This window comes from Brassica rapa, chromosome A03 (genome assembly GCF_000309985.2).
Source record: "Brassica rapa cultivar Chiifu-401-42 chromosome A03, CAAS_Brap_v3.01, whole genome shotgun sequence".
Taxonomy (NCBI): domain Eukaryota; kingdom Viridiplantae; phylum Streptophyta; class Magnoliopsida; order Brassicales; family Brassicaceae; genus Brassica; species Brassica rapa.
Genome location: NC_024797.2, coordinates 33,264,055 through 33,336,143, shown reverse-complemented (window position 1 = coordinate 33,336,143; position 72,089 = coordinate 33,264,055). Strand labels below are relative to the sequence as shown.

The 72,089-nt window shown below is 46.6% G+C and overlaps 2 protein-coding genes and 1 non-coding gene across 3 annotated transcripts; all 3 read left to right on the top strand.

Annotated features, from left to right (window-relative positions):
* Positions 1-30,540: 30,540 nt before the first annotated feature.
* On the top strand, positions 30,541-61,367 carry LOC117132821. The gene is made up of 2 exons (XM_033288055.1): positions 30,541-30,779; positions 38,344-61,367. The coding sequence occupies exon 2, from the start codon at positions 38,690-38,692 to the stop codon at positions 41,189-41,191; it is 2,502 nt and encodes an 833-aa protein (XP_033143946.1). The 5' UTR covers positions 30,541-30,779; positions 38,344-38,689; the 3' UTR covers positions 41,192-61,367.
* LOC117133137 lies at positions 51,110-51,216 on the top strand. The gene has a single exon (XR_004456978.1). It is a non-coding gene; the product is annotated as a small nucleolar RNA R71 (small nucleolar RNA).
* Positions 61,368-67,137: 5,770 nt separating the features above from the next.
* On the top strand, positions 67,138-67,581 carry LOC117132679 (uncharacterized mitochondrial protein AtMg00310-like). Its single transcript, XM_033287493.1, has one exon. It carries the CDS (start codon positions 67,138-67,140, stop codon positions 67,579-67,581), a length of 444 nt encoding a protein of 147 aa, XP_033143384.1.
* Positions 67,582-72,089: the final 4,508 nt, after the last annotated feature.

Genomic DNA, 72,089 nt, shown 5'->3' with positions numbered 1-72,089 from the left:
AGAATATGACTGGCCTGGACGGATTGATATGGACAAAGCTTCCGCCTCACAATCGTATAGAATCATCGATTGGACGGAACTGGCCTTCTCGGTGGAGTATCGGTCTTAAGAATCGACCATACTCTTAAATCGACCACTTTCTTTTTCTCTCTCTCTCTCTCTCTAGCCACGTTTTGAACTTGATTTTGTGTGTTCTGGATGTCTGAAACTGAAGGGGGGTGGCTGGGTGTTTATAGAAAACACCAGCTAATCAGATTCAGGTTAGTGGCCGCCCGTGTGTCGCTCTGCATGGCTCCGGACGCATGCACGGCGGCACCTCGTGCTCCACATGGCTGGCTGCATGTCCAGGACACATGCAGGACACCACCACTCCTCCCAGATGTCAGGCTGCATGACTGGAACTCATGGTATGCCGATACGTTTGTTGTTGATCATAACGAACTCTCAACGTCCTTAACAGACTAAGCCATTTCGTAGAGATAGCTCTCGTACACCCGACGCAAGGGTAATAGCGCTATATTGAAAAAATCCAAAATTTTGGTCACCACTTCCGGAAGACTTAAAAATTGTCCCAAAGAGATGCTTGATTCCTACCATACAACTCATGTAAGCCGACAACATATCACAAACTTTAAAGCGGGACGAAATCAGATCGAAAATGATACGGGAAACGTAAGTCAAAGTAGTCATCGCACCCCCTAAAGCCGTGATTAGACCTAGGATTTGCGCTAAACCCAGCACACTGGTCTCTAACATCTCTAAGCATAGTATCAAACACCAAGATACGAGATCCCAAAATTTGTCTCTTGGCTAATTTTCGAGCGTCTTCAGAAATCCTGCAAGTTTGCGCATTGCGGAAAACTCTCGAAACATATCACATATATAGCAGTTCACCAAGAGTTAGATTACGAGATGACAACTCGTGGTGTTCCCTCTGCACCCAAATAAATGCTCGATAAGCTCTTAAAAACACAAAACAAAGTTCAGTTAAAAGTCACAGAAGCGACGAATATTCAAAGCCACACGGCCACACTCGGCCAGAAAAAAAAAAGAACAAATATATAAAAAACAGAAACAATGTCTCACACGAGACTGCAAACTCAATAATCCTCCGCGAGCAGAGCCTCGCCTTCACCAATCACCCCTTCTGAGTTCTAAACCGCACTGTCACCACCCTCCTCGGCTATGGAATCCTGACCCTCGGGGTCACCTGAGCAAGGCGTAAGGATGCACTCAGACTTTAGGCCCGCAAGGATCAGGTCAAAGTCTCCTTCCTCATCCACTAACTTCACTCTACGAGCAGGAAGCTTGCCCTCTTCGGCTCGTGGAGACGGAGGCGCTTCACCTTGAAACAACTGGACCTCGCTCATCCCTCCCTCGACGCCTGCCAAGTCCAATTCCCTGACATGGAGAACCCCCAAGGAAGCGAGGGAATCGACGATCTTCTTGATCACTTAAGTCAGAGGAGCAGCAATGGAACTGAAGTCTAGAACAAACCGTCTATAGAAACTGGCCAGACCATGAGAGCTTCTTACCTCGCCCACAGTCGATGGAGTCGGCCAGTCTTGGATGGCTTTGATCTTCTCATCGCCACTCTAAGTCCTTCAGCACCTACAAAAAAAACTAAGAACACCATGTGATCTGTTCCAAAAGAGCATTTACCAAGATTGACAAAGAGTTTTTCTTTTCTAAGAACTTTAAGAACAGATTTTAGATGCATCTTATGATCTTCAATGTTTTTGCTATAGACTAGAATGTCATCAAAGTTGACAACAACAAAATGACCAATGAAAGACCTCAAGACATGATTCATCAAACGCATGAAAGTTCTAGGTGCATTAGTAAGACCAAATGGCATAACAAGCCATTCATACAATCCTAACTTGGTTTTAAATGCGGTTTTCCACTTATCACCTTCTTTCATCCTAATATGGTCATAGCCACTTTTCAAATCAATTTTAGAAAAGACACATGATCCATGCAACTCATCAAGCATGTCATCTAGCCTAGGGATGGGATGCCTATACTTTACCGTGATGTTGTTGATGGCACGACTGTCCACACACATGCGCCAAGAACCATCCTTTTTGGGCACGAGAAGGACAGGAACCGCACAAGGACTGAGGCTTTCCTGGATGTAGCGTTTCTCCAGAAGGTCACCAATCTGTTTCCGAAGTTCCTTTGTCTCCACCGGATTGGTACGGTAAGCTGGCCGGTTTGGTAGAGACGCGCCTGGAACAAGGTCTATCTGATATTCAATGCCTCGTATTGGTGGCAATCCCTTTGGATTCTCATCTGGAAAGAAATCAGAATACTCCTGCAAAACATGTAGAAGTTCACTCGGAATCTCCGGTGCAAGGTCAGAAGAGGAAGCCATAAGAGATTCTTTGTATACAAGTAAAAGAAATGGCCTTTGAGAGTAAAGAGATTTCTTGACCTGACTTTGCTTTATATTGAAATTGGAGTTCCGTTGGGATGATTCAGGTTCATCTGGCTTAGGTTCTTTGTCACGTCTCCTCTTGAGCTAGATCTGATCTTGATGAACCTCCAAAGGTGTCAAAGGAACAAGCGTGATCTTCTTTCCTTTATGATCAAAGGAGTGTTGCTTTGTAAAGCCATCATGCATGGCTCTCTTATCAAATTGCCATGGCCGGCCCAAGAGAATGTGGCATGCGTCCATAGGAAGGACATTGCAAACGACCTCATCCTCATATCGGCCAATGGTAATAGGGACAGTAACTTGCTCTTTCACATACTGTTCTCCAGCCTCGTTTAGCCATTCCAACCTGAAAGGACGGGAGAGAGGCCGAGTAGCAAGTCATGGTTTCCTGACAAGGGTGTCACTAGCAACATTAGTACAACTCCCACCATCAATAATCAAAGAACAAACCTTTTCAGAAACTAAGCAACGAGAATGAAAGAGATTTTCCCTTTGTTCCTTTTCATTGGTTTTGGGGTGGACACTTAGAGATCTTCTTGTGACAAGAAGAGGACCATGAACAGGATAGTCGAATCAAGCCTCCTCATCATTGATCGGATCTGACTTATCATCAAAGGCTGGATCGGAAACATCGACCAAGCGGCAAGTAGTTGCCTGTGATGCGGATATCCAAAGGATTCGTCTTCATCATCAAAGATCGGACTAAGATCTTATTTGTCCTCCTGTTCATCCTCAGATTCAACTTCTCCATTTTCCATGAGAATCATCACTCGTTGGTTGGGACAGTTTTTGGCAAAATGTCCTAGACCTTGACATTTGAAACACCTAATGTCTCTTGCTCGGCCAGAAGCCTCCACTGTCTTTCCTTTGTCATCACGAGCAGGGACATAAGTTTTAAAAGCATTATGTGTTGTGGAAGAAGGCGTACCTTTGTCTTGGTAGTTTGGCTTAAGAGCAAAGGCCGGTTTAGGCGAGTAGGCCGGTTTAGAGCTAATGGCCGGTTTTGAGAAACTCTTCCTCTTAAGTTGTTGCTCCATCAAGATGGCCTTGTGTAGCATCTGTTCCACACTACCATACTCTTGAAGCTCCATACGGTCTTGGATGTCATGGTTGAGGCCTGAAAGAAAGCGAGCCATGGTGGCATCCAAAGGCTCATCCGTGTCTGTTTTGGTCATTAAGACCTCCATTTCTTGGTAATAATCTTCCACAGACTTGGTTCCCTGAAGCAAGCGTCTTAACTTCTGGTGGAGGTCGCGGTGATAGTTTGCTGGCATGAATCGTTTCCTCATCAGCACGGTAAGCTCATCCCATGTCTCAATCGGCCATTCACATGTTCTCTTCCAGTGGGTCAACACTTGATCATACCAATTAATAGCATAGCCAGAGAATTCAGTGGTAGCAAGCCTTACTTTCCTAAGTTCAGAATAATTTTGACAATCAAATACATGCTCAATTTTCCTTTCCCACTCAAGAAAACCATCAGGATCATTTTTGCCATCAAAAGGTGGAATTTTCAATTTTAATCCGTTCAAACTATCATCAGTACGACCAGTTCTAGCAAATGGATTGACATCACCTGGATCTCGGGTTCTAGGACCTCTTCTTGGACGGTATGCAGATCTGGCCTTGTCCTCTTGGTCGTCCTCCTTTTGGTTCTCATCGTCGGAACGGTTGTTCCTACGCGGACGGTCTCTTCTTGCTCTGGATCTAGGATGAGCTTGGCTAGCCTGAAGCTCATCAAGCCTCTGATGGATCTAATCTAAACCTGCGTTCAACATATTAGGCATAGAATCATTCAAGGCACGCATTTGAAGGTTACACAATCCAGCAACCGAGTTTCCGGGACTGTTCCGTTCATCATCACTACCCATAGTTCCTGAAATTTCTTAAACACAAAATGTTAGATAAAAATCCTCACTCTCTCAAGTGTTTGATCCTCACCCACACACGTGTTTCTCTCGGAATTTGTATGGTCACACAACAAGTATTCACTCAAGGTTCTAAGAAGAACAAATCAAAGAGACTAAATGGACAAAATCCAAGCAAACACAAGGGAAGTTTTTAAGAGAGAAAGATAAGAGATTTTGGTTTTGGGAATCCGTTTTAACCACCTCAAAGGCTGGATTTCTCCTCAGCCAGTACGTTTTCTCTTCCACCACCAATCCACAAATCAAACTTGAAACTTTACTCTCTTTTTTTTACCAAATCGTAGATCCTTTTTTCTTTATAAGTGGATGGTAAAGATGAGAAGATGGAATGATTTAGAAGATACCAAACGAGCGGCTCTGATACCACTTGAAGGACCCTAAGATCGGCTCACTTGAATGGATCAGATCCGGATATGAACTCCGAATGGAGAACTAGATGGATTGAAGGGTCGCACGAAGGTTGGGAAATGGCCTTCGATATTCCCGGCTTCAGTTGGTGCTTGATATGACTCACAGGTCCACCAAAAGAAGGATCTCGAACCGTTGCTTGATATGACTCACAAGACCAACGAGTTTGAGAGATGTTTTCTTAGATATGACTCACCAAGAAACAAGACAAGTTCTAAACAAAGAACAAAGAGTTTAACTCAAAAGCTTTACACAATAATCGATTGATTTATTCAATAGAAGAATTTACACACTTATAGAGTTTTGTAGATCAAGACATTAAATAGAAATGTAGATCTAAACATTAAATATAAATGTAGATCTAGATCTAGATCTGGTCAAGGCACGAAAATAAAGAGAATACTAGTCAAAGTGACCGATCGGCTTCTGTTCAGATGCATCCGAACTGGCTAAGTCCAAAGCGGTAAGAATCAGCACATAGGCGGGACAATCAGCAAGGGCCGCGGGACGTTCTGACTGGACAAGTTGCATTCCAACAAAGCCCATGTCTTCTGATAGCTTAAGGATCCTTGCCTTAGAGAAATATCCAAAGGAAAAGTCCATGATCGGATCGAACAAGGTAGAAAGATCATCAGCACGGTCATCGGTACATGCGGTAGGAGCCAATCGAGCCAAAAGAGAGAAGCCATGGTCTGAATCAGAACTGGCTCGACCTAAGTGGATTCTGGCTTGACCAGCCTTAGCTTGTCGAGTTGGCCGGGAGAGACAGGCTTCAGTTCGGATGAAGCTCCAATCCGTATGTTCGCGGGTCGAGCTGGTACACGGCCCGATTGGTCTGTCTGATCTGATCGGAAGGATGAACCTCAACTGGGACGTGTGGAACGTTCTGATCGGTCTGGTCCATGGACTGGGGCAGATCACATCGAATCGTGAACCAGTTCGACATCGACAACATGAACCGGAGTCGTAGAAGAACCCGATGGCTGAACTTCAAGCTCAGGCGCCGACGCGTTTGTGGCGACCACCCCTCTGGCCGGTACGACATCGCGTGCGGGGGAAACCTCTGGAGTCAGGGCATCAGCTGGAGACGCAGGTCTCGGAGATACGCCACATGTTGGGTTTACTGTCTCCTCGGCCTTGCGACGAACCAACTCACACTGAAAAGAAATAAACTCCGCAATGTAAGCTGGAACAGCTCCGGCGGCAGGGAGATCCGACGAACTTGCGCCGGCGGCATTGCTCATCTCGAAATAACAACTCTTCTGAAAGTTACTGGAAGAAAAAATCTTTGTGGAGAAAAATTATAAGAAAAATGCAAAGAGAACTTGGAAAGTTGAGAGAATGTGGAGAGAATAAAGAAGGCAAGCTCTATACTTATAGAAGAAACAAAAGTTGAAGGTTTTTTCGGCATTAAAATAATCGGAAAAAATTTCTCAAGAAAAATCAATTTTAACCGCGGATTCCGATTAACACCATCACTCGCCCGCAAGAAATGTGCTCGAAACTTGTAGCTGAGGGGCTAACTGTTAGGGTAAAAACGATTATCTCGAAATCAACGTCTAAAAATTGCGTTTCTGTACGAAAGTTTTCTCGACACACTCTCAACAAAAGTTCCCGAGCAAAAGACTCGAGAGAAATGGATCACAGAACCAAACAAGCAGTCCAATTTGCCCATTTGGCTAGTTGGAGCGAGCACACCGTCCAACTCGCCGAACGGGCGAGTTGGACCGAACACACCGTCCAACTCGCCTATTTGGCGAGTTGGACAAAATAGCCTTAAAAAGATCAAGGTGCGGAAGGAGAATTTCCTACCCGCCCAACTCGCCGAACGGGCGAGTTGGACCGAACAAACAGTCCAACTCTTTCGTTCGGCGAGTTGGACCAACTCCTCCTGATTTGCTGTAAGGCGACGTGTTTCGGACCTTTTGCCTTCTGTTAGGGGATTTTTGTGTAGGATCTTCGTGAGTACTACGAAACGATGGAGAAGGCTTGTGTTTGTATTGATTTCGTATAGAGTTTTAGAGAGATAGACTTGAAGATATATTTTATTAGATAGAACAAGCCGGAACTACGGTGTTTGGTGTATAAACCCTAGTCCTAGCCGCCTAGCTATAATCTCTAAGTCTTGAAGTGTCGATCCCTTGCTTTAGGGTTTAGGTTCCCTTTATATAGTCTTCCATATTCGGAAGTTCTCAATTTCCCGGGGTAAGGGGGCGGTCCTGGGGACCGGACCCGGAATACTTCGTAGCGGGGAACCGGGGTTCCTTCTAGCGGGGATCCTGGGAACCGGGGTTCCTTCCAGCAGGGATCCAGAGGCCTGTGCCCTGCCTGGCGTCTGGAGGAATTCAATACCTGAGTATTTTTCCCCAACAGTTTACCCCTTATTGCTAAATTTCATCATCGAAGTCGGGGAATAACCTGTGCACTCAAGTCAACCGGAGTTGTTCATTCTCAGTAGGCTTCCCTCAGGCAGGAGATCACTCCAGTAGTCGTGCGATCACGGGTTCCATTCAGGTCGGAACCGTACTCTGAACCCGGGGGAGGATCAGTTTCCCCTATATTAGAACGGGGTCTGGTGCTACTTGGATCGCTGATTCTTGTCGAACATGGAGAAGCTCTGGTCTCCTGATGGAGTCTTGGAGACGACGGAGGCTGGAGCTCTGATGTTTTCTGAAGAGGAGCTGCTGTAGAAACAGGCTTTGACGATGTCGTAACTATTGGTTCAAATGAATTTCGGGTTCCCCAGAGTCTTTAGGTCCGCGTTTGTGATGGAAAATGGAACGGCCATGAAACCTCGAAATTCACTCCCTCGCGTGGCGTCCTCTTTGTGGTGCGTGGGGATCTTCCTAGGGTTTACTACCCTTCTTTCTGCTCTTGCCGCCCAGTGGCTTTCTTACTTTCCTATTTTCTCTCTTTCTTAGCATTTCTCCGCGATCTTCGTTTGCTCAAGCTCAGTTCTTCATTTCAGGTATTATCTCCTTTCACTCTCTCTTTTCTATCGACTTCTTTCCTCCAGATTCTCCTTTTAGATCTCTAGGATGAAATCCAAGCCCGATCTTGCCCTAGACTCTTCTTCTATAGGCGGTAGGGTTAGGTCAAAGAAACAGAGATCTGGTGCCGGTTCTTCAGAATCGATGGATTCCTCCGGTTCTTCGCTAGATCTTAGTGCGGAGGTTGAAAACCCGAGCCGTGCAGTCACCGGCGTTGCTTCGCCGTCTCCGAGGACAAACAGGTTTCTCCTAGTGGGTCCTCTTTCGTCGATTGGAGTATAAGAGGTCACAAGCTGGTGGGTGAAGTATCACCTTCCCGACGATGCCCTCATCAGAATCCCGGGTCCCACATATAGGGTCTCAGACTTCAAGGCTGATGAGGTCCCTGTGTACGAGGGATTATTTGAGTCAGGCTTTAGAGATCGAGTTCCTTCGCTGGTGGCGAAGGTGTCGGAAGCGTTGGAGATCTCCCCGGGTCAGGTGAATTCTCCCTCCTGGAAAATTCTGATAGCCCTGCAAAACCTAGGTGATCTCGAAGGTCTCACCATTGGGGTTGCCGAGGTTTTGTATTCATACGCTATTACTCCCTTGAATGGCAGGAAACAGAGATACCATTTTCACCCTCACGGTGGAGAGCTTCCTGTTCAGGAGGTCGTGAAGAAGGAGAGAAAACGCCTCCCGATTTTTGACGATCACTGGACCGAGAAGTTCGCTTGTATGTACCTCCAGGGTTTCTCCACTGTTTGGTACACCGCTGATGGGTAATAAGAATCGTGAGGGTAATGATCATCATATGAGATTAACGATTCTTGTTTTCTTTTGCAGATATTCCGAGTGTGGATCCTTCTTTGGGAGAAAAGACGATCAAGCAGGTACTGGAGCTCCCCATCGAGCGTTGCCAGGTCCCTTTTCTTGTGAGCAAAGACGCCTTGGAGAGTTGCAGCATATGGGGTAAGCTCTGATCTCTCTTTTTGTGTTTACAGCGAACAGCTCGCTGAGATGTTTTACGCCATGCTTTAGGTAGTATGTCAGGATCCAAAGGTGAAGAGGCGTTGGCAGAGTATAAGAGGGCTTTGGAGGTCATGTCGGCAAAGAAAGCTGCTCTTAAGAAGGCTTCCCTTAGTGAGAACGATGATGACGTTCAGTTCATCAAGAGCAACAAGCGCCAGGCCGCGACTGCTCTAGCTTCTTCTTCTAAAGGGAGATCTAGGGCCTCGGGATCTACCCCGAGGGTGTCTCCGTCGTCGTTGAGCGATCCAGTCACGGTTTTGGCTAATCTCAACACTAAGGTGTTTCCTTTGACTCCAGTGGTTCTTCCCGAGGGGGATTCTTCAGCCTCCATCCAACTCATCCAGGGTGATCTCCTCCAGGTAATACGTTATCCCTTTTTTACTTCTTGTGGTATCTCGTTTTTTACCAACGATAAATTTGTTTTTGTAGGCGATGTCCCAGCTGTTCCATCTTGGTGAGAGGATGGGTGATCATGCTTCACTCAAGGCTGACCTAGCTGAATTGACTTCCCAGCTGCGTGAGGAGAAGGATAATGTCCTAGCCAAGGAGAAGGAGATCAAGGCCCTGAAGCTTAGGATGAGGAACCAAGATGAGGCTGGGGCGCTGGCTGCAGCGGAGAACGTGTCCCTGAGGGAGCAGTTGGAGCAGCGGGAGGAGGAGGTATGCGACTTGAGATGCGCCATAGAGACCTTTGATGCTGAGAAGACTATGGCGGTGAGCAGCACCATAGTGGTGGCTCGCTGGGAGCTCATGAGGGAGTGGCTCAACCATCAGACCGATAGTTGGGATCTTGAAGGTGCGTTAGAGCAATACAAGATGGTGAAGACCTCCGAGGCTGAATATCAGGGTCTCCCGCCTCCTTCCTTTGAGGAAGAGCAAGCGATCCCGAGCAAGGCTGCAACAGAGAAGACTCTGAAGCTTACTGCTGATGATCCTCCGTCTGACCCCTAGTCTTTCTTTCTGAACCCTTAACCCCTTGTCGGTGTTTCTTTTGTTGTATTTTCCCTCTGCGAGGGTTTAAAACTTGTTTGCGGGCCTTCGTGCCCTTTTATTTTGTAAGACGATGGCCTTGTTGTGGCCCCCTTTCTTTTTTAAGAACGCCTTCGGATTTTTACTTGCGTATTAGACTCGCTTCTAAAGTAAGATTTTCCGCCGATGATCTCTTTCTCGAGAGGTAGCAGGGTGCGTGTTTTAGAATCATGGGCTCAGGAACTAGAACCCTGAGGAATGGATGCAGACCTTTGTTTAGATACAGAGGTTGCCCCTGACCCGGAAATTCCGTGAGGATCAGGGGGCTGTCATTGGGGGCCCAAAGATCACTAGTGGACCCGAAGAGATGGGCTCTGATTCTGGGGTTTTTAGGCTAACATACAGACTCTAGGACTCTGGAAAATGATCTCGTAACCCGGAGGTTGCATGCAGATCGGGGGTTGTCTGGGGACCCGAAGGTCGTGGAGGAGCCCGGAGGTTCCCTTTGACCATGAGTTCTTTGTTTGGGGCCCGGAGGTCTTTTTTCTAGATCATGGGACCGAGACTGGAGCCCAGAGGCGATGTACGAATTCGAAGATTCTATGATAGATCCGGAGATCGTGGTTGGAACCCGAATGTTTCTGTGATTGTGATTGGACCCTGAGGCCGTACAAGAGTACATGGATCCGAAGATCGTATCGGGACCCTGGTGTATTTGGACCCTGAGGTCGCATGAGAAAATCCGGAGGTTCTTTAGGGATGTAATGACTCCGATGCGCCCTAGGCTGCACATGGGTTCTGCCTTTTTTTCGAAAATCATATTAGGCCTTTGGGACCGTGTCGGAACCTGGAGGTTTGGATCCAGAGTTCGCTGTTTGGAACCCGAAGGTTCTTTGAAGTTGTAATGACCCGATGCACCCTAGGCTGCACGGGGGTTCTAACTTCTTTTTATCTTTGGAACCCTGAGGCCACATAGGAACACAGAGGTTCTTCTTTAGACCCAAAGATCTTTGATTGGAAACCGGAGGCTATAGGGGAACCCGGAGGTTCTTCCTTAGATTTTATGCGTAGGACCCAAAATCGTTTGGGGAACCTTTGGTTTCCTCTTTCGATCGGGGGCTCGCATAAGGAACCAGAGTTCCTTGGGAACCTGGAATGTTTTATTTTTCACAGGGACCATACTCTACCTTCCTAGGCAAGACTACTACCGGTACCTGCTTGGATTTCACATTCTGCCGCTTGGAAGCTGGCCACTATCAAGTTCATATGTTGTATTCTACTTCTGCAGTCTTAGAGGGTGGTGGTGTGAGTGTTATGACCTATGTGCCAGGCTTACGCTGCTTTCCACGTCTGGAGAAGCAGGATTTTGATTGCTCCATGTATTTCACAGTACTTTTGCAATGAATGTGGGAACCGAAATTCGCACTGTCGATTTCCGTTTGTGGGAACCGAAATTCGCACTATCGATTTCCGTTTAAATAAGGAAACTAGGAAAACCCTAACTTCCCAGAGGACCCGGATATCTGTTAATTACCACACGTCAAGCAATCAGAACACGAGAATGACAACGATAAAAATAAGAAATCGAAAAAGAGAGCAACGTATATCTTATTCCGAATCTGCGTATGAGCGTTACAACAAGGTATAAGCCTGGGCTCGAGAGCTGTCGGCGAGATTCCTAGTTCTAGCAACCCTAAGACGGCTAAACCTAATTGAGTCGCAGCTCGAAATAACAAAAACGGAAAGTTGCCTAAATCGCTCTAAGTGCTAAGTTTGCTCTGAAAAAGTTCTTCCCCTCTGCTCCTCGCCTAGGACTCCTTATATACTAGCTCCAAGGTCGGTTTACGCTTTTACTCTTCTGCCCTTAAGCCGTCATAGCATAAAAATGGAGATATTCCGTTTTTCCCGATCTTCACAATTATCTTCAAAACTTCTGTATTTATCCGCGGAAACTTGACATTTATCCTTCCTCGTGGGCCAAGCGTGAACCATGCTGTGGTTCACGGGCTTTTGGTTAGGAAAAATCGTAGGATGGGCCTCGAGTCGTGTTTTAGGTCCCTTTGGGCCGTCTTCCGACTCGACACGTTTACTACGAATTTTCCGCGGTTTCTAATCCGCGAAGTTTGACCGATGAATTAGAATAGCGGGAAACATGGACTGAGCTTGTTACGGTCTTCGGGAGATAGCATTCGAAGGTTTGACGAGAATGCAAGGACTGGTGTCGTATCGATGTTCGGAAAGGTTCAATCGCTACACCGCGACCGAACTTTGGCTCGGGCCCGGTCGCTATGTAGCGACCGAGAGAAACGAGCTTGGCTGAGCTCGGTCGCTACATAGCGACCGAGCGGGACGATCGCTCGGTCGCTACGTAGCGACCGAGCTTTGGCTCGAGCTCGGTCGCTACGTAGCGACCGAGCGGGACGATCGCTCGGTCGCTACGTAGCGACCGAGCGGGACGGACGTTCGGTCGCTGCGTAATGACCTGTTTCGAGCTTTCATCGGACATCTTGATTCTTTCTTCCGCCAAGCTTTTTCGTAAGGAAGAATCTATTTCGAAAAGTATTCTTCGGAGAAACTCTTATTTTCTTCTTCGGACGTTTTGAATGTTAAATTTGTCGTAACCGTTTTTGACCCCAACACCGTTTAAATAAGAAAACTAGGAAAACCCTAATTTCCCAGAGGACCCGGATATCTGCTAATTACCACACGTCAAGCAATCAGAACACGCGAAAAAGAGAGCAAAGAAGATCTTATTCCGAATCTGCGTATGAGCGTTTATAACAAGGTATAAGCCTGGGCTCGAGAGCTGTCGGCGAGATTCCTAGTTCTAGCAACCCTAAGACGGCTAAACCTAATTGAGTCGCTGCTCGAAATAACAAAAACGGAAAAATGCCTAAGTTTCTCTAAGTGCTAAGTTTGCTCTGAAAAAGTTTTCCTCTGAAAAAGTTTTCCTCTATGCTCCTCGCCTAGGACTCCTTATATACTAGCTCCAAGGTCGGTTTACGCTTTTACTCTTCTGCCCTTGAGCCGTCATAGCATAAAAATGGAGATATTCTATTTTTCCCGATCTTCACAATTATCTTCAAAACTTCCGTATTTATCCGCGGAAACTTGACATTTATCCTTCCTTGTGGACCAAGCGTAAACCGTGCTGTGATTTACGGGCTTTTGGTTAAGAAATCGTAGGATGGGCCTCGAGTCGTGTTTTAGGTCCCTTTGGGCCGTCTTCCGACTCGACACGTTTACTACGATTTCTTTTGATAAAGAACAAATTTTCCGCGGTTTCTAATCGGCGAAGTTTGATCGATGAGTTAGAATAGCGGAAAACATAGACTGAGCTTGCTACGGTCTTCGGGAGATAGCATTTGAAGGTCTTGACGAGAATGCATGGACTGGTGTCGTATCGATGTTCGGAAGAGCTCGATCGCTACACAGCGACCAAACTTTGGCTCAAGCCCGGTCGCTACGTAGCAACCGAGAGGGACGAGCGCTCGGTCGCTACGTAGCGACCGAGCTTTGGCTCGAGCTCGGTCGCTACGTAGCGACCGAGCTTTGGCTCGAGCTCGGTCGCTACGTAGCGACCGAGTGGGACGAGCGCTCGGTCGCTACGTAGCGACCGAGCGGGACGTAAAGCTCGGTCGCTACGTAGCGACCGAGCGGGACGAGCGCTCGGTCGCTATGTAGCGACCGAGCTTGGCCGAGCTCGGTTGGTACGTAGCGACCGAGCGGGACGATCGCTCGGTCGGTACGTAGCGACCGAGGGGGACGATCGCTCGGTCGCTACGTAGCGACCGAGCTTTGGCTCGAGCTCGGTCGCTACGTAGCGACCGAGTGGGTCGGATGTTCGGTCGCTACGAAGCCACCGATATCGGCCCGGACTTGGTTGCTACGTAGCGACCGGACAGCGTGTATGCGCGGTAATTACGCAACGACCGCGCTTGGTTCGTTTGGTGTAAATCTTCAGGGATACTTCTTCGTAAAAACTTCGTATTGTTTATTTTTTACGAAAATTATATCTTTCTTTTTACTATCTCTTTCGGAAATATGATCTCCGAGGATTTTCGGGTGGTAATTCCGTCATGACCATTTTTAACCCCAACAATGAATCTATGCCATGTGTTCCCTGTATCGTGTAGCTCGTAGCGTTTTGATACAAGTACTTTTCACATTGGTACTCTGGGACCCCGATGCGCCTTACGCTGCACAAGGGTTTTAGGTAGTGTTGACAGCATATTCAGGCTTGCGCATACCCATTCCTGCTGTACGTCTCATACCCATTTTAATTATAATGATTTCCCCTCTGCTTTTATAGACGGAACTATTTTATTATAAGCTTTGTCCGGAGATGTTTAGCATACATAGGAGGAGGAAATCATAATTCTTAAATAGTATATAGTTGTTAGGGGATTTTTGTGTAGGATCTTTTAGAGTACTACGGAACGATGGATAAGCTAGTATCTTGAGTTAGTTTGAAGGTATTTCGTAAGGATTTGAGAGTAGTAAAAGAGAAAGAGACTTGAAGAGATCTTTATTGAATAGAACAAGCAAGGATTACAAGATATTGGGTAAGAACCCTAACCCTAGCTGTCTAAGCCTAGTCTCTAAGTCTAAAGGTGGCGATCCCTTGTTCTAGGGTTTTGGTTCCCCTTGTATAGTTGTCTTTAGGTCGGTTCTTGTCGGTTGGAGTAGGTGGAAGTCTTCCATATTCGGAAATATGGAAGGTTCACCTTATCGGAAATTTGCCATTTCTTGGAGCAGAGGGTCGTCCCTTGGACCGATCCCTGGGTACCCGGTAGCGGGGACCTGGAGTGTTCCTTAAATGGGGACCCGGAGGTCAGGGTCCTTCCTCGGGTCCGGGGGAAAATGATACCTGAGTATTTTTCCCAACATTTTGCCCCTTATTTTCAATTTCGTCATCGATTTCAAGGAATAACATGTGCCCTCGAGTCAACCCGAGTTGCTCATTTTCAGCAAGTACCCCCTCAGGCAGGACAACATTCTAAGGATTTGTATCTCGGATCCTTTATAGACCGGAGTCGTACTTCAAACCCGAGCGGGAGGTGGCTTTTATGTGGCGGACTTGGTCTTAGCGATGCTTCCTTGGTGTTGGGGTAAAATATTCCGTGAAGAGATTACTCCAGCTTCCGTCTTCCGGGTCCCTGCCCCCCCAGGTTCCGGGTTCCTGCCTCCGGTTACGGGTCCGGGTTCCTGCCTCCGGTCACGGGTCCCTGCCCCCAGGTCTGGGACCTTCCTCCGTCTTCCAGGCCAAGTGATTTCTACTGCCTTAAGATAAATAGAAATCTTCCATTTATCAGGTAATCAGCTTAGAGAAGAAGGGATCTTCCTAAATCCAAGAGAAAGAGGTATTATTCCAATATATAGGCCGCCCTTGAAGATGAATGGAAATATTCTTCTACCTAAGGATATATGGAATATTTCCAAACCTTAAGTAAAGGAGAGGAAAAGACGTCCATTACCAGAGCTGACCAATTCTACAGCCGCCAAGGCAAGATTCTACACATAAAAGACCTTCTCAGACAAGCCTAGGAGAGGCAGATCCCGGCTGTTACTATCGACCAGGGAAAGATATATGCTCCCTGCAGCACTTCTACAACTCTATTGACTGGCTGAGGCCACGATCTCCAGCTCATCAGCAGGGTCCATCCATGCTCACTGAAGCACAATGAAGTTCCATGCTCCCTGCAGCATATCGACTACTCAACCATCTGTTTCGGCCATGTGCCCCATAGAACAGATGACTCCTATCACCTACAAGGTCATGTGCCCATCCAGGCTATGTGCCTCCATTAGAGCTACGCGCTCCTTAGGCCATGTGCCCATTAGGCTACGCGCCCACTTAGGCTCCGCGCCACCACATACATGAACTACGAACGGATTGATCCCTCAATGAAGGGTACGTAGGCAATCCCCATTGAAGGATGCAGCTATAAACCCAAACACCTTCCATGGTTCCACCCCAAGACGCTCAGGGACCGCCCCTGGTGGTCGGAATCATCAACTATAGATCAGGAGTTATCCAAGGACCGACCCTGGAGTCGGGACCATCAATTGCAGACCCAGAATACCCAGTGATCGTCACGACAGACAGGCGGTTCCGGCCTAATGATCGACCATTCTTACTGCTACTAAGGCACTAACGATATATAGCAGCTCATACCCGTATGGCACTACCTTCAGAGCAGGATCTCCTGGCTTATCCACGACCGAAGCAGGAGAAAGTACCACGACGACCGGTCTCCTTCTTCCTATCATTCCGTAGTGCTGAGCACGAATCACTTGTACACGAAAATATCCTAACAGTTTGGCACTAGAAGGAGGGGCAGTCATATGCTACGTGATGATGGTGATAGGCGGAAGAGACATTACATCTATTCCTTCAGAATATTTCAACCCCAACCGTCTAGGGGAAAGAAACGACGTATTCTCACCAGATCTAAACCTCACACAGCTGGAAACACCTCTTAAAGGGAGGATTACACAACGCTAAACAAAAGTAACAAAATCCTACACAGAGATTACCAACTGGTTCCTGCTGGTTCTGGGTCCTATCCTCATATCAGACTTCCTGCAGTCCCTGGTTCCTGATGGTTCTTGGTCCTGTCCTCAGATCAGACTTCCTGCAGTCCCTGGTTCCTGCTGGTTCTGGGTCATATCCTCAGATCAGACTTCCTGCAGTCCCTGGTTCCTGCTGGTTCTGAGTCCTATCCTCAGATCAGATCCCCGCAGTCTCCGGATCTGCCGGTTCCGGGTCCTGACCCAAAGCCGATGTCTACAATTATTGACTCCTGCTGGTTCTGGGTCTTCACTACACAACAAGTCTCAACAACCTTCGGACCCAATGGGGGCAGCCATCACCAAGCAAGCCCTAGACGACATCCATACTTCCAGACTCACAACTCCGCCTCATATGAGAAAGATGCAAGGTTCTCAAGCGGGACACAACATTTTCCGCCAAGGTTTACAACTTGGCGTACCAGGCAACCATTAAGAGGTAACTGGAGAACCACCTTTCTCTTTTGGCTTTAGAATCTAAGTGGTAGTGGAATCCTAGAAAAGCCTAATAGCTGGGTGGATAGAACGCGTTTCATACTCATCAACTTCCATTGGAGTTGTTCCGCGAAAGGATCCCTGCCCAAGCGCCGGGAACACTGCCTCTCTGCATCCTGCAAAGGAGCCGAAGAAAAACGCGAACTCTACATTTGAACATGCTGGCCTTCTGATTCTTGGGTCCAATTAGAGCAAAGGAGAGTAAAGGAAGCCGGAGACCACACGTTCCAACTACTATTCACCTCTGGGTTCCGGGTTCCAGCTACTATTCATCTCTGGGTTCTGGGTTCCAGGTTCCAGGTTCCAGGTCCCAGATCCCAGGTCCCAGATCCCAGGTCCCAAGTCCCAGATCCAGGTCCCGGGACTCCGGCTACCCACCTTACATGGAGGTGAAATCCAATGGCTCCACGAAAAAGCAAGCTCCGACCACCTCACTACCACTTTTCCCAGCAACAAACCCTGATATACCTCTAAAGGAAATTAAGGCCTTTTCCCCCTATAAACTCAGGATCCGTGCCTCTCCTAGTCTCCAAGGCTGCACCCCTCGAGAAGTTGTAAGAAACTGAAATTCCCAGTAAGGAGTCAAGAACACGCCAGTCTACAAGGAAGTAGGTCCAAGGCACGTGCCTTCCTGAACTTCTACGAAAGAGATAACTGAGAGAAAAGATGGGGCAAATGAGTTAACACTCAACCCAAGGGGCAAACATGCGTCAACAATTCTTGTTGGGTTACCCACTAAAAGGAGGATTCAAGACAAAGCGACGGGTCATTTGGTGACATCCAAGAAACGTTGAGAGTGGCTCACCCAAGAGGGAGCAGAGAGAAGCCAGAATAAGTTACTAAACGACATCGACAAAAAGAGAATCTCTACTGATCCTCATGTGCCAGAGCACTAGTTCCAAGGAGCCTCCAGGTTCTCAAGGATAAATCTACTGGTCCTCCAAGAGAAGTATCTTCCACGCCTCAAGAAAGATCTCCATTCCCCCAAGGTCATGTTACAGGTCTAAGGACCATGTATCCAGCTGACGAATGTCAAAGCTTACTAAAGCATCAGCAAGTCCATCTCCGCCGAACCCTACATCGCTGGGAGAAACCTACGTGGGTTACAAAACCGGAAAGCAAATCTTGTCGTCCACGGAAATACAAGATCAAGGTCCCGAATCCTAAAAGATCACCTTCGAACAGGTCGAGAACCTGGAAGTACTCATCATGACCCAGGTCTACCATCTGGAAAAATGACTCTCCTCCAGGTTCTAACACGGTCCAGGCATAAGAAGAAATCAGAAAAAGGGAAGCAGCATCCTGTCCACTATAATCATGCTGAGATGGAACGACTCCGGTTGGCCAAACTACACATGTTATCTCCCGACTTCACCCGTGAAATCGAAAGATAAGGGGCAAACTATTGGGATTAAATAATTTTGAAAAATATGACTCTTGTTTCCGGGCAGGACCCTGGTCTCCATACACCTGCATGAAGAAGTTTTGACTCCGACTCTGACTACGAAGCTCAAGCTCTGACCTCTGCTCATATCCTTAACACCAGGTAAAAATGAAAGTTAAAAACTTTCCAAACTCTTACGCAAACGCAATGTACTGTATTCAAACTCAGAGTTTGTATAGGGAGCGACAATAACAATGGGTATGAGACTTAACGCAGGAATAGGTCTGATCAACCTGAGTATGCTTGTCAAAACTACCTATAACCCCGGTATAGGCCTAGAGCCATATCGGGGCCCCAAAAGCAAGAGTATTGTGACACCTCCGGGTTAATTTAGGGAGTTTGCATATTGCATAAGTACTGCCACGTGCAAGGAGCAATACATAAATTCTTGCTTCTCCAGACGTGGAAAGCAGCGTAAGCCTGGCACTTGGGTTTCCAAATCCATAACCAGCACCCCTAAGTCTGATAGTGGCTTTCTGCATAAAGCAGCATGCAGCACGTGAACTCGATAGTGACCAGCTTCTGAGCGGTAGAATGCGAAATCCCAACAGGTACTGGTAGTGGCCTCACCTAGGATGGCAGAATATGGTCCCTTAAAATACAAATCAAATACCCCTGGGTTATTAAGAACTTTCGGGTCCCCATGCAGTCTCCGGATCCTGAACAAATTTCTTCAGGACCTAGAAAAGGTAAACCTCCAGGTTCTTTATAACCCTCAGGCCCAACAACGAGCTCGGTGTCTGAAGGAACCTCCGGGTTCCCAAACGACCTATGATTCAAGAAGCAACGTCCGGGTTCAAAATGACTTCAGGGTCCTAAATATGACCTCGGGGTCTAGAGGAACTTTCGGGTTCCAAATCGACCTCCGGGTCCCAAAACGACCTCAGGGTCCAAAATACGACCTCGGGGTCTAGAGGAACCTCCGAGTTCCCAATCGATCTCCGGGTCCTAAAACGACCTCAAGGTCTTAAATACGACCTCAGGGTCTAGAAGAACCTCTGGGTTCCCAATCGACCTTCGGGTCCTAAAAAGACCTCAGAGTCTAGAAGAACCTTTGGGTTCCCAATCGACCTCCGGGTCCCTAAACGACCTCAGGGTCTAGAGGAACCTCCAGGTTCCCAATCAACCTCCGGGCTCCAAAACTGTCTCAGGGTCCTAAATACGACCTCAGTGTCTAGAGGAACCTCCGGGGTTCCCCATCAACCTATGGGTCCTCACTCAACCTCCAGGTTCTAAAGGCGATCTCCGGGCCTAGGGCAGCCTCCGGGCTCCAAAAACGACCTTCGGGTCCCAACAACATCTCCGGATTCTGAAGCAGTACCAAGGTTCCGTTCGATCCCAGGTTCCTGCCATTAAATCTCTGGGTCCCTAAGAGAGACCTCCGGGTTTCCAAACGACCTATGAGTCAAGAAGCAACCTCCGGGTTCAAAATGACTTACGGGTCCTAAATACGACCTCAGGGTCTAGAGGAAATTCCGGGTTCCCAATCGACCTGTGGGTTCCAAAACGACGTGAGGGTCCAAAATACGACCTCACGGTCTAGAGGAACCTCCGGATTCCCAATCGATCTCCGGGTCCTAAAACGACCTTAGGGTCCTAAATACGACCTCAGGATCTAGAAGAACCTCCGGGTTCCCAATCGACCTTCGGGTCCTAAATACGACCTCAGGGTCTAGAAGAACATCCGGGTTCCCAATCGACCTCCGGGTCCCAAAATGACCTCAGGGTCTAGAGGAACCTCCGGGTTCCCAATCGACCTGTGGGTTCCAGAACGACCTGAGGGTCCAAAATACGACCTCACAGTCTAGAGGAACCTCCGGATTCCCAATCGATCTCCGGGTCCTAAAACGACCTTAGGGTCCTAAATACGACCTCAGGGTCTAGAAGAACCTCCGGGTTCCCAATCGACCTTCGGGTCCTAAATACGACCTCAGGGTCTAGAAGAACATCCGGGTTCCCAATCGACCTCCGGGTCCCAAAATGACCTAAGGGTCTAGAGGAACCTCCGGGTTCCCAATCAGCCTCCAGGTCCCAAAATGACCTCATGGTCCTAAATACGACCTCAGGGTCTAAAAGAACCTTCGAGTTCCCAATCGACCTTCGGGTCCCATAACGACCACAGGGTCTAGAGGAACCTCCGGGTTCCCAATCGACCTCATGGTCCCAAAACGACCTCAGGGTCCCAAAACAACCTCAGGGTCCCAAAACAACCTCAGGCTCCTAAATACGACCTCAGGGTCTAGAGGAACCTCTGGGTTCCCCATCGACCCCTGGGTCCTCACTCAACCTCCGGGTTCTAATGGCGATCTCCGGGTCTTGGGCAGCGTCTGGGCTCCAGATACGACCTTCGGGTCCCAACAACATCTCCGGATTCTGAAGCAGTACCAAGGTTCCGTTCGATTCCAGGATCCTGTCATTAAATCTCTGGGTCCCTAAGAGAGACCTGCTATCTCTTCGGAAAAATTCACGAGTAACCTATCTACGGAAGGTGGAATGTGAAGCATCCCTATACTCCAGGTTCACGAGTCTAACACATCTTGTTCCGTCTTTAAGACTTCCCAAAGGATAGCTGGACGACGCAAAGGTAGACACTACTCCAAAAAGCTTACCTAGAAATCAACGAGAGTCTACCCGACGAAGACGACTTCTATTCGAAAAGATATACTGGAAGGTCCCCTTGAAGGTCCACACAACCATCAGGTTCCCGGACGAAAATCCTGAAAACCTAAGGGTTCCTGGACTAAGGTCCATGAAAGCAACAGGTTCCTTGACTAAGGTCCATCCAGCCTCCGGGTTCCTGGATGAAAGTCTATACAAACTCCGATCACATCTTTGAACCTATGGGTTTCAGAAAGATGTATCTCTAAACCTCCAGATTTTGGAAGAGCATGCCTAGGTTCCATGAAAGCACGACGCAAGGTCATCCCAGCATTGATGGTGGCTTACCTCCGAGGGGCAGATGGCAGTACTACATAGTTGAGAGTGGCCAAGAATCAATGGCAGAGTTCAACCAATATTTGGCATGGAAACTACTGCTCGCGCAAACAACATGTCCAGGAGATCTACTCCGGTACCAAGAATCAACTAGGTTATCTCCAGGCACCAAGACGAACATGCTGAATGTCCCCTCTGCCAAAAGTCAAGGTACGATCCAGAGACGAGGCAATAAGCTACAGCTACAACATCAGCACCAAAGGAGCATCAAGTATGCTAAACACAGCAAGGAAACAGGCACGGAGACCCTCCTGAAAGTCCATTACAGCATTTACAAGCTCGAGAGGCACAAGCAAGGCAAGTGGAATCAAGCATGAGGATCCTTAGTTTCGGCCTCCGGGTCTTATTCAACCTCTTCATCCTCCTGATCCTTAGCCTCGCCAAGATTCTCCCTCTTAGAATTCCTGGGTCCTGACCCATACACTCCTTGACACGGTTCGTGGAGCCAGAGAGACTCAAGAAACGCAAACTGAAGTCAGGCCAGAACTAAAGTGGAGTACATCCACAGGAGAAGCACAAGCACCTAGGTATGAGCAGTAGCATCACCCTGTATGCAGGCGTTCCTGGCTTATTTATCAAACTTTCTGCACACTACGGCAAATCCCCACCGTAGGGGCAATGTCTCATCCTTATAAAGGAGAAGAAGAAAGTCTTACAGGCCCGACCTGATCTCGCACGACGGTGATGTTCACCCTTAGAGCGTTTACTAGCTCCTACATTGTGGTCCTTCCTGATTCTCCACTTCCAGGTCATCTGAATCAAAGGTCATAAGGGGCAAACTGTTGGGGAAAATATTCCATGAAGAGATTACTCCAGCTTCCGTCTTCCGGGTCCCTGCCCCCCAGGGTCTTGGTTCCTGCCTCCGGTCACAGGTCCCTGCCCCCAGGTCTGGGACCTTCCTCCGTCTTCTAGGCCAAGTGATTTCTACTGCCTTAAGATAAATGGAAATCTTCCATTTATCAGGTAATCAGCTTAGAGAAGAAGGGATCTTCCTAAATCCAAGAGAAAGAGGAAGTATTCCAATATATAGGCAGCCCTTGAAGAAGAATGGAAATATTCTTCTATCTAAGGATATATGGAATATTTCCAAACCCTAAAAGAGAAGGCACGACCTCTTCTATAAATATAGGTTTCTAAACCTAAAAGAGAGGAAAAGACGTCCATAACCAGAGCTGACCAATTCTACAGCCGCCAAGGCAAGATTCTACACCTAAAAGACCTTCTTCTCAGACAAGCCTAGGAGAGGCTGATCCCGACGGTTACTATCGACCAGGGGAAGATATATGCTCCATGCAGCACGTCTACAACTCTACTAACTGGCTGAGGCCGCGATCTCCAGCTCATCAGCAGGGTCCATCCATGCTCACTGAAGCACATCGAAGTTCCATGCTCCCTGCAGCATATCGACTACTCCACCATCTGTTTTGGCCATGTGCCCCATAGAACAGATGATTCCTATCACCTACAAGGCCATGTGCCCATCCAGGGTACGTGCCTTCATTGGAGCCACGCGCTCCTTAGGCCATGTGCCCATTAGGCTACGCGCCCACTTAGGCTCCGCGCCTCCACATACATGAACTACGAACGGCTTGATCCTTCAATGAAGGGTACGTAGGAAATCCCCATTGAAGGATGTAGCTAGAAACCCAAACACCTTCCATGGTTCCACCCCAAGACGCTCAGGGACCGCCCCTGGTGGTTGGAACCATCAACTACAGATCAGGAGGTATCCAAGGACCAAACCTGGAGTCGGGACCATCAATTGCAGACCCAGAAGATCCTGCGATCTTCACGATAGACAGGCGGTTCCTGCCTAATGATCGACCTTTCTTACTGCTACTAAGGTATTGATGATATATACCAGCTCATACCCGTATGGCACTACCTTCAGAGCAGGATCTCCTGGCTTATCCACGACCGAAGTAGGAGAAAGTACCACGACGACCGGTCTCCTTCTTCCAATCATTCCGTAGTGCTGAGCACGAATAACTTGTACACGAAAATACCCTAACACTTGGACCCTTAAAGCTGCTGGATATGACGGGGTCTGGAGTTTCGATGATATTTTTTGGGAGGTTCTTGAGTTCGCTGGCTTGGTGCGGGGCTTCATAGAGAAGACCCTGGATTCCGAATACTTGCCAGGGAGGAGAATGAATTCTTTCCCTTTTCGAAAGATCTCCTCACAAATATAGGAGATCCGTTGATATCTCACGCGCCGGAGGGGGGCTATTTGAATTTCAAAATCTTCTCGAGATCCGAGGTTTCCGGAGCATGCGATCTCAGCCTTTATATGCTTCGCTTTTTTCCTATTTGCTTTTCATCTAAGCCGACGACATCTCTGCTTTAGATATTACCTCTTATCCCTATATTTCCTTCCTACTGAGGATTCTCTAGATATATCGAGTCATCTAGTCATTTAGGGTTAGAGATTGACTTCCTTATGATCCTTGCGGCTTATTGAATAGGACCGAGTCAAACTATGTCCAAGCGCTTTGCTCCTTCCGACCCTTCTACTGTAGATAAGGCCAGATCGAAGAGGAAGATGGACTCCTCTGTATCTCACTCCAACAGTTCTTCTGACCTATGCGAAGAAACTGATTTCAACCTGATGGCCCCTCTGCCACTGACTTATGCCCCGGAGGCTCCTATATTGATAGGCCCCGCTTCATCGGTCGTTGACGATGACCTGACGGAATGGCGAAAGAGATACTCTCTTCCTTCTCATGTCGTTCTCCGAGCGCCTACTTTTGAAGAAATGGCTTCCAGCTGTATTATGGGGGAGATTACGTCTACAAGGCCTTCTTTGATACCGGCTTCAGGGGGGTATTCCCAGCGCCCATTGTTAGTTTGTGCAGCCTCTTTGAGATCTCGCCTTCTCAGCTGAACCCTCCTGCTTGGAGGATTCTTATAGCCATCCAGAATCTGGATGACTTGGAATATCTCTCTTTTGGCCTCAACAAAGTCTTATTTGCTTACCATTTGGCTCCTCTCAACAGAGGGGAGGGACGATTTCATCTGCGTCCTCGTAGCGGCTTCCCAATTGTGGAAGAGCTCCCAAAGAATGATTGGAAAGGGCCAGTTTTTAACAAAACGTGGGCGGAGAAATACGCTTTTATGGCGCTTTCAGGATCCACTTATCTGTGGAATATCATAGGTGGGCATAGGACGTCGATCGTCCTTTATCGCTTAGCCACTTTTCTGATTGTTCTCTTCTTTTTTGCAGGTGGAAGTTATTCTGCTCCTGCAGACGGCGAGAATACCGTTCTTCGGGCGCGACAGCTTCCTTTAGACCATTGTCAAGTGACCTTGCTAGTTAGTGACACGGCATTGTTGCGCAGCAGTCTCTGGAGTAAGTATGTATTTTCACATATTCTTTGCTTGTTCCTGGTGCCTGACGGTAGCATTTTGTACAGGGAATATGTCTGGGAACATTCTTAACCATCCTTTCGCAGCATATCAGGAGGCGGCGAAGGTGATGTCCGCCAAAAAGGGTTCCACCAGTAGGACCACGTCTGGAGATGAGGTGGTAATTATGGGTAGTCGCCGTACGACAAGGGTGAAGGTAGAGCCATCTTCCTCGTCTCAGGGAAAGAAGTCTAAAGGTGGGGGCGTGACAACCAGATCTGCGCATCAATCGGCTGGTGCTGCCCATTCTGCAGGGGGTTTATCCGCAGCCTTAGCTAATCTGAATTCAAAGGTCTTCCCCCAGGATGGCGTTGTTCTTCCGGCAGGGGATCCTTCGGAAGCCATTCAGGTTCTCCAAGGTGGACTCTCCAGGTAAGCCCTTGCATTATGCTTCTTTCTTTTCTCCTTCCATATTTCTGATATGGGTTATCTGTTTTAAACAGGTTACTTCTAAGCTTTATCACCTGAGAGAGCGATTATCCAACGAGAACCTAGAAAAAGGGCGGCTAGCTTAGGAAAACATAGAATTTATGCGGCTCAATTTTTACTTAGACTCGTTTCGTCTTTGTTATGGGACTAACTTGTAGCAAAACTCTGTCTCTCTTGTCTCTCGAAAATCCTGTAACTTTGTTATTATCAATCAATAATACGCCTCTGTGCATTTTACTTTTAATATTCTATTATCCTTTTCTCTTTCGTTTTTCGTGTGTTGTCGTAAATAATCCGGGACCTCTGGAAAATTAGGGTTTTCCAAACTTTCCTTATTTTACGGAAAATCGACAGTGTGGATTTTGGTTCCCACATGGTTCTCCACCCATGTTCTTGCACAGTTCTTTGGTTATGGAGCAGTTGCTCCCTTAAACTGCTTGTTCTCCTTTTTGACTGAATTTCTACAGCAGTAACGAGTAAGAGGCTGCGTTGATCCTTTCCTCTCCGACCTTTTTGCACATATCTGCACATATGACACTGAAAAACAAATGCATGAAGGTGGAATAAAGGCTAAGGTGGAGGGTGGGAACTAGCTAAAGATGAGCTAGCCACTCAGGATCAGCAAGATGGATAAAAACGATAAGAAGTCCTGAGTGTGTTCTCGTTTCCCTGATCTAATGTCCATAACAAGAAGAATTTCAGTCAAGATTTGGTTCAAGTTTGGTGGAGTTAAGTCAACCCAGTGTAACCTGATCGGGTGAAAACTTCTGGAGAATCAAGTGAGATATGTTAGGGTGTTCCAGGTCGACATGTGTGTCTTTTGTCACTGCTAAGGTCACTGAATAAGATAACTAAAGCACGAGGTGGTTAGTGATCAACACGGAATAAGGTCCTAATTCCCACAAAGTTTTGACTGACTCAATCCAAAAGCCTTACTCAAACTGACCCAAAAGAAAAACAAAAAAAAAAAGAAACGAGTTAGTAAACGACGAAAACACTCCCCAGACTTACTTCACAACCTCGTCTCGAATGAAAATAAATCAGAGAGAAGGTGAAAACAAGAATAAACATTTTTTTGTGTGAGATACTTACCTGTGTGGAGCGGGCGCTCCACGAAAATACTGGGTGTTCCATCGCAAGATCTCCGCATGGAGCAGTCGCTCCTTCAGCAACCCAAAATTTTTAAGCATCACAGATTTTTATGCTTTTTGACCTGAGACTCAATAAACTAAAACGAAAAATAAGCAAACAAAAACAAAACCAAGTTATATTTACACTTGCCAGTGGGTTGCGTCCCACCAAGCACTTGGTTTAAGTCATTAGCTTGACTTGGTGACAAGGATCACTCGGGTTGAGCATGAGGGCTTGTTCCAAAATAAGATCCACAATCAGACATGTGTAGCTTCAAAACTCTGCTCAACAACCCCTTCACAACAGCTTCTCCTTTCTCTTTCAGCTCATGTGTGAGAATTACTCTGACTTTAGAGAAAGGTTTAGAGGTACCGTTGCACTTTACCTCATACTCAATGGATTTCTCATTACACAAGCGAGGAATCAAAGTCATCATAGGGTCACCCTTGACCCTTTTCTTCTGGACATTTTCATTCACCATTGCATTCCCACTGAGTTTCTTTGTATCAGTGCGAGGATCTCCATCTATGACTTCTTTGATCTCAACTTTATCTCCAAAACTCCTTCTTAGCAACAATTTTTGGCTGTTCTACACTGATCACTGAGATGCAAGAGGCGTGTATTGTGGGAAATCTGGTGGGGACGGCCTTGTAGAAAACTTTCTTGTTGATGTTGGAGAAGAAAACTCTCTTATTAGGCAGGTTGATGGTTTCTCCAACTGTAGCCATAAATGACCTTCCAAAGATCAAAGGCATATCTTGATCCTTCCTCATCTCAACAACTTTAAATTCGGTATGGAGCACAAAGTCCCCAACCTGGACAGGAAGATTGCGAATAGTTCCATAAGGCACTGCCATGGACGAGTTTGCAAAATCCAGCTTCACCTGAGAAGGCTCAATATCAACAATGCCCAGCTCGTCTACAATCGTTTTTGAGACAAGGTTTACACAAGGCCCAGAATCACAAAGAGCTTAATTGAATTCCAGTCCAGCAATGGAACAAGGAAAAACAAACTTTCCAGGGTCATCGACCTTAGACAATACCTTCAGTGATGGAGTCAATGGTTCAGTAAAGAGAGCCTTAATTTCGTCACGAGTTTCTCTGCAGTGTTTGAAGAACATATGCAATGGCCGAATCTTCCAAGCATGTTCAAATGAGATCTTTTGAGGAAGCCTTCTTACCATCTTCCTAAACCCAGCCAGCTGCTCTGCACTAATAGGATCCATCAGATGTTTATGTGGAATTTGATAGGAAACCTTAGAAACATAGACTCGCACTAGTGGAGTCTCAGCAGGTTCGCTAGGAGCACTCGCTCCAGAGCTAGCGGATAGCTATGTGTTCTCTTATGCGCCTAGAACAGTCTCAGCAAATGGCTGCTCTATTGCGTTACAGCGCTCATTCCTAAGATTTTTATCAGTTTTTTGCAGGGAGCGTCCCTTGTTGCCTCTTGACACACTCAGCTGGTTGGGCAAGCTTAACATCGATCTTTCTTATGTGGCTCGCAACAGTGTCATACTTGGCATTCAGCTCAGTGAACATGTTGCCCATCATGGGGTCGATTTCCGTGGTTACCTGATTCAACGCCTTGGCCAGAACCTGCTGACCCTGCAACAGCTGTTGCATCATCATACCCAAACCCTTCAGCTCATCTTTTTGACTGTTCCCAGTACATGGAACAGCTTGCCGATTGCTCTGCGGTTGTCGCTGGTTCTGGTTCTGAATCAGCCCTGCCGTAGCTTGCTCCATGCTGAAGATGGCAGTCAGCTCATCTATCTTCTGGGTGCCGGAACTGTTCCTTTTCTTGGAGGAATCACTCTCCTCTTTCTTATTAGCTGAGCTAGCAGCCATGTTTTTAATCAGCTTAAACGCTCCATCAGTAGTCTGAGTCATGAAGTCTCCATTGCTCGAAGAGTTTAGAGCACCTTGGTATTTCCAGTCCACTCCATCATAGAAAATGCCCAAGATGGTGGGGAAAAATATTCCATGAAGAGATTACTCCAGCTTCAGTCTTTCGCGTCCCTGCCCCCAGGTCTGGGTCCGAGTTATTGCCTCTGGGTCCCGGGTCCCTGTCCCCGAGTCTGGGAACTTCCTCTGTCTTCCAAGCCAAGTGATTTCCCCTGCCTTAAGATAAATTGAAATCTTCCATTTATCAGGTAACCAGCTTGGACAAGAAGGATTCTTCCTAAATTTAAGAGAAAGAGGAAGTATTCCAATACGTATGACCTCCTTTAAGAAAATGGAAATATTCTATTATCTAAGGATATAATTAATATTTCAAAATCCTAGGAAGGGAGGCACGACCTCTTCTATAAAGAAAGGTTTCTAAACTTAAAGAGGGGGGTCCGTGACGTCCATAACCAGAGCTCACCAATTCTACAGCCACCAAGGTAAGATTCTACACCTAGAAGACCTTCTTCTCGGACAAGCCTAGGAGAGGCTGATCCCGACGATTACTACCACGAAGATGACGTCCCATGCTCTCTGCAGTAAATCTACAACTCTACATACTGACCCAGGCCACGATCTCCAGCACACCGACAGGGACACTCCATGCCCATCAAAGCATATCGAAGCTCTATGCTCTCTGAAGACTATTGACTACTCCACCATCTGTTCCGGCCATGTGCCCCATAGAACAGATGAATCCTATCATCTACAAGGCCATGTGCCCATCCAGGCTATGTGCCTACATTAGAGCTACATGCTCCTTAGGCCATGTGCCCATTATGCTATGTGCCCATCTAGGCTCTGTGCCTCCACATACATGAACTACGAACGGCTTGATCCCTCACTGCAGGGTATGTAGGCAATCCCCATTGAAGGATGCAGCTATAAATCCCAAACATCTTCCTCGGTTCCTCAAGGACCAACCTTGGTAACCGGAACCCTCAGCTACAGATCAGGAGGCACGCAGGGACCGAACCTAGACTCGGCACCATTAATTGCAGACCCAGAAGACCCTACGATCTTCACTACCGACAGGCAGTTCCTGCCCAACAACCGATCTTTCTTACTGCTACTAAGACACTGACGACATATACCAGCCCATACCCGTATGGCACTACCCTCAGAGCAAGATCTCTTGGCTTATCCACGACCGAAGCAGGAAAAAGTACCACGACGACCAGTCTCCTTCTTCCTAACATTCCATAGTCTGAGCACGAATCACTTGTACACAAAAATCCCCTAAAAGTTTGGCGCTAGAAGGAGGAGCAGTCATATACTACGTGATGATGGTGATAGACGGAAGAGACATTATATCCATTCCTTCAGAATATTTAAACCCCAGACATCTAGGGGCAAGAAACGACGTATTCTCACCAGATCTAAACCTCAGCTGGAAACACCTCTTCAAGGGAGGATAACACAACGCCAAACAGAATTAACCAGATCCAACACAGGGATTACCAACTGGTTCCTACTGGTTCCTGCTGGTTCCGGGTCCTATCCTAAGATCAGACTTTCTGCAGTCCCTGGTTCATGCTGGTTCCGGGTCCTATCCTCAGATCAGATCCCCACAGTCTTTGGATCTGTCAGCTCCAAGTCACAACCTCAAAGCCAGCCTCTACATTCTTTGGCCACTGCTGGTCTCGGGTCTCAACTGCAAAGCATGCCTCTACAACCGTTGGATTCAATATTCCCAACCAGGGGCAGTCACCACCAACATCAGGATTACTGGATAGCAAGCTCTAGACTCCACCAAAGTGTCCAGACTCATAACTCCGCCCCATAGGAGAAAGACAAGACGTCTTCAAGTAAGGCACAATGTTAGGGTCGAAAACGGTTACGACAAAGTTGACGTCCAAATCTCCGCAATACACAAGTATGTCCCTCCTCAACAAATTTTTTCGAGATGAAGTTTCATTCGAATTCCATTTAGATCAAACATAAGCCATCAGAAACATACCCGAACCAATTACGGATAGGTTCGAGTATGACAATCGGAACACGGACAAACCAAGCTCAGTCATTGCGCAACTACCGTACATGTATCCGGTCGCTACGTAGCGACCAAGCTCTTCCGAAACGTCGATTCGACACCAGCCCATGCATTCTCGTCTATCCTTCGATGCTATCTCCCGAAGACCGTAGCGAACTCAGTTCATGTTGTCCGCCATTCTAAGTCATCAATCAAACTTTACGGTAAAAACCGCGAAAAGTTCGTTCTTTATCGAAAGAAATCGTAATAAACGTTTCGAGTCGGAAGACGGCCCAAAGGGACCTAAGACACGACTCGAGGCCCAACTTACGATTTATTAACCAAAAGCCCGTAAACCGTAGGACGGTTTATGCTTGGTGCGCAAGGAAAGATAAATGTCAAGTTTCCACGGATAAATACAAAATTTTGAAGATAATTACGAAGATCGGAAAAAATAGAATATCTCCATTTTATGTTATGACGGCTTAAAGGCAGAAGAGTAAAAGTGTAAACCGACCTAGGAGCGAGTATATAAGGAGCCCTAGGCGAGAGGCATGGGGGAGGACTTTTCAGAGCAAACTTAGCACTTAGAGCAATTTTAGGCAACTTTTCGTTTTTGATATTCGAGCTGCGACTCAACTAGGTTTTTGATATTCGAGCTGCGACTCAACTTGTACACGAAAATACCCTAACACTTGGACCCTTAAAGCTGCTGGATATGACGGGGTCTGGAGTTTCAATGATCTTTTTTGGGAGGTTCTTGAGTTCGCTGGCTTGGTGCGGGGCTTCATAGAGAAGACCCTGGATTCCGAATACTTGCCAGGGAGGAGAATGAATTCTTTCCCTTTTCGAAAGATCTCCTCACAAATATAGGAGATCCGTTGATATCTCACGCGCCGGAGGGGGGCTATTTGAATTTCAAAATCTTCTCGAGATCCGAGGTTTCCGGAGCATGCGATCTCAGCCTTTATATGCTTCGTTTTTTTCCTATTTGCTTTTCATCTAAGCCGACGACATCTCTGCTTTAGATATTACCTCTTATCCCTATATTTCCTTCCTACTGAGGATTCTCTAGATATATCGAGTCATCTAGTCATTTAGGGTTAGAGATTGACTTCCTTATGATCCTTGCGGCTTATTGAATAGGACCGAGTCAAACTATGTCCAAGCGCTTTGCTCCTTCCGTCCCTTCTACTGTAGATAAGGCCAGATCGAAGAGGAAGATGGACTCCTCTGTATCTCACTCCAACAGTTCTTCTGACCTATGCGAAGAAACTGATTTCAACCTGATGGCCCCTCTGCCACTGACTTATGCCCCGGAGGCTCCTATATTGATAGGCCCCGCTTCATCGGTCGTTGACGATGACCTGACGGAATGGCGAAAGAGATACTCTCTTCCTTCTCATGTCGTTCTCCGAGCGCCTACTTTTGAAGAAATGGCTTCCAGCTGTATTATGGGGGAGATTACGTCTACAAGGCCTTCTTTGATACCGGCTTCAGGGGGGTATTCCCAGCGCCCATTGTTAGTTTGTGCAGCCTCTTTGAGATCTCGCCTTCTCAGCTGAACCCTCCTGCTTGGAGGATTCTTATAGCCATCCAGAATCTGGATGACTTGGAATATCTCTCTTTTGGCCTCAACAAAGTCTTATTTGCTTACCATTTGGCTCCTCTCAACAGAGGGGAGGGACGATTTCATCTGCGTCCTCGTAGCGGCTTCCCAATTGTGGAAGAGCTCCCAAAGAATGATTGGAAAGGGCCAGTTTTTAACAAAATGTGGGCGGAGAAATACGCTTTTATGGCGCTTTCAGGATCCACTTATCTGTGGAATATCATAGGTGGGCATAGGACGTCGATCGTCCTTTATCGCTTAGCCACTTTTCTGATTGTTCTCTTCTTTTTTGCAGGTGGAAGTTATTCTGCTCCTGCAGACGGCGAGAATACCGTTCTTCGGGCGCGACAGCTTCCTTTAGACCATTGTCAAGTGACCTTGCTAGTTAGTGACACGGCATTGTTGCGCAGCAGTCTCTGGAGTAAGTATGTATTTTCACATATTCTTTGCTTGTTCCTGGTGCCTGACGGTAGCATTTTGTACAGGGAATATGTCTGGGAACATTCTTAACCATCCTTTCGCAGCATATCAGGAGGCGGCGAAGGTGATGTCCGCCAAAAAGGGTTCCACCAGTAGGACCACGTCTGGAGATGAGGTGGTAATTATGGGTAGTCGCCGTACGACAAGGGTGAAGGTAGAGCCATCTTCCTCGTCTCAGGGAAAGAAGTCTAAAGGTGGGGGCGTGACAACCAGATCTGCGCATCAATCGGCTGGTGCTGCCCATTCTGCAGGGGGTTTATCCGCAGCCTTAGCTAATCTGAATTCAAAGGTCTTCCCCCAGGATGGCGTTGTTCTTCCGGCAGGGGATCCTTCGGAAGCCATTCAGGTTCTCCAAGGTGGACTCTCCAGGTAAGCCCTTGCATTATGCTTCTTTCTTTTCTCCTTCCGTATTTCTGATATGGGTTATCTTTTTTAAACAGGTTACTTCTAAGCTTTATCACCTGAGAGAGCGATTATCCAACGAGAACCTAGAAAAAGGGCGGCTAGCTTAGGAAAACATAGAATTTATGCGGCTCAATTTTTACTTAGACTCGTTTCGTCTTTGTTATGGGACTAACTTGTAGCAAAACTCTGTCCCTCTTGTCTCTCGAAAATCCTGTAACTTTGTTATTATCAATCAATAATACGCCTCTGTGCATTTTACTTTTAATATTCTATTATCCTTTTCTCTTTCGTTTTTCGTGTGTTGTCGTAAATAATCCGGGACCTCTGGAAAATTAGGGTTTTCCAAACTTTCCTTATTTTACGGAAAATCGACAGTGTGGATTTTGGTTCCCACATGGTTCTCCACCCATGTTCTTGCACAGTTCTTTGGTTATGGAGCAGTTGCTCCCTTAAACTGCTTGTTCTCCTTTTTGACTGAATTTCTACAGCAGTAACGAGTAAGAGGCTGCGTTGATCCTTTCCTCTCCGACCTTTTTGCACATATCTGCACATATGACACTGAAAAACAAATGCATGAAGGTGGAATAAAGGCTAAGGTGGAGGGTGGGAACTAGCTAAAGATGAGCTAGCCACTCAGGATCAGCAAGATGGATAAAAACGATAAGAAGTCCTGAGTGTGTTCTCGTTTCCCTGATCTAATGTCCATAACAAGAAGAATTTCAGTCAAGATTTGGTTCAAGTTTGGTGGAGTTAAGTCAACCCAGTGTAACCTGATCGGGTGAAAACTTCTGGAGAATCAAGTGAGATATGTTAGGGTGTTCCAGGTCGACATGTGTGTCTTTTGTCACTGCTAAGGTCACTGAATAAGATAACTAAAGCACGAGGTGGTTAGTGATCAACACGGAATAAGGTCCTAATTCCCACAAAGTTTTGACTGACTCAATCCAAAAGCCTTACTCAAACTGACCCAAAAGAAAAACAAAAAAAAAAAGAAACGAGTTAGTAAACGACGAAAACACTCCCCAGACTTACTTCACAACCTCGTCTGGAGTGAAAATAAATCAGAGAGAAGGTGAAAACAAGAATAAACATTTTTTTGTGTGAGATACTTACCTGTGTGGAGCGGGCGCTCCACGAAAATACTGGGTGTTCCATCGCAAGATCTCCGCATGGAGCAGTCGCTCCTTCAGCAACCCAAAATTTTTAAGCATCACAGATTTTTATGCTTTTTGACCTGAGACTCAATAAACTAAAACGAAAAATAAGCAAACAAAAACAAAACCAAGTTATATTTACACTTGCCAGTGGGTTGCGTCCCACCAAGCACTTGGTTTAAGTCATTAGCTTGACTTGGTGACAAGGATCACTCGGGTTGAGCATGAGGGCTTGTTCCAAAATAAGATCCACAATCAGACATGTGTAGCTTCAAAACTCTGCTCAACAACCCCTTCACAACAGCTTCTCCTTTCTCTTTCAGCTCATGTGTGAGAATTACTCTGACTTTAGAGAAAGGTTTAGAGGTACCGTTGCACTTTACCTCATACTCAATGGATTTCTCATTACACAAGCGAGGAATCAAAGTCATCATAGGGTCACCCTTGACCCTTTTCTTCTAGACATTTTCATTCACCATTGCATTCCCACTGAGTTTCTTTGTATCAGTGCGAGGATCTCCATCTATGACTTCTTTGATCTCAACTTTATCTCCAAAACTCCTTCTTAGCAACAATTTTTGGCTGTTCTACACTGATCACTGAGATGCAAGAGGCGTGTATTGTGGGAAATCTGGTGGGGACGGCCTTGTAGAAAACTTTCTTGTTGATGTTGGAGAAGAAAACTCTCTTATTAGGCAGGTTGATGGTTTCTCCAACTGTAGCCATAAATGATCTTCCAAAGATCAAAGGCATATCTTGATCCTTCCTCATCTCAACAACTTTAAATTCGGTATGGAGCACAAAGTCCCCAACCTGGACAGGAAGATTGCGAATAGTTCCATAAGGCACTGCCATGGACGAGTTTGCAAAATCCAGCTTCACCTGAGAAGGCTCAATATCAACAATGCCCAGCTCGTCTACAATCGTTTTTGAGACAAGGTTTACACAAGGCCCAGAATCACAAAGAGCTTAATTGAATTCCAGTCCAGCAATGGAACAAGGAAAAACAAACTTTCCAGGGTCATCGACCTTAGACAATACCTTCAGTGATGGAGTCAATGGTTCAGTAAAGAGAGCCTTAATTTCGTCACGAGTTTCTCTGCAGTGTTTGAAGAACATATGCAATGGCCGAATCTTCCAAGCATGTTCAAATGAGATCTTTTGAGGAAGCCTTCTTACCATCTTCCTAAACCCAGCCAGCTGCTCTGCACTAATAGGATCCATCAGATGTTTATGTGGAATTTGATAGGAAACCTTAGAAACATAGACTCGCACTAGTGGAGTCTCAGCAGGTTTGCTAGGAGCACTCGCTCCAGAGCTAGCGGATAGCTATGTGTTCTCTTATGCGCCTAGAACAGTCTCAGCAAATGGCTGCTCTATTGCGTTACAGCGCTCATTCCTAAGATTTTTATCAGTTTTTGCAGGGAGCGTCCCTTGTTGCCTCTTGACACACTCAGCTGGTTGAGCAAGCTTAACATCGATCTTTCTTATGTGGCTCGCAACAGTGTCATACTTGGCATTCAGCTCAGTGAACATGTTGCCCATCATGGGGTCGATTTCCGTGGTTACCTGATTCAATGCCTTGGCCAGAACCTGCTGACCCTGCAACAGCTGTTGCATCATCATACCCAAACCCTTCAGCTCATCTTTTTGACTGTTCCCAGTACATGGAACAGCTTGCCGATTGCTCTGCGGTTGTCGCTGGTTCTGGCTCTGAATCAGCCCGGCCGTAGCTTGCTCCATGCTGAAGATGGCAGTCAGCTCATCTATCTTCTGGGTGCCGGAACTGTTCCTTTTCTTGGAGGAATCACTCTCCTCTTTCTTATTAGCTGAGCTAGCAGCCATGTTTTTAATCAGCTTAAACGCTCCATCAGTAGTCTGAGTCATGAAGTCTCCATTGCTCGAAGAGTTTAGAGCACCTTGGTATTTCCAGTCCACTCCATCATAGAAAATGCCCAAGATGTTGGGGAAAAATATTCCATGAAGAGATTACTCCAGCTTCAGTCTTTCGCGTCCCTGCCCCCAGGTCTGGGTCCGAGTTATTGCCTCTGGGTCCCGGGTCCCTGTCCCCGAGTCTGGGAACTTCCTCTGTCTTCCAAGCCAAGTGATTTCCCCTGCCTTAAGATAAATTGAAATCTTCCATTTATCAGGTAACCAGCTTGGACAAGAAGGATTCTTCCTAAATTTAAGAGAAAGAGGAAGTATTCCAATACGTATGACCTCCTTTAAGAAAATGGAAATATTCTATTATCTAAGGATATAATTAATATTTCAAAATCCTAGGAAGGGAGGCACGACCTCTTCTATAAAGAAAGGTTTCTAAACTTAAAGAGGGGGGTCCGTGACGTCCATAACCAGAGCTCACCAATTCTACAGCCACCAAGGTAAGATTCTACACCTAGAAGACCTTCTTCTCGGACAAGCCTAGGAGAGGCTGATCCCGACGATTACTACCACGAAGATGACGTCCCATGCTCTCTGCAGTAAATCTACAACTCTACATACTGACCCAGGCCACGATCTCCAGCACACCGACAGGGACACTCCATGCCCATCAAAGCATATCGAAGCTCTATGCTCTCTGAAGACTATTGACTACTCCACCATCTGTTCCGGCCATGTGCCCCATAGAACAGATGAATCCTATCATCTACAAGGCCATGTGCCCATCCAGGCTATGTGCCTACATTAGAGCTACATGCTCCTTAGGCCATGTGCCCATTATGCTATGTGCCCATCTAGGCTCTGTGCCTCCACATACATGAACTACGAACGGCTTGATCCCTCACTGCAGGGTATGTAGGCAATCCCCATTGAAGGATGCAGCTATAAATCCCAAACATCTTCCTCGGTTCCTCAAGGACCAACCTTGGTAACCGGAACCCTCAGCTACAGATCAGGAGGCACGCAGGGACCGAACCTAGACTCGGCACCATTAATTGCAGACCCAGAAGACCCTACGATCTTCACTACCGACAGGCAGTTCCTGCCCAACAACCGATCTTTCTTACTGCTACTAAGACACTGACGACATATACCAGCCCATACCCGTATGGCACTACCCTCAGAGCAAGATCTCTTGGCTTATCCACGACCGAAGCAGGAAAAAGTACCACGACGACCAGTCTCCTTCTTCCTAACATTCCATAGTCTGAGCACGAATCACTTGTACACAAAAATCCCCTAAAAGTTTGGCGCTAGAAGGAGGAGCAGTCATATACTACGTGATGATGGTGATAGACGGAAGAGACATTATATCCATTCCTTCAGAATATTTAAACCCCAGACATCTAGGGGCAAGAAACGACGTATTCTCACCAGATCTAAACCTCAGCTGGAAACACCTCTTCAAGGGAGGATAACACAACGCCAAACAGAATTAACCAGATCCAACACAGGGATTACCAACTGGTTCCTACTGGTTCCTGCTGGTTCCGGGTCCTATCCTCAGATCAGACTTTCTGCAGTCCCTGGTTCATGCTGGTTCCGGGTCCTATCCTCAGATCAGATCCCCACAGTCTTTGGATCTGTCAGCTCCAAGTCACAACCTCAAAGCCAGCCTCTACATTCTTTGGCCACTGCTGGTCTCGGGTCTCAACTGCAAAGCATGCCTCTACAACCGTTGGATTCAATATTCCCAACCAGGGGCAGTCACCACCAACATCAGGATTACTGGATAGCAAGCTCTAGACTCCACCAAAGTGTCCAGACTCATAACTCCGCCCCATAGGAGAAAGACAAGACGTCTTCAAGTAAGGCACAATGTTAGGGTCGAAAACGGTTACGACAAAGTTGACGTCCAAATCTCCGCAATACACAAGTATGTCCCTCCTCAACAAATTTTTTCGAGATGAAGTTTCATTCGAATTCCATTTAGATCAAACATAAGCCATCAGAAACATACCCGAACCAATTACGGATAGGTTCGAGTATGACAATCGGAACACGGACAAACCAAGCTCAGTCATTGCGCAACTACCGTACATGTATCCGGTCGCTACGTAGCGACCAAGCTCTTCCGAAACGTCGATTCGACACCAGCCCATGCATTCTCGTCTATCCTTCGATGCTATCTCCCGAAGACCGTAGCGAACTCAGTTCATGTTGTCCGCCATTCTAAGTCATCAATCAAACTTTACGGTAAAAACCGCGAAAAGTTCGTTCTTTATCGAAAGAAATCGTAATAAACGTTTCGAGTCGGAAGACGGCCCAAAGGGACCTAAGACACGACTTGAGGCCCAACTTACAATTTATTAACCAAAAGCCCGTAAACCGTAGGACGGTTTATGCTTGGTGCGCAAGGAAAGATAAATGTCAAGTTTCCGCGGATAAATACAAAATTTTGAAGATAATTACGAAGATCGGAAAAAATAGAATATCTCCATTTTATGTTATGACGGCTTAAAGGCAGAAGAGTAAAAGTGTAAACCGACCTAGGAGCGAGTATATAAGGAGCCCTAGGCGAGAGGCATGGGGGAGGACTTTTCAGAGCAAACTTAGCACTTAGAGCAATTTTAGGCAACTTTTCGTTTTTGATATTCGAGCTGCGACTCAACTAGGTTTTGTAGTCTTAAGGTTTTAGAACTACGAATCTCGCCGACAGCTCTTCAAGCCCAGGTTCTTACCTTGTTGTAACGCTCAGACGCGAATTCGGAATAAGATCAATTTTGCTCTCTTTTCTATTTCTTATACTTTATCGTTGTTATTCTCGTGTTCTGATTGCTTGGCGTGTGGTATTAGCAGATATCCGGGACCTCTGCAAAATTAGAGTTTTCCTAGTTTCCTTATTTAAACGGAAATCAACAGTGCGAATTTCGGTTCCCACAGTTTGGCGCTAGAAGGAGGGGGGGGGGGGGGGGTACGGATCAATCTAACCCGCAAAAGCCACATCACGCTCAATCAGACATGTCAACTGACGACGCGGATAACATGCAGACTCTTCTTAACGGAGGCAGCAGCACCGATCTCCACACTCCAGCAGCGGACGTATCCGCGGCCAACGCACCAGCCAACGCTGCGGCGCTCGAGGAGTTTAAAAAGATGTTCGCCACCTGCGAAAAGAGGTCGGAAGAACAGGACAGGCTCGTGAGTACCTTGACCAAACAGGTTGAAACCTTAACGGCAAGGACCAGAGCAATCCGTCCCCACGGAACCACTAAAGTCCGCGGGAAAAGAATCGACTTCGCCGCCCCACTCGATAGGCCTGGACCCGCACGGGAACGACCTTCAGGTCAAAACCCCAGCGAAAGATCTCCCATCGAAAAAGGGAACCCTAAGAGTCCTCCGCCTCCCGCGAAGGATTCGGAAGATAATGAAGTCGAGCACGTCGACCTGGATCCTAGCGATGTCTTCAACGATACCGATGAGGACGTTGACAGACATCTGAGAAGGACCAGAAGCCGATCCGCTCGGGAAAGCTCCCCCTTCGACAAACCAATGACGGAAGAGGAGGAAATCCTCTATTGCAACGAGCAAGAGGAGCTGGCTGAAAAGCAAACCGAGCTCGCTCGCAGCAAATGCCGACAAGCTCGGAAATCTTCTGAGGAGACATCGGATATTCGTGATCTTCGCGATTATATCACCAAGACTGCGGCAGAAGTAAGAGCCGTAAAATCCCAAATCCATCACGCTACCAGCGCTGCCCCCGAGATCGACAGGCTGCTAGAAGGGGCTCGGAAGATCCCCTTCACCACTCGCATCTCATATATGAGGGTATTCGATCCGGGGAAGATCAAAGTGTCAAAGTATGATGGTACGACCGATCCAAAGGTGCACATTCAGGCTTTCCACATCACGATGGGAAGAGCGAGGCTGAAGGACGGCGAAAAAGACACCGGCTACTTCCGTCTATTCATCGAGAACCTGGAAGGAGCAGCCCTCGAATGGTTCGAACGCCTTAAGCGAAACTCTATCCGGAGTTTCCGACAGCTCGCATCAGAATTTCTCAAACAATACTCTATGTTCATAGATAGAGAAACTTCTGATGTCGATCTCTGGAGTCTGTCCCGGAGGGAAGACGAACCCCTCCGCGAGTTCATCAGCCGATTCAAGCTGGTGATGTCCAGGGTCAGTGGGATAAGCGACAAAGTGGCCATCGACGCGCTCAGAAAGACGCTCTGGTACAAGTCGAAATTCAGAAAATGGATAACCCTCGACAAACCGCGGACGATCCAGGACGCCCTCCACAAGGCAACAGACTACATCATAATCGAGGAAGAAACGAAAGTTTTATCGCAAAAACATAAGTCGGCAAGACCATCCTCGAAAGACGTAGATCCGAAAGCGAAAAAAAAGAGCTCTCGTAACGACAAGTATGTCCATCACGAGGGGGAAGATCTCCAAGGAGCGCACAATTACAAGATCAGTTCGGACCAAGGCCGAACCACGGGTAATAAGTGGACCCGCAATCAAGGATATGACGAAAACACCTTCTGGGAGTTCCACCAGTCTCGAGGACACTCTACGACCAACTGCAAAGTCTTGGGAGCAAGGCTGGCCGCGAAGCTACTCGTTGGAGAGCTCTCCGAAGTGACCAGCGTGAAAGATCTCATCCTCGATTCCGATCGTCCTCCAAAGACGGACAGAAATCCGCCTGTGGAAAAATCCCCTCAACAAAACCAATTCGGGGATAAACGCGGCAGAAGGCTGGACGACAAGGGAAATGATAACAATCGTCGCAGAGTCAACATGATCATCAGAGGATCCCAATACTGCAACGATACCGTCTCGGCCATCAAGGCTTACCAGCGGAAGGCAGAGTCAAGTGAAAACTGGCCTACATGGTCTCCTCCCCGAGATGGCCAAAATTGCTCAATCACCTTTACAAAGGAGGAAGCTGGCGGCATCGATCAACCTCACTGCGACCCGCTCGTCATAGATACGAGATCTGGAAGTCGGGAGAGTACTCATCGACACGAGAAGCATGGTCAATGTAATCTTCTGCGACCCTCTCAATCGAATGAGCATCGGACTCGGGGAAGTAACTCCGGCGCCAAAACAACTCACGAGTTTTTCGGGCGAAGTGTCGATGACTCTCGGATCAATCCAGCTGCCAGTCATGGCCAAGGAGATCACGAAAATCGTCAAGTTCGCGGTAGTCGATCATCCCGCTATCTACAACGTGATCATGGGAACCTCATGGCTCAACACCATGCAAGCAGTTCCGTCAACGTACCACCTGGGTGTCAAATTCCCAAACCCAAGCGGAGTCGCGGCTATGTGGGGATGTCAAAAACAGTCGCGGCTATGCTTCCTCGCAGAGCACAAGTTAAGACAAATCGCGACTTCTGCAACGAAAAATCGCAAACACACGAAGATAGATCAATCTTCGGCCAAAAACGCCCCAAGGAAAGACGAGTTAACATCGTTTTCCGACCCAAACGCCTCGGACGTCGAAACTCAACATGAGTCCGAAGCCGACAATACAACTCAACCGGAACATCCGGAAAAGAGCATTGACCCAGCCACGATCGTCACGATCAAGGCGGCCAGCACGGCGATAACCGTCGAGTAAAAAAACTCTCGCGGCATGAAACAGAACTACGAGATGGCTTGATCCTCGAAAGGGGTACATAGGCAGCTCGTCGAAAGACGAGTTCAGCTATCCCCCTCGCTAAAAAAGGGGGGAGTGGGTGCGTATACTCATATACTCCCACATAGGAAAAGATGCATTATTGTAACCGATTTTTTAGAAATTCCAAAAACTTTTACTACAATTTACATTGCTCCTTTTTATCAAAAACGCATACGCTTCGGTTAACGCAAAAAATTTCAGGACACGCCTAGAAACGTTAAGACTCTTGTCAGCGGCCTCATCCGGCCCAAAATCGCAAAACAATCATCCTCAACACTTAAGATACACGTATAGTCCTCGAAACAACTGCGAGACGTCGCAAAGTTAAAATTCGAGATGATACGAACAAATTGTCCTAACGCGACCACCAAAACCTTACACCCCATTCGTCGTTAGGCCCCGACGAACACGCCAGCCGTCTTAAACAAACGTAACTCGATCACTCTTTTGAACTTCAAACGGCCAATGCAAGGACGAAAGCGCGCTACAACAAAAATCCGAAATTTTAGTTTAGCACTTCCAGTTGGCTTAAAAATTGTCTCTGAGAAGATGCTCGATTCATACCGTACAAGTTGTATAAGCCGAGAACCTATCGTGGACTTTAAATCGGTACGAATCAAGAAGAAATCACAACAGGAAAAACGATAGCCGGCTAGTCACCGCACAAACCTTAAACCGAAAATAAACCCAGGTCTTGCCCTAAACCCATCGCATTGGTCTCAGACATCTCAAGACATGATATCTAAATGATACGAGATCCTAAATCATGTCTCTCCGTTCACATCTCAACGTTCCCGAAAATCGTAAGAATAAGAAATTTTCTACGAAAAGTCACGAACGAACCGACAGATTGAACGTCTCATCGGAATTAAATATGAGACGACAACTCATATTTACTTCGAACCTACTCAGGAAAATTCGAAATAAAACATCCATCATATATATAAAAACCGCGTAAAGCGGTAGGGATTCAAAGCCACCAACGGCCAGTCCCGGAAAACGATAAAACGGCCAAAACAGGCCCATACAATCTCTCGAAATAAAGGCCACATTCGGCCACAAACGTAGAACAGATAAATAACCACCTCCCTCTTAATGATTACTCCACCTCTCAAGGTCCAAAGTAAAAGTCCCCGGACAACGAAGCTCCAAACGCATCCGCAGGACGATCTACTTCCTCACCATCATCGGGAAACCCAGTCGCGACCTCTTCAGTATCAGGAGAAACCGGGATGGGATCCCAGAATCCCTGGATCCTCCCATTCGATCGAGGGAATGAGCATCTCAGCGTGATCATGTTCGTTCATGCCGCCCTTCATCAAACTCATTTCCTTCTCGAAAACGTAGTGGTCGGCTCGCGTTTTCCAAAGACTTCTGACTGAACCACGGCACTCACGGAAATCGCCCACCATGGTAAAGGCGTCCTTGAGGTTCCCCTACTCGACCTGGAATTCAGAGGCATGAGTCTTCATCACCTCGACGATCTCCCTCTTGCCCTTCTGTTCCGCCTTGCGGACAGCCCTCGCATGATCACGAGCAAGTTGCGCAGCTCGCTCCAACATCTCGCCTTGCATGCGAGCGAGATCTCTTTCCGCTTTCTCCGCTTTAAAACGATAGACCATGGCCTCCCAATGGCCGAGCCAAGCAAGTTGAGGCCCTGCGAAACCGATTAACACGTTATAAGCGGAAAAAGAAACACCTAGGCAACCGCCAAAATTTAAAAAAAAAAAAAACTAACCCCGTTGATGATGCGAGACCCTTCAGCGACGACTTTCGGCCTCTCCGATTCATTCGTAGGCGGAGGAGCAACAAAGCCCGAGGGTAGACCAGCAAAGAAATCATCGAAGTCCGGAATAGGAACCTCGCTAGTACCGCTTCCATCACCGTAAGCAAGGTCTGGATCCCATCCTGGAAGCATAGAATCGTCCATCGAAAACTCTATGTCACCAAGATCGATATCCTTCCCCTTCGAAGAGTTCCACCCCATCGCAACAGTGGGGGCAGCGTCAGGACTCTGATCATTGGGCTCGGAGTCGCTCCCCGTTTCCACCCCCGAAACAGGACCGGGACGCACAAACCTCAACGCCTTCCGAACTCGCTTCGGCGTAAAAGAAGTCCATAAAAATGGACCGTTCCTGAGAAGATCCCTCACTTCAATGATATCCTCGGGGAACGGAGCAAGCAGGTTGATGAAGGGACGATCATTCGGCAACCTCCGGAACAGTGGGATACAACTCTCTTCGACAGACGCAGCGTCTATATGAACGAAGAAGAAACAATTCTTCCACGAGTTGAAGTTGGAGCTAAACCTTTTGACCACCGACATAAAGCTCCGAGGGACCAGCCTATACTTGTACGTATCCTTGATGATCTGTTGCCTCAAAAGCGCTTCAAAGTGATCGACGGTAAGGGTGAGACCATGCTCGTAGCTCAAAATCAGGATTCCAATGAGGTGCTGAATGGCAAGGGGATTCAGTTGGCTTATCGCCACCTCGAAATGGTCTAACATGCGGACGATAATTTCGGGAATCAGGAACCACAAGCGACAACGCACTACGAACGCTTCGTAACAAGTAAAGTAACCCTCCAGGGGCTACTAGCGCGTTCCCCTCGACGAGGAACCCGAAATTCCACCGTGTCCAGAATATGGTAGAGCGACCGCATGATCTCGAGGAACTCGTCGGTACTCCTGCTTGGAGCCCCTTCCTCGACTGCACGATGGGTCAGAACCGGGAACGACTTCTCTTTGGGAGGAGTGATCGAACCGTAATGCGCAACCCACCATGCCTCATTCTCGGCTGGGTCTACCGAATGAGGCACAAACTCTATCTTTGGAACAAGGAGCTCTTCATGAACGCTTGCGGACGAAGATCCTTTATTTGAAATCTTTTTCTTACTCGACATTTTGTATTTCTCTTTCTGGAAACTAGAAGAAAAGGATAGAGAGAAAGAAAGAAATTTTTTCTTAAGGAAAATCTTTATGAGAACAAGCAAGTGAAAAAATTGTGAAGAAGTTACCTCCCTTCTTATAGGCATGAGGAATTACTATTTACTTGCAGATTTTCGGACATAAACTTCGCCCAAATACACCAATCTCGTCCGAACTCGCCATACCGCGCGTTAGAATCTCGCTGGAAACCCACGATTCTAACGGGCTGAGGGGCTAACTGTTGGGGTCGAAAACGGTTACGACAAAGTTGACGTCCAAATCTCCGTAATACACAAGTATGTCCCTCCGCAACATATTTTTTCGAGTTGAAGTTTCATTCGAATTCCATTTAGATCAAACATAAGCCATCAGAAACATACCCAAACCAATTACGGATAGGTTCGAGTATGACAATCGGAACACGGACAAACCAAGCTCGGTCATTGCGCAACTACCACACATGTATCCGGTCGCTACATAGCGACCGAGCTTGAGTCAAGCTCGGTCGCTACGTAGCGACTGAGCGTCCGTCCCTCTCGGTCGCTACGTAGCGACCGAGCTCTTCCGAAATGTCGATTCGACACCAGCCCATGCAATCTCGTTTATCCTTCAATCCTATCTCCTGAAGACCGTAGCGAAGTCAGTTCATGTTGTCCGCCATTCTAAGTCATCAATCAAACTTTGCGGTAAAAACCGCGGAAACTTCGTTCTTTATCGAAAGAAATCGTAATAAACGTTTCGAGTCGGAAGACGGCCCAAAGGGACCTAAGATACGACTCGAGGCCCAACTTATGATTTCTTAACCAAAAGCCCGTAAACCGTAGGACGGTTTACGCTTGGTGCGCAAGGAAAGATAAATGTGAAGTTTCCGCGGATAAATACGAAATTTTGAAGATAATTACAAAGATCGTAAAAAATGGAATATCTCCATTTTATGCTATGACGGCTTAAGGGCAGAAGAGTAAAAGCGTAAACCGACCTAGGAGCGAGTATATAAGGAGTCCTAGGCGAGAGGCATGGGGGAGGACTTTTCACAGCAAACTTAGCACTTAGAGAAATTTTAGGCAACTTTCCGTTTTAGATATTCGAGCTGCGACTTAACTAGGTTTTGTAGTCTTAAGGTTTTAGAACTAGGAATCTCGCAGACAGCTCTCGAAACCCAGGTTCTTACATTGTCGTAACGCTCAGACGTGAATTCGGAATAAGATCTATTTTGCTCTTTTTTCGATTTCTTATACTTTATCGTTGTTATTCTCGTGTTCTGATTACTTGGCGTGTGGTATTAGCAGATATCCGGAACCTCTAGGAAATTAGGGTTTTCTTAGTTTCGTTATTTAAACGGAAATCGACAGTGCGAATTTCGGTTCCCACACACAACATTTTTCGTCCGGGCTGACAGCTTTGATAAGTTCATTATGCAGGGGAGTCAAGAGAAAAGTTCCTAGGAACACTGCAGGCGTACCAGGCAACCACTAAGAGGTAAGCGGAGAACCACCTATCTCTTTAGGCTTTAGTATCTAAGTGGTAATGGAATCCGAGATAAGCCTAATAGCTGGGTGGATAAAACGCCTTTTAGTGCTTGTCAACTTCCATTGGAGTTGTTCCACGAAAGAATCCCTGCCCAAGCGCCGGGAACACTGCTTCTCAGCATCCTGCAAAGGAGCCAAAGAAAAACGTGAACTCTACATCAAGACATACTGGCCTTCTGGGTTCTTGGGTCCAATTAGAGCAAAGGAGAGTAAAAGAAGCCAGAGGACACACGTTCCAGCTACTATTCATCTCTGGGTTTCGGGTTCCAGCTTCCAGGTCCCAGATCCCAGGTCCCGGATCCAGGTCCCGGGTCTCCGGCTACCTGCCTTACATGGAGGTGAAATCCAATGGCTCCACGAAAAAGTAAGCTCCGACCACCTTCCTACCGCTTTTACCGACAACAAATCCTGATATACCTCTTAAGGAAATTAAGGCCTTTTACCCCGCTACAAACTCTCGGGGAAACTCAGGATCCATGCCTCTCCAAGTCTCCAAGGTTGCACCCCTCGACAATTTGTAAGAAACGGAAGTTCCCAGTGAAGGAGTCAAGAATACGCCAGTCTACAAGGAAGTAGGTCCAAGGCACGTACCTTCCTGAACTTCTACGAAAGACATAACTGAGAGAAAAGAGAGGGCAAACGAGTTAACACTCAACCCAAGGGGCAAACATGCGTCAACAAATCTTGTTGGCTTGCCCACTAAAGGGAGGATTCAAGACAAAGCGACAGGTAATTTAGTAACATCCAAGAAACGCTGAGAGTGGCTCACCCAATAGGGAGCAGAGAGCAGCCAGAAGAAGTTACTAAATGACATCGACAAAAAGAGAATATCTACAGATCCTCATGTGCCAGAGCACTAGTTCCAAGGAGCCTCCAGGCTCTCAAGGATAAATCTACTGGTCCTCCAAGAGAAGTAGCCTCCACGCCTCAACAAAGATCTCCATTCCTCCAAGGTCCTGTTACAGGTCTAAGGACCCTGTATCCAACTGACGAATGTCAAACTCACTGAAGCATCAGCAAGTCCATCTCCGTCGGACCCTACATCACTGGGAGAAACCTACGTGAGTTACAAGACCGTAAAGTAAATCTTGTCGTCCAATGAAATGCAAAGATCAAGGTCCTAAATCCTACAAGATCACCTTCGAATAGGTCCAGAACCTGGAAGTTCTCCCGACTTCACCCATGAAATCGAAAGATAAGGGGCAAACTATTGGGAGTAAATAATTTTGGAAAATACTACTCTTGTTTCCGGGCAGGACCCTGGTCTCCATACATCGGCAAGAAGAAGTTCTGACTCTGACTCCAACTACGAAGCTCCGGCTCCGACCTCTGCTCCTATCCTTAACACCAGGTAAAAATGAAAGGTAAAAACTTTCAAAACTCTTCCGCAAACGAATTGTACTGTATTCAAACTCAGAGTTTGTACAGGGAGCGACAATAACAATGGGTATAAGACTTAAGGCAGGAATAGGTCTGATCAACCTGAGTATGCTTGTCAAAACTACCTATAACCCCGGTATAGGCCTAGAGCCATATCGGGGCCCCATAAGCAAGAGTACTGTAACACCTCCTGGTTAATTCAGGGAGTTTGCATATTGCATAAGTACTGCCACGTGTAGGGAGAAATACATAAATTCCTGCTTCTCCAGACGTGGAAAGCAGCGTAAGCCTGGCACTTGGGTTTCCGAATCCATAACCAGCACCCCTAAGTCTGATAGTGGCTTTCTGCAGAAAGCAGCATGCAGCACGGGAACTCGATAGTGACCAGCTTCCGAGCGGTAGAATGTGAAATCCCAACAGGTACCGGTAGTTGCCTCACCTAGGATGGCAGAATACGTTCCCTTAAAATACAAATCAAATACCCCTCGGTTATTAAGAACTTTCGGGTCCCCATGCAGTCTCCGGGTCCTGAACAAATTTCTTCAGGACATGGAAAAGGTAAACCTCCAGGTTCTTTATAACCCTCGGGCCCAACAACGACCTCAGGGTCTGAAGGAACCTCCGGGTTCCCAAACGACCTATGAGTCAAGAAGCAACCTCCGGGTTCAAAACGACTTCAGGGTCCTAAATACGACCTCATGGTCTAGAGGAACTTCCGGGTTCCTAATCGACCTCCGGGTCCCAAAACGACCTCAGGGTCCAAAATACGACCTCAGCGTCTAGAGGAACCTCCGAGTTCCCAATCGATCTTCGGGTCCTAAAACGACCTCAGGGTCCTAAATACGACCTCAGGGTCTAGAAGAACCTTCGGGTTCCCAATCGACCTTCGGGTCCTTAAACGACCTCAGAGTCTAGAAGAACCTCCGGGTTCCCAATCGACCTCCGGGTCCCTAAACGACCTCAGGTCTAGAGGAACCTCCAGGTTCCCAATCGACCTACGGGTTCCAAAACGACCTCAGGGTCCTAAATACGACCTCAAGGTCTAAAGGAACCTCCGGGTTCCCCATCGACCTCTGGGTCCTCACTCAAACTTCGTGTTCTAAAGGCGATCTCCGGGACTAGGGCAACCTCCGGGCTCCAGAAACGACCTTCGGGTCCCAACAACATCTCCGGATTCGGAAGCAGTACCAAGGTTTTGTTCGATCCCAGGATCCTGCCATTAAATCTCCGGGTCCCTAAGAGAGACCTGCTATCTCTTCGGAAAAATTCACGAGTAACCTATCTATGGAAGGTGTAATGTGAAGCATCCCTATAATCCAGGTTCATGAGTCGAACACATCTTGTTCCGTCTTTAAGACTTCCCAAAGGATAGCTGGATGACGCAAAGGAAGACACTGCTCCAAAAAGCTTACCTAGCAATCAACGAGAGTCTACCCGACAAAGATGACTTCGAGTCGAAAAGATATACGGGAAGGTCCCCTTGAAGGTCCACACAACCATCAGGTTCCCGGACAAAAATCCTTATAACCTAAGGGTTTCTGGACTAAGGTCCATACAAGCAACGGGTTCCTGGATGAAAGTTTATACAACCTCCGATCACATCTTCGAACCTATGGGTTTTAGAAAGATGTATCTCTAAACCTCAAGATTTTGGTAGAGCATGCCTAGGATCATCTGGGTTTCATGAAAGCACGACGCAAGGTCATCCCAGCATTGATGGTGGCTACATAGCTGAGAGTGGCCAAGGATCAATGGCAAAGTTCAACCAATGTTTCCACCTTCTTTATTTAGCATGGAAACTACTGCTCGCGCAAACAACATGTCCAGGAGATCTACTCCGGTATCAAGAATCAACTAGGTTATCTCCAGACACCAAGACGAACATGCTGAATGTCCCTTCTGCCAAAGTCAAGGTACGATCCAGAGACGAGGCAAGAAGCTACAGCTACAACATCAACACCAAAGGAGCATCAAGTATGCTAAACGCAGCAAGGAAACCGACACGGAGACCCTCCTGAAAGTCTATTACAGCCTTTACAAGCTCAAGAGGCACAAGCAAGCCAGTAGAATCAAGCATGAGAATCCTCAGTTTCGGCCTTCGGGTCTTATTCAACCTCTTCGTCCTCCTGATCCCTAGCCTCGCCAAGATTCTCCCTATTAAAATTCCTGGGTCCTGACCCATACACTCCTCCACACGATTCGTGGAGCCAGAGAGCCTCAAGAAATGCAAACTGAAGTCAGGCCTGAACTAAGCCCGAGTAAAACCACAGGAGAAGCATAAGCACCAAGGTATGAGCAGAAGCATCACCCTTTATGCAGGTGTTCCTGGCTTCTACATCAAAATTTCTGCCAATTCCGGCAAATCCCCACCGTAAGGGCAATGTCTCATCCTTATAAAGGAGAAAAAGAAAGGCCTACAGGCCCGACCTGATCTCGCACGACGGTGATGTCCACCCTTAGAGCATTTTCTAGGTCCTACATTGTGGTCCGTCCTGATTCTCCACTTCCAGGTCATCCGAATCGAAGGTCATACATCTCTAACCAGGCTGCAAATCCTTTCAAACCGAGCGCAAGTACATCCGAGAACGATCGACAAAGCAGCGTGATACTACGGTGCAACTTATAAAGTCCTATGAAGAAAGTCATGTTATTTCCTGCGTTCAAACATGAAGCGAGAAAATAAGGGGCAAACTGTTGGGGAAAAATATTCCATTAAGAGATTACTCCAGCTTCCGTCTTCCGGGTCCCTGCCTCTGGGTCCCGAGTCCCTGTCCCCGAGTCTGGGACCTTCCTCTGTCTTTCAGGCCAAGTGATTTCTCATGCCTTAAGATAAATGGAAATCTTCCATTTATCAGGTAACCAGCTTGGGCAAGAAGGATTCTTCCTAAATCTAAGAGAAAGAGGAAGTATTCCAATACATACGACCTCCCTTAAGAAAATGAAAATATTCTATTATCTAAGGATAAAATGAATATTTCCAAATCCAAAGAAGGGAGGCACGGCCTCTTCTGTAAAGATAGGTTTCTAAACCGAAAGAGGGAGGTCCGTGACGTCCATAACCAGAGCTCACCAATTCTACAGCCGCTAAGGCAAGATTCTACACCTAGAAGACCTTCTTCTCGGACAAGCCTAGGAGAGTCTGATCCCGGCGATTACTACCACGAAGATGAGGTCCTATGCTCTCTGCAGTACGTCTACAACTCTACATACTGGACCAGGCCACGATCTCCAGCACACCGACAGGGACACTCCATGCTCATCAAAGCATATCGAAGCTCCATGCTCCCTGCAGCATATCGACTACTCCACCATCTGTTCCGGCCATGTGCCCCATAGAACAGATGACTCCTATCATCTACAACGCCACGTGCCCATCCAGGCTACGTTTCTACATCAGAGCTACGTGCTCCTTAGGCCATGTGCCCATTATGCTATGCGCCCATCTAGGCTCTGTGCCTCCACATACATGAACTACGAACGGCTTGATCCCTCACTGAAGGGTACGTAGGCAATCCCCATTGAAGGATGCAGCTATAAATCCCAAACATCCTTCTCGGTTCCTCAAGGACCAACCTTGGTAACCGGAACCCTCAACTACAGATCAGGAGGCAAGCAGGGACCGACCCTGGAGTCGGCACCATCAATTGCAGACCCAGAAGACCCTACGATCTTCACTGCAGACAGGCGGTTCCTGCCCAACAACCGATCTTTCTTACTGCTACTAAGACACTGACGACATATACCAGCCCATACCCGTATGGCACTACCCTCAGATCAGGATCTCCTGGCTTATCCACGACCGAAGCAGAAGAAAGTACCACGACGACCAGTCTCCTTCTTCCTATCATTTTGTAGTCTGAGCACGAATCACTTGTACACAAAAATCCCCTAACACAAGAGGTAAATCATCATCAAATCCATGGTGAGGGAATTCTCTGCGGTAGTCATTGAAGCGCTCCCATGCATCCAAGAAAGACTCATCAGTGAGCTGTCTGAAGGAGGTGATCTTGTTTCTCAATGCAATTGTTCTCGTCTTATAGTAGAAATGGCTGAGGAAGAGAGCCGGTTGGGAGGGAGTTCAACCACCGTGCAGCTTTTCCATCAAGAGAGAATTGAAATAGCATGCACTTGATGTAGTCTAGTGGGAGACCATTCGCGCGAGTGAAACTGCAGAATTTTTGGAAGCTCTCAATATGCTCCATTGGAATTTCAGTAGAGAGACCAGAGAACACCTTTCTCTGCACTAGGCCAATCAAAGCAGGCTTCATCTCGAAGTTTTGTCTGAGGCAGGGTGGAGGAAATATGGCAGAGCGCGTAGTAGAGATGTTACGTGGAAGGTTTCTCTGCCCGATCGGAACAGCTTGCTCCGGCTGTTCCTGCTGCTCTGCTGAGCAGCGAGTAGAGCAGCTTCCTCCTGAGCTTGGATGGTCTGCTGCATCTGAAATATCTGATGTTTCACGAGTGCATTGCAGCCGTGAGATCATCCTGATTTGCGTGATCACCCATAATGGTGTCGGTTTGTTCTTTCTAACCTTGCTAGCTTCTGGTTGGTAAGTGTCACCAATTCTCCTTCTGCGTTTCTCCGAGTATGTCTACTGGTCATGCACCTCGAACATGAGTTACAACAAAAAGGATGGAGAAGTTAAAGGTCTTAGACTAAATAAATAACGAAAAAATAAAGGTAAAAAGATGGTCTCGGGAAACGGTGCCAAATTGATATTACCTGTATACGCACACCAATTAACCTAATGTGCACACTACCACAATCGAATGGTATGTCGATGTAGCATTTTAGGATCGAATCCATAGAGACCAAAAATTACACTTTATTTCTATAGGATCAATATCAAGCTAAAACAATATGGGGGTTTTGAGTTTAAAGAAGCAAAATAAAGAAGTAAACAGATTGGATTAAGGTTTTCAGATTAAATAGAATGCTACCCTAGGGTGGGTTGATCGGATGTTAAACAAGTGTGAGCAAAACAATTATTCAAGTTCAATTTAGCTCTAGTCTAGAACTCGGATCACTTAAGATAGATCAGCCCACTGTCGTGGTGCCTCACCTTTTGTCAATCGATCTCAGTACCTAACCTCTCGTTTGAACTGAGACGCGATGACAAACGTTAAGATCAACTCCGATCTGTTCACGAAACACCCTAACATCTAATTTTGCTGGTTAGGGATACAAGGCTCAAATCATAACAGATCTAGCAACCTATTACACGATTAATGAATAGGTTAAACCTAGGATCAAACAATAACTGGCAAGTTTAATGCAAGCAATAAGAACAGTTATGAATGAAGACAATTGAATGATTAATGTATTTATGTTTAGCGCACAGATCTAACACCCTAACACCCTAGACTAAGCAAGCTGACTACTCAGCCATAAAGCAAGGAAACAAAGATACTGAGGCTGAATAAAACATGTATAGATAAAATTGAATAAGCGTTCAGGGGGTTCTTCTCTGTGGTGAGAGAGATGGAGTCTTTCCCTTTACAAAGTATCAAATCACAAATCTCTAAAAGCTCAAGTCTGGTTCCTTGTCTCAAAAACAACATAGAATGTAAAAAGAAAGAGAAAAATATGATATATCAAAGCCACAGGCGGCTGGGAGAAAAATATGGGATAGTTAGGGAAAATCATGTAATGACTTGTAGTTTCCTTAAAAATTTCTGCGGTGAGAACAAGCAGTCGGGGTGCTCCACTCGATCGGGACTGAAAAATTCCAAATTACACTTATTTCTTCATGCGCCCTTCTCTTGCTCAGCTACCACTCCGGACCTGAAAGGACTAAGAATGGACTAGACAGACTCGATAACTGACTGAAAACCTTATGAAAACATATATACAAAGGTGTTAAAAACACCATTTATGAGAGACTTAGAAAATCTCTTCGGATAGATGCTCGATTCTTACCAGACAAGTCGAATAAGCCGAGAACCTATCCCGGACATTAAATCGGTACGAGTCAGGTTAAGATCGCATACAAGATACGTAAGCTGAAGTAGTCATCGCACACCCTAAAACCGACCGTAAACCTAGATCTTACTCTAAACCCAGCACACTGGTCTTTAACATCTTAAGGCATGGTATTTGATGATACAAGATACCAAAAGTTGTCTCTTCGTATATTCCACGTTCACTAATCTTGGCAAAAATTAAAAAAAAATTCAAACATCTACAAGAAAAAATTAAACAACAAATACAACGATCTATCGAAAAAGTTAGGGATCCGATGACAACTCATATTCTTCCCTCTACATCTACAAGAAAGCATGAACTCTTTAAACATAATATCATAATTCTTTAAAACGAAAAAGCCGCCCAGCGGCAAGGATTCGAAGCCACACACGGTCAGTCCCGATAACATAGAAACATGGCCATACTCGGCCAAAGATAAAAATAAACTGCCACACATGGCCTAAACAAACGAGAATTTGATATATAACATAAACAGGGAACACGTCCCCTTCGGATACCAAGTCCAACCACCCATTCCTTTCACGGGTCAAACTCATGATCTCCACATATCGACTGCCCGAACGAGCAATCATTAACCGGGGCGGTTTGCTGATTCACCTCACCGGCTTTGACAGGGATTTTCTATCCCACTTTCTCCGAATCAGGAGACACGGGGATCAGAGCGCACTGATCTCAAATCCTTGCTTCGATCTGAGGGATCATGGAAGCCATGTTCGCATTCCTATTCATGCGACGGGTCTGCTTACCCAACTCTATTTCGTAAGTATACTCGGGTACTTGAGTAAGGTATAACCTGCCAACGGCACCGCCGCACTCGTGGTAATCGCCAATAGACTTGTGTGGGAACCGAAATTCGCACTGTCGATTTTTGAAAGTTAAATATGGAGGGAGGTCAAGATAACCCGACTTTCCCTGAAGGTCCGGATTCTCTGCGTAACCACACGAAATCGAAAAAGAAGGACAGATGACAAAACGTAAGTAAAAAGTCGCTCGAAGGCATTTTATTGATTAAATGATATGAATACAAAATTCCTCCGAAAGAAGAGAAGAGATATGCTGCGACAGAAAATATAGAGCTGCAGGAAGCAAAACGTCCTAAGCCTTGCCTTGCTAGTCTAACCACCTAAGCCCTAAGTTTTCTAAGCTAACAGGAATTCTCTAAGTCTCTAGATCTCGGATTTGCTCTCATGGCTCTGCCTCTTCCCCAAGTTTATTTATATACTCCTCCTAGGTCGGTCTATTCTCCCTTTGGGCCGGATCTATCGCGAATAAGGCTTTTTCTGTTTTCGTCCATCTTCCATGTTTATCAAGAAACTTGACATTTATCTTCGGGAAACTTGATATTTATCTTGTTATGTAAAGATAAACACAAACCATCATACTTATCTCGAATTTAATTTAAAAAATCGTAAATGGGCCGCTTGGTCATGTTTGGGTCCTTCCGGGCAGTTCTTTAGACTTTCGACGTTCTTACGACTTTTCCGAGAAAGTACTCTTGTCACGATTTCGATCTTCTGAAAGATCTCCAATTCTTCGTATAGTTGAGATGATGGTGTTTTAGGATAACCGTCATCGTCTTATACGATGGATTGAGATCTATCCGTCAACTGAAGCTTTCGCGGTTTTCCAAAACTTTCCCGATGATTCCGATCGAAGCGAAACGGGAGTTTTAGATTCGCGATTCTAAGGATTCGAACTGCGAGGCTCCGAGTAAGGATGCAAAGTGCGGGATTGGACTAGCATCGGGATGGTTTTACGAGGAATTGGCCGCACTTGCCAAACGGGTCGCAGCCCGGCGCCCAAGACCATGACGTCGGTTTGGCCGCCGGCGCCCAGGGCCGTGACGCGGGTCTGGCCGCCATCTCCTGGGGCCATGATGTCGGGCTGGCCGCCGGCGCCCCGGGCCGTGACTTCGGGCTGGCCGCAGGGGCCCCGGGCCGTGACGTCGGGCTGGCCGCCGGCTCCCAGGGCCGTGTCGTGGGCCTGGCCGCCGGCGCCCGGGGCCGTGGCTCGGGTCTGGCCGCCTGGCGTCCGGGGCTGTGTCCCCCGGGTAACCCGTTTTGGTTGTTCGTTTTCTCGGTTTTTCTTTTCAGCGATTGTTTTGCGGAAAATCCATAGATAAGAAATAATCTTAGCCGTTGATTTCGAGATAACCGGTTTTGACCCCAACAGTTAGCCCGTAAGACTCGGAGACGATCTTGCGGGTGGACGATATGAGTTGAAAATCGAAATCTTTGGCTAAGGATATTTTGTTGCGGAAATCCATGTTACCCTTTCTTTTGTGGACAGTTTATGTCGTTGATTGATATGATGCTCGGTGACTGCGGGTCGGAAGTCGTGCGCCTGTCAAGGGAGTTGGAGTCGTTGCAGGAGGCTTTGAAGCGTACTGAGGCTGTGTTACAGACCATCGAGAATGCCCATGCTGCCCAGACATCTCAGCTCGAAGTCCGAATCGGCGATCTCGAACGTGACCTCGGGAAGACCGCGAGTTCATTGCTCAAAGTGAAGAAAGAGAAGAAACACAAGTCCTCCGAAGTCCGTCGTCTTCAACAGAAGATTCAGAGTCTTGAGGAGACGGGGGCTCGCAAGTTGACGGAGACCGTTGATCCCCGTGATAACTTCTTCGCTCGTCTGACGAAGATGGCCATCCTGTTCGAGTCCCTGATAGCTGTCCGTAAGAGGGACTTGGCTTTGGCGGGTATCGAGGGGAGCCTAAGCGAGATCCAGCTGTTTAGAGGCAATGAGGCCCGTCTCTAGATTCCGAAGAAGCTAGGCTGCTGTCGTGTAAGGAAGAGTGGGCGGTTTCCAGAGAGGACTTCGACTTGATTCTCGCTGGTCTGAAATCCGTGTGCACCCTTGTACCAGATTTGGAGGGTTCAGAGGACCAGGGCCACGCAGTCGAGGATCGCGAAGCTGGCGCGGATGAGGCAGGCAGTGGTGGTGCGACTAAGGGAGGCGACAGCGAGACCGTTCCTACTTTTGGGTGAGTTTGAGGATGAAGGTGATGCTCCGGGGAGCATCTAGGTTTATCAATCCCTTTAGGGATTTTTTCTTTTATTTTGATTGTGTTTCGGCCGTCATGAGGCCATGATGTATGTTTTTAGGACTGGCCGTTGGTGGCTTTGAATCCCGGCCTTTTTCAGAGCGTTTGTTGAACTTGCGGCTCAATCTACAAAATATTATGTTTTCATAAGAACTTCTGTTTATCGAAGTTAGAGGGACAGGGTGTGAGTTGTCGTCTCATTCCTGCCTATCAGATGATCACTGTATCCACCGATTATACAAAGCGAGAATTTTTTGCGGTTTACTAATTTACGCGAAAATTCGTGGAACGGACAGTCGTAAGCGAAGAGACAGGTTTTGGGATCTCGTATCGGGCGTTGATACTATGTCTATGAGATGTTGAATACCAGCAAGGCTGGGTTTAGGGCAAGACCTAGGTTTACTCTCGGACTGAGGCTTTGTGATGAAAAATCGGCTTTCGTTTTGCCTATTTGCGATTTTAACCTGATTCGTACCATTTTAAAATCCGCAAAGTGTTATCGGCTTATATGATTTGTCTGGGTATGAACCGAGCTACTTCCGTTCGGAAGTGCTAACCAAAATTTTGGATTTCTTGTATAGTGCGCTATGTTATCCTTGTCGGATGTAAGAGAGCCTACCCTTAGGCGGCTTGTCTGTTTAGGACGTTAGAGTTCGTTTGTTGTGATCAGCAACAACGATATGATACACGTTTTGTAGGCGTATGGAGTTTTTGTTGAAAAATATTTGTTCGAGCACGAAGCAACGTCTCGCAGTGCTGTGAATTAATTTTTCTTATGCCATAAAAGAATTATGGGCTTTTAGACCGCGAATCATTTTCGGGTGATAATTTTATAATCGTTTGGTGGATACTGGATCCGTTGTTGTAGCCGTTTAGTAATTGGCGAATTGTGTTGTTTGCAAAGAGTTTCGAAAATTTGGAGTCTTTGTCTGTAAAGAGTTTCGATAATTTGGAGTGTTCGAAAATCGTGGGAGAATACGAGTATACGCACCCCACTCCCCCCCCCCCCCCCCCCCCCCTTTAATCGGGGGGATAGCTGAACCCGCCGGTTAGCGAGTAGCCTACGTACCCCTTTTCGAAGATCAAGCCGTCTTGTAGTTCTTTACTCCACGTTTATGGTTAGTGTTAGTATTTCATAAGATGCATCGCGTTCCAAGTTCTTGGGATTTTTACGTGTTGCATGTTTGCGATTTGATACGAACCTGGTCGGACCACTTTTATGACTTTGTACGGTCCTTCCCAGTTCGCTCCCAGATTTCCTGCGTTTCGTTCGGCAGTGTTTTGGAAGACTTTACGCAAGACTAAATCGCCTTCTTTGAACCTGCGATGGCGCACGTTCACGTTATAGTACCTTGCGGCAGCGTGCTGGTAATTTTGGATCCGAATGAGCGCCTGGTCGCGGCGTTCGTTGATAAGATCGAGATTGTCCAGCAGCTTGGCGTTGTTTAGATCTTCCCGTTCGGGAAGGAATCTTCCTCTTACACCGGGAAATTCCACTTCCGCCGGAATCATGCATTCTGTCCCGTAAACGAGGGCGAAGGGAGTTTCTCCCGTTGCTCGTCTCGGGGTGGATCGATGTGACTAGAGAGCCCCTTCGAGTTCTTCTGCCCATCGCCCCTTTTTGGCTTCTAAGCGTTTTTTCAATCCGTCTAGGACGGTTTTGTTTTATGGTTTCCGCCTGTCCGTTGCACTGTGGATATCTAGGAGTGGACTTGTTAAGTCATATTTTCCATTTCTTGCAGAATGCCTCGAATCGGGTAGAGATAAACAAATATCCGTTGTCCGTTACAATTTCGTATGGGACGCCATGTCTAGTTATGATGTGTTTCCAGACGAAGTTCTCGACTTGTGCGTCTTTGATACTTGCGTAGGATTCTGCTGCTACCCATTTTGAAAAGAAATCCGTGAGGACTAGGAGGAAACGTTTCTGCTTTGATTTGTGTAAAGGTCCGACAATGTCCATGGACCATCGCATGAAGGGATACCGGGACGAGATAGAGGAGAGGATCTCTGCGGCTTGGCGAATCGTTGGAGCGTGTCTTTGGCACTTCTCGCATTTCCGCGCGAATTTCTCGCAATCTTTGATCATAGTTGGCCAATAATAACCATGCCGTTTTATTTTGATTGCGAGAGATCTTCCGCCGGAGTGATTTCCGCATGATCCGGAATGGACCTCTTCAATGATTTTTCTCATCTTTTCTCCTTCCGCGCATGTCATGAGAGAGCCGGAGAATCGCCACTTATAAATTTTGAGTCCCGGGTCAGAGCTTGAGGCGAGGGCGGCTAAGGCATCGGCCTGGACATTTTCCGAATGGGGAATCCTGGTGAGGGCGAACTGGTCGAAGTCACGAGCCAAGTCCTGGACGAGTTTTAGACATGCATCCATCCTTTTATCCCTTGCTTCGTATTCTCCGCTGTAATGGTTTGCGACTAACTGAGAGTCGCACTAAGCGTGAATATTACGGATTTTTAGTCCATGGGCAAGCCGCAAGCCTGCGACAAGCGCTTCGTACTCTGCCTCATTGTTTGATGCGTGAAAATCTAAACGGAATGACTGCTCTAGGATTTCTCCGGTAGGCGAGGCGAGTCGAATCCCGATCCCGGATCCTTGTTTAGACGACGATCCGTCGATGTGAAGGACCTAAGTCGAATTCGGTTCTTCGTTGGTTATGTCTCCCGTGGGTAACTCTACCAACAAATCTGCGAGTACTTGTGATTTCGCGCAAGTCCTTGGGCGATATTCGACATCGTACTCGCTTAATTCGATCGCCCATTTTGCGAGTCTGCCGGACTGGCTTGGGCTGGGCAGAATTGTCTGCAGGGGGAATGTGGTGAGAACCACTATGGTATGAGACTGAAAATACGGTCTCAGCTTTCTTGCTGAAGTTATGACAGCGAATGCCAATTTTTCCATCAATGGATATCGAGTTTCCGCGTCTAGTAATGTCTTGCTTACGTAAAAGATCGATTTTTCTTCTCGTATCAAGACGCCGCTAACTGCCGATGCAGAGACCGCGATGTAGAGGAATAAAGGTTCCGCCTTCTACGGGTTTCGCAAGAACGGGAGGAGTGGCCAGGTAATGTTTCAGCAGTTGGAAACCCTTCTCACACTCCTCTGACCACTCGAACTTTTTATTTCCCTTCAATGTTTCGTAAAACGGAAGGCACTTATCCGTGGAGCACGAGATGAAACGATTCAAGGCTGCGACTCTTCCGGTTAATCTATGGACCTCTCGTTTGGTTCTCGGAGAGACCATTTCTATCAGTGCGTCGATTTTTTTAGGGTTGGCCTCTATCCCGCGAAATGTCACGAGGTAACCGAGGAACTCTCCCGATGCTACCGCGAACCTGCATTTTGCCGGATTGAGTTTCATCTTATGCTGGTTCAGCCTTGCGAAACACTCTTCTAGGTGAGATATATGATCGCGTTCGTCAAGGGATTTCATGAGTATATTGTCGATATACACTTCCAAGGTTTTTCTGAGTTGTTCGAAAAACATCTGGTTGACGAGCCGTTGATATGTGGCACCGGCGTTCTTAAGACCGGACGACATTACTTTGTAGCAATATGTTCCACGATTGGTGATAAATGCAGTTTTCTCGCGATCGTCGGGGTTCATCATGATCTGTTTGTAACCAGAGAAAGCGTCCATGAATGATAAGAGTTTGTTCCCTGCGGTTGCTTCGACCAGTCGGTCGATATGCGGAAGCGGGAAACAGTCTTTTGGGCATGCTTTGTTGAGATCAGTAAAGTCTACGCATACTCGCCACTTTCCGTTTTTCTTTTTGACTACGACGGGATTGGCAAGCCAGTCGGGATATCTAACTTCTGTTATCGACCCTACTTTGAGGAGTTTTTCGACTTCCTCATTGATTGCAGTGGCGCGTTCGGGTCCCAGCTTTCGTCTCTTTTGCTTGACGGGTTTGTGAGTCGGGTCGATATTAAGTTCATGACATGTTATGTTGATGTTGATTCCTGTCATATCTTCCGCGGTCCAAGCGAACGTATTGAGGTTCTTCTTGAGACATGCTATGAGCTCTGCTCTTAACGGTTCACGGAGATTGGTTCCAATTTCGACGCATCGCTCTGGGTAAGACTCGTCGAGGCAGATCGAGATTACCGGCTCACAGGTGGGTTCACGCTTCCCTTCTAGGGCTTCAGCTCTTTGCGACTGCCAGAAGACCTCCGGAGAGTCTTGCAATGCTGGTTCGTGAACCGTTTGCTTTTTTCGGGGGGTTTCGATTTCAGAGCTTTTTCGTTTTAACCCAGCGGCTAGGCAGACTTGCGATATTTCACGATCTCCTTGTATCGTTTCGACCCCGAGAGGAGTCGGAAATTTGAGGCATAGGTGGAATGTCGAGGGGATCGCTCGCATGGAATTCAACCATGGAGTTCCGACGATCACATTATACGCTGTCGGACCATCGACCACCAGGAATTCCACGGTTTTGGTGACGCTCCCGGCTTTGACTGAGAGATCAATCGACCCAAGGGTCAACGTAATGTTTCCCGAGAGTCCGACTACTGGACTGGGATCGTCTGTGATAGTGCTTAGATCGATCTCCATTTTCTAAAGGGTGCTTTTATAGATAATATCGGCCAAGCATCCGGTGTCGACCAATACTCTTGCTACGTCGATCTCTTGAATCGTAAGTTCGATCACGAGGAGGTTGTTGCGAGGTTTGGCTTGACGAGCCGTTGCTCGGTCCTCGAATGACATGATGTTGCGGACAGGCGACGTGGTCATGCTGAATCTTAATCGACTGGCGGTTTTTGAGTTAGAGAATCTGACCCCCCTCCTTCTAGCGCCAAACTGTGGGAACCGAAATTCGCACTGTCGATTTTAGTAAGTTAAATATGGAGGAAGGTCAAGATAACCCGACTTTCCCTGAAGGTCCGGATTCTCTTTGTAACCTCACGAAATCGAAAAAGAAGAACAGATGACAAAACGTAAGTAAAAAGTCGCTCGAAGGCGTTTTATTGATTAAATGATATGAATACAAAATTCCTCCGAAAGAAGAGAAGAGATATGCTGCGACAGAAAATATAGAGCTGCAGGCAGCAAAACGTCCTAAGCCTTGCCTTGCTAGTCTAACCACCTAAGCCCTAAGTTCTCTAAGCTAACAAGAATTCTCTAAGTCTCTAGATCTCAGATTTGCTCTCATGGCTCTGCCTCTTCCCCAAGCTTCTTTATATACTCCTCCTAGGTCGGTCTATTCTCCCTTTGGGCCGAATCTATCACGAATCGGGATTTTTCCGTTTTCGTCGATCTTCCATGTTTATCGGGAAACTTGACATTTATCTTCGGGAAACTTGATATTTATCTTGTTATGTAAAGATAAACACAAACCGTCATACTTATCTCGAATTTAATTTAAAAAATCGTAAACGGGCCGCTTGGTCATGTTTGGGTCCTTCCGGGCCGTTCTTTAGACTTTCGAACTTCTTACGATTTTTCCGAGAAAGAACTATTGTCACGATTTCGATCTTCTGAAAGATCTCCAATTCTTCGTATAGTTGAGATGATGGTGTTTTATGATAACCGTCATCGTCTTATACGATGAATTGAGATCTATCCGTCAACCGAAGCTTTCGCGGTTTTCTGAAACTTTCCCGATGATTCCGATCGAAACAAAACGGGAGTTTTATATTCACGATTCTAAGGATTCGAACTGCGAGGCTCCGAGTAAGGATGCAAAGTGCGGGATTGGACTAGCATCGAGACGGTTTTACGAAGAATTGGCCGCACTTGCCGAACGGCCCGGCGCCCAGGACCATGACGTCGGTCTGGCCACCGGCGCCCGGGGCTGTGACGCGGGTCTAGCCACCGGCGCCCAGGGCCGTGATGTCGGGCTGGCCGCCGGCGCCTCGGGCCGTGACGTCGGGCTGGCCGCTGGCGCCCTGGGCAATGACGTCGGGCTGGCCGCTGGCGCCCTGGGCCATGACGTCGGGCTGGCCACCGGCGCCCAGGGCTGTGTCGTCGGCCAGGCCGTGTCGTCGGCCTGGCCGCCGGAGCCCAGGGCCGTGGCTCGGGTCTGGCCGCCTGGCGTCCGGGGCTGTGTCCCCCGGGTAACCCATTTCGGTTGTTCGTTTTCTCGGTTTTTCTTTTCAGCGATTGTTTTGCCAAAAATCCGTAGATAAGAAATAATCTTAGCCGTTGATTTCGAGATAACCGTTTTTTACCCCAACAGTTAGCCCCCCAGCCTGGAAGACTCGGAGACGATCTTGTGGGTGTACGATATGAGTTGAAAATCGAAATCTTTGGCTAAGGATATTTTATTGCGGAAATCCATGTTACCCTCTCTTTTGTGGACAGTTTATGTCGTTGATTGATGGGATGCTCGGTGACTGCGGGTCGGAAGTCCTGCGCCTGTCAAGGGAGCTGGAGTCGTCGCAGGAGGCTTTGAAGCGTACTGAGGCTGTGTTACAGACCATCGAGAATGCCCATGCTGCCTAGACGTCTCAGCTCGAAGTCCGAATCTGCGATCTCGAACGTGACCTCGGGAAGACCGCGAGTTCGTTGCTCAAAGTGAAGAAAGAGAAGAAACACAAGTCCTCCGAAGACCGTCGTCTTCAACAGAAGATTCAGAGTCTTGAGGAGACGGGGGCTCGCAAGTTGACGGAGACCGTCTATCCCCGTGATGACTTCTTCGCTCGTCTGACGAAGATGGCCATCCTGTTCGAGTCCCTGATAGCTGTCTGTAAGAGGGACTTGGCTTTGGCGGGTATCGAGGGGAGCCTAAGCGAGATCCAGCTGTTTAGAGGCAACGAGGCCCGTCTCTAGATTCCGAAGAAGCTAGGCTGCTGTCGTGTAAGGAAGAGTGGGTGGTTTCCGGAGAGGACTTCGACTTGATTCTCGCTGGTCTGAAATCCGTGTGCACCCTTGTACCAGATTCGGAGGGTTCAGAGTACCAGGGCCACGCAGTCGAGGATCGCGAAGCTGGCGCGGATGAGGCAGGCAGTGGTGGTGCGACTAAGGGAGGCGACGGCGAGACCGTTCCTACTTTTGGGTGAGTTTGAGGATGAAGGTGATGCTCCGGGGAGCATCTAGGTTTATCAATCCCTTTAGGGATTTTTTCTTTTATTTTGATTGTGTTTCGGCCGTCATGAGGCCATGATGTATGTTTTTAGGACTGGCCGTTGGTGGCTTTGAATCCCGGCCTTTTTCAGGGCGTTTGTTTAACTTGCAGCTCAATCTACAAAATATTATGTTTTCATAAGAACTTTTGTTTATCGAAGTTAGAGGGACAGGGTGTGAGTTGTCGTCTCATTCCTGCCTCTCAGATGATCACCGTATCCACCGATTATACAAAGCGAGAATTTTTTGCGGTTTACTAATTTACGCGAAAATTCGTGGAATGGACAGTCTTAAGCGAAGAGACAAGTTTTGGGATCTCGTATCGGGCGTTGATACTATGTCTATGAGATGTTGAATACCAGCAAGGCTGGGTTTAGGGCAAGACCTAGGTTTACTCTCGGACTGAGGCTTTGCGATGACAAATCGGCTTTCGTTTTGCCTATTTGCGATTTTAACCTGATTCGTACCATTTTAAAATCCGCAAAGTGTTATCGGCTTATATGATTTGTCTGGGTATGAACCGAGCTACTTCCGTTAGGAAGTGCTAACCAAAATTTTGGATTTCTTGTATAGCGCACTATGTTATCCTTGTCGGATGTAAGAGAGCCTACCCTTAGGCGGCTTGTCTGTTTAGGACGTTAGAGTTCGTTTGTTGTGATCAGCAACAACGATATGATACACGTTTTGTAGGCGTATGGAGTTTTTGTTGAAAAATATTTTTTCGAGCACGAGGCGACGTCTCGCAGTGCTGTGAATTAATTTTTCTTATGCCATAAAAGGAATATGGGCTTTTAGACCGCGAATCGTTTTCGGGTGATAATTTTTTGGATGTTATAATCGTTTGGTGGATACAGGATCTGTTGTTGTAGCCGTTTAGTAATTGCCGAATTGTGTTGTTTGCAAAGAGTTTCGAAAATTTGGAGTCTTTGTCTGTAAAGAGTTTCGAAAATTTGGAGTCTTCGAAAATCGTGGGAGTATACGAGTATACGCACCCCACTCCCCCCCCCCCCTTTAATCGGGGGGGGGGGGGATAGCTGAACCCGCCGGTTAGCGAGTTGCCTACGTACCCCTTTTCGGGGATCAAGCCGTCTCGTAGTTCTTTACTCCACGTTTATGGTTAGTGGTAGTATTTCTTAAGATGCATCGCGTTCCAAGTTCTTGTGATTTTTACGTCTTGCATCTTTGTGATTTGATACGAACTTGGTCGGACCACTTTTATGACTTTGTACGGTCCTTCCCAGTTCGCTCCCAGTTTTCCTGTGTTTCGTTCGGCAGTGTTTTGGAAGACTTTACGCAAGACTAAATCGCCTTCTTTGAACCTGCGATGGCGCACGTTCGCGTTATAGCACCTTGCGGCAGCGTGCTGGTAATTTTGGATCCGAATGAGCGCCTGGTCGCGGTGTTCGTTGATAAGATCGAGATTGTCCAGCAGCATGGCGTTGTTTAGATCTTCCCGTCCGGATTTTAGTAAGTTAAATATAGAGGAAGGTCAAGATAACCCGACTTTCCCTGAAGGTCCGGATTCTCTGCGTAACCACACGAAATCGAAAAAGAAGAACAGATGACAATACGTAAGTAAAAAGTCGCTCGAAGGCGTTTTATTGATTAAATGATATGAATACAAAATTCCTCCGAAAGAAGAGAAGAGATATGCTGCGACAGAAAACATAACATAACACTAGTAAACACTTTGACATCTAACATAAAGTTATTAGGGATGTGAGTTGCGAATAGAAAAGCAACACGAAAAACATAGGTTTATGCGACTTTGGCTACATATATAAACATAATCCTAGTTCAGGCCTTAACTAACTTGACCAGCGTTTGTTTATGGGAACCCTGTGTTAGAACGTAGGGATCAAGTTTAGGAACGTCTTACGCGTTTCTCAACAACATGAAATGGACCATGGTTCATGATAGGTAATTTTAATGAAATAACAAGCCACAACGAGAAAGAGGGAGGCAGAAGAAGATCTGATAGCTCTTTCCTACCTTTCAAGCAGATGCTTAGTGATTGCGGTATGCTGGAATTTCTATTTACGGGAAATATGCTTTTTTGGGTCTCTTTCCTACCTTTCAAGCAGATGCTTAGTGATTGCGGTATGCTGGAATTTCCATTTACGGGAAATATGCTTTCTTGGGTTGGAAAGAGGTCAGGTGGAGCGACGGTTAGAGGCCGGTTAGATAGAGCGGTGGGGAATGAAAATTGGCATGAGAAATTCCCACATACAGCTAGTAAGTACCTCAGGCTCTGGGGGTCGGACCATCGTCTGATCCTAGCAGATATTCTCTCTAAATCAGTGAGAAAGAAAAAGAAATTTAAATTTGATAAGCGCTGGTTGGACAATGCGGAACTACGCCAAGTAATCCTTGAGGGCTGGAAATCAGAGGATCTTCCACCTGATGCGAACATAATGGAACATATTGCTAGTTGTCGTAAAGCTTTGAGTCAATGGAAGAGACATAATAATGTGAATTCAGAAAAGCTAGTGGAAGAGCTTAAGGAAAAGGTAGAAGATCTCTACTCGAATGATGATGCTACTACTGAGGAAATAGCAGCGGCTCTAAAGGAATTATCTAACGCCCTTAAGGCGGAAGAAATGTTTTAGAGACAGAAGAGCCGGGTTCTTTGGTTAAGGGAAGGTGATAAAAATTCAAAATACTTCCATGCACTGGTGAGACAAAGAATGGCGAGAAATAGGATCACACAACTTTTAGATGACAATGGAAATGTGGTGGAGGACGAGGAAGGATTAGTAGCTATTGCTACTAGTTACTTCAGACAAATTTTTGAATCTGCAAATCCGGAGGATATAGCAGAGGCGCTGGAAAATGTCTCCACAACGATAACCGGGACAATAAATGAGGATCTTACAGCTCCAGTTACTGAATGGGAAGTTAAATTAGCGCTCTTTGCCATGCACCCAGAGAAAGCACCAGGACCAGATGGGATGACAGCTCTGTTCTATCAGAAATTTTGGGATATTGTCAAAGAGGATTTAACCCGTATGGTTAATCACTTTCTTATCGACGGAACAATGGCTCAGGGGCTAAATGATACCAATATCTGCCTAATTCCTAAAACGGAGAAGCCCAATGAAATGTCTAAGTTCAGACCGATCAGCATGTGCAATGTCAGCTATAAGATTATATCTAAGGTCTTATGCCAAAGATTAAAGAAGGTTCTTCCCCAAAGAATATCTGAAACCCAGTCAGCCTTTGTTGCGGGTAGACAGATAACTGACAATATAATGATAGCTCAGGAGATGTTCCATGCGCTTAGAACTAAGCCAGCTGGGAGAGTCAAGAGAATGGCCATCAAAACAGATATGAGTAAAGCATATGATAGAATGGAATGGTCTTTCATCGAGGCGGTTATGCGGAAGATGGGTTTCTCAGAGATTTGGATTGGCTGGATTATGCGATGCATTACCTCGGTTAAGTATAAAGTCATGATGAATGGGGAACCAAGGGGAAATATTGTTCCAGGGAGAGGCTTATGTCAAGGAGTCCTTTGTCTCCTTTCATATTTATTCTATGCACGGAAGCGCTCGTTAGCCTTCTTAATCAAGCAGAGAATCAAGGGAAGATAACGGGATGCGCGTGGCACGCGCTAGTTCCTCGGTATCACACCTTCTCTTTGCTGATGATAGCCTCTTCTGTAAGGCGGAGCCCCGTGAATGTGAAGAAGTTATGAAAGTAGTCAGGAAGTATGGAAAAGCATCAGGTCAATGCATTAATTTTGAGAAGTCCTCATTACTCTTTGGTAAGAGGATCGCGGTGAATGATAGACAACAAATCAAAGACACTCTCGGGATTCAGAGGGAAAGGGGAATGGGAAAGTATCTGGGAATACCAGAAAATATTAGCGGATCCAAGTGCAAGCTTTCCGCTTTCCTAAAAGAAAAACTATCACATCGAGTGAACGGTTGGACAGATAGATGGCTATCGAAAGGAGGAAAGGAAGTTCTGATCAAATCTATTCTCTTAGCTCTTCCCACATACGTAATGTCAAGCTTCTTACTCCCTTTGGAGATTTGTGAGAACCTTGCAAGTGCCATTGCACAGTTTTCGTGGAGTTCAAACCCGCCAAAAAGAGGGATTCACTGGGCTAAATGGGAAAATATGTGTGCTCCTAGAGAGGAGGGTGGAGTGGGATTCCGCACGATCCATGAATTTAATTTAGCACTGCTAGCGAAACAACTCTGGCGCCTTGTTCAGTATCCGGATTCATTAGTAGCAAGAGTCCTCAAAGGGAAATATTACCGTCTCAGTTAGCCTTTGCGAATTGAGGCGGTGGATAACCCATCCTACGTGTGGACGAGTATATCAGCAGCGAAGAAGCTTTTGCTTTTGGGTATTAGGAGTAAAGTGCACTCAGGATATGAAATCAATGTCTGGCAGGATCCGTGGATTCCTTCGACGCTAGCTAGGCCGGCCCACCCTAGGGTACCAGTCGTAAATCCAAAAATGCTTGTAAGTAGCCTTATAAGTTCGGAATCAAAGGAGTGGGATGCTAGGATACTGGCACAGTATGTTGAGCAAGATGATATACAGCTGATTATGAGTTTGGCCATAAGCCCAACACATCGCAGGGATTCTTTCTGCTGGAGCTACACTAAAAACGGCCAATACACGGTTAAGTCTGGGTATTGGGTTTGTAACACCCCCGATCCGGAATAAATAAAAGTTAATTAGTTTGCCATGCACCAATCAAACAAGAACATGCACGACGAACTAAAGAAATCTAACTAGATCGAAGATACTACTACCATGTGCCCGAACATTTGATCCGAGGTTCCCAGATCAGATCCGAAATCCTAAGATCATATGTCCAAGAACAGGTTTCCTAGCGATTCCAAGTTAAGGCTTTGCAACCCGCGTTTGAACCCGTTAGTTAGTTCGTCCCGGACTAGGACTAGTATCATATGGAATCCAAGCATTTCACAAACCTTTTCTTATTCATATACTTAAATTCAACCACATCAAAACTTTATACATGCTCGGCCGAAGTTCAAAACCATATCTTACATATTACAAAGCGTACATGTTTGCAAAAGGTAGCAAATCTACACCAACAGCTTTGTGCTCCTCTGATCCCAATGGAACCTACTACTACGGGTTACCTGCAAAACAAAGAGTGTAATGAGCAACTATTTTGCTCAGTGACTCGGGTTTCCTAACAATTATTTATCCCCCCATTATGCATCAAACATTAAGCAACAAGGATCAATTATATTAAGAAATATGCAATGCAAAAATAAAGCAATCATGTAAACAAGCATCCACTCTTCACGAGTGGTTAGATCATTATCGATCATCGAGGACTGCCTCTCACCATTGGTTCCTATCTCGATACGAAGTCCATAACACATCCCTTCTTGCGCACATTGACTCTAAACACAAAGTCTAAAATGCCGATGGCCCGGATAACATACTTGCCGCATCGTCATGCAGCTACACGGTCGAGGGTAGCTAACCCTATCACACGTGTCTTCGCGTCCTGCCCGAAAATAATTTTGGTAAGGCCCCGAACAAGGAACGGGCCTCGAGTGGACACCAATGACTCTCACAACACTCCACCCGAGTGTCGGACTCTCACGGATCAAGTCCGTGGATTTACGGGTTTCCCCGTTAAGATATGATCAAACATGTTATATTATCTGAGCCGAGGCCCAAACAATATAATGCAATGACATAAGTATATGCAACACAACATCAATGTATCACAATCATGTTGTACCCCTCGAGCCGAAGCCCGGCGATATAACTCAATATCTTTCACAAACATCAATCATTATCATATCATTATATATCTAAACGCGCAACCTAGCAATGCATCAACCGTTACTCTTGTTTTGCAGGCGCTAGTCGCACACACAACAATCATAACCCATAACCGAGACTCACCTCAACACTTAAATGAAAGTTGTGGACTGGAAACGCTTCTATTTCGCGGTCGGCTTCACTTTAAACTTTTATCAGAAAATTCTAGAGCTTTAGAAATCTAAATACAGGAAGGGTAGGGTAAGAAAGGCTACCCAAGTTCTAACTAAGAAAATAAAAATTTGAAAATAAAAACAAAATTTAAATAAAAAGAAAGCTAAAGACAAAAACATTTTACCTTAAGGTTTCGACTTTTTCGAGCTGCTATGGTTAGGGTTCTAAACATGAGAAATAACTAAGGGGGTGGTCTGCTATTTATAGGCTGGAGAATGAGCTCATGGGAGGGTTTTGGTCATGCATAGCAAGCAGGAGGTGTCCTGGGTGCCCCATGCAACCAATTGGAGAGAGATTGGTGTGCAGCCACATATAATTCCAATTAAAACAAGTTTTGTGGCCAGCCACCATTTCAACCAATAGGACATAAGCAAGAGCTGCTTGGAGGATTCTCCAATAAAGGAGTAACACATGTCTAGCTGCTTAAGGAGGTAGACAAGCAGCTGCATCCTCCAGAAGCTTCCGGATATGCTTAACACATCGTAGATGGTCCCTAATGGGCCGTATTTAAATCCCGAACGTGTTATAAGCTTATCCGAGCTGGCGGAAATGTTTTTCCTTGACAAAAACCTAGATTTCTTAGATCTAAACATTTCTAAAATAAGTCTAAGGTCATTCCTATCTTAAAGCCTTATAATAAATTTTCGATTAATTTTCTCGTCCGATTAGGACGTTCTAGGCCAAACCGCGAGCATTTTCAATCCACTAAACTTCCTGAAGAATTTATTTCTTCAGATGGAAAACTATTCTAAGACTTTCTAAATTTTTCTTATGTACCTTGGGATCCAAAACATCCACGGGAAAAGATCAATCCGACTTCCACTTACTTGAGTAATTTTCTCAGCTGTTACAAGATTTTTCCTTGCCTGCGTTTTACTCTTTAAAGAGGGTTATTACATTCTCTCCCTCTTAATAGAATTCGTCCCGAATTCTTAGTGGTTTGATGCTCCACCCATCTGATCTTCATCATCTTCCAAAAACAGTTCAGGATGAGTTGCTCTAAACCTCTCTTCATCTTCCCATGCCACAATTACTCGACGTTGTTTTCCCCAAAATACTTGCACTTGAGGAATCTCTCGATTCTTAAGTTTTCTTATTCGTCTTTCTCCGATTCGAAGTGGTCCTTCAGGGTAAGTGAGGTTGGAACGAAGGTTTTCAACTCGTTGCGGCTCTACTTCGGTAGGATCTCGTATATGTCTTCTTAACATTGAGACATGGAAAACTGGGTGAAGTGCCATATCTGATGGTAACTCTAATTGATAGGCTACTTCTCCAACCCAAACTGGGTGAAGTGCCATATCTGATGGTAACTCTAATTGATAGGCTACTTCTCCAACACGTTGCATCACTCGGTATGGTCCTATATATCGAGTGGCTAACTTTCCCACTTTTCCGAATCTATCTCTCCCTTTCTGTGCGGCCACCTTCAAATATACCCAATCACTAACTTGAAATATTACTTCACGTCTATTCTGATCGGCATACTTCTTCTGCCTGTCTTGAGCTTTCTTCATATTCTCTCGGACAATCTTTATCTTTTTTGTTGTTTCATCTTCTACATCTGGTCCTAACATATGTCTTTCTCCAACTTCAGCCCAACACAGTGGTGTGCGGCAAGGTCGTCCATATAATGCCTCATATGGGGACATTCCAATACTTGCATGGTAACTGTTGTTATAAGAGAACTCTACCAAAGGTAAGTATTGTTCCCATGTACCTGACCAGTCTAAAACACACATCCTTAGCAAATCTTCCAAGGTTCTAATTGTTCGCTCCGGCTGCCCGTCTGTTTCAGGGTGAAACGACGTACTCATATGAACATTAGTCCCCAATACTTGCTGGAAAGCTCTCCAGAATTGAGCCGTAAATCTTGGATCACGATCAGATACTATGTTTGCAGGAACTCCGTGTAATCGTACTATCTCCTTTAAGTAAACTTCTGCCAGTATTTCTACCTTGTCAACAATTCTAATGGGTAGAAAATGAGCAGTCTTAGTTAGTCGGTCTACCACCACCCATATAGTATCATTCCCTCTTCCTGGTGCTCGAGGTAGTCCCGTTACAAAATCCATAGCCATTGACTCCCACTTCCATTCTGGGATTGGTTGGCTTTGCAATAATCCTCCCGGCACTTGATGGTCAGCCTTAATTTGTTGGCAGGTCTGGCACTGAGCTACCCACTTAGCAACTGATTGTTTGATTCCTGGCCAGTGATAGTATCGACGTATATCATGGTACATCTTGGTGCTTCCAGGATGAATACTTAATATTGAGTGGTGTGCGATTCTCAAGATCTCTTCTCGTAACTCCTTTCCTACAGGTACGGTTATCCTTCCGTTCAGTAGGAGGGTTCTGTCATCAGCTAAATGATAACCACTATCATTTCTTCCGCCTGATTCTTCAAGTTCTTTTATAATCTTCTTTAGCTTCACATCTTCCTTCTGCTCTTCTCAAATTATTTGCAGGAGGTTTGCTTGATTCACTGCTCGCAATCCCAATGGCTCGCTGCCCTCGCCTTCTATGGCTGAAAGACTAATCATCTTGAATTCTGCGTTTAAGGCTTCTAAGTCCTTCTCAATAGCTGTATCACTTCTCCTCCGACTCAGTGCATCTGCTACCACATTCGCCTTTCCTGGGTGATATTGGATTTGTAAGTCATAATCCGTGTTAAACTCCATCCAGCTCCTTTGTCTCAAATTCAAATCTGACTGAGTAAAGAGATACTTGAGACTCTTGTGATCAGTAAAGATTTGGATCGTCTCGCCATAAAGATAGGATCTCCATAT

Coding starts and splice junctions, on each gene's coding strand:
- LOC117132821 (XM_033288055.1), top strand. CDS start 38,690: ATGTCAACTGACGACGCGGATAACATGCAGACTCTTCTTAACGGAGGC.
- LOC117132679 (XM_033287493.1), top strand. CDS start 67,138: ATGGGAAAGTATCTGGGAATACCAGAAAATATTAGCGGATCCAAGTGC.